Genomic DNA, 72,089 nt, shown 5'->3' on the forward strand with positions numbered 1-72,089 from the left:
CTCTTTTGCCCTGACTGAGAGCCCACTCAGCCTGGGACATCACAGGACAGAACTGCACAGCGAGTTAGTGCCCCAGGAAGCAGCCCCTAATGTGACTAATGGATGGATACCCTGCTTCCTCACCCCTGGTTGAGATAACCCTGAGGTAAATTTTACTGATTTCCTAAGCTCTCCAGCAGCTCACAGGAGTAACCAGCTCCAAAACTCAACCTTACTTGGTTACCGTCCTTTATTGGTGCTCTGACTCCCCTTTTGGCATTTCTTGGGATTGATTTTCAAATAATCTGCTTGCAAATGAGTCCTCGTTTTGGTATCTGCTTTTGAGAGAACTTGTACTGAGACAAAACACTAGAGAATTAACAAAATATACAAATATTTCCAAATAAATAATGCAATTTGTTCAGATCGTGTTTTCTGATATTATACTTGTGTAAGAATGGTCTTTGAAATTGAATAGCACCCTTCTGAAATTCAGAAATAATGTTTTCTTAGAGAAGAATGTTCCCCCTTCTCAATGGGACTTCAAACAATACTAAATATTGTAGTTTGTCTAAAAGGGAATATTGAAATGTTTGAAAGACAACAGGAACACAAGCACATGTGACTTGCTGGATAAGCCAGAATAAGGCTGGAAGCTGAGGGTCTCCATTTAAACACAGAACACCGGTTCACATCTTCAGAGAATGCCCAGAACACTTGGCCCATGTAATTAAATAAAAGCTGTGATCCTTGCCACAATAGATGTTATTGTCTAAGAGATAGAAATGTAATACTCAAATTCTCATACTGCAATTGATTTAAAATAGCTATGTACTCCCCATAGCAATAGCTGAAATAATAGTCAAGATTGTATATTTTAGTCACTTTATTATATTACTTTACAATAAGATATGGAGAGTTTGTAAAACTATGTCCTGATTTGAAATCATTGTATACTTAATTTCAAACTGTATTCAGATGGTGGCAATGATGACAAGAAAAGTCATGTTAGTACTAACATTCATTATAGTATCTCATAATTCAACAAGTACCTTCTCTAACAAGCAACTTCTGTACATAATCAATATGTTACACAAATTTAACATCTGTCCCCTGGAATTTATTCATTGTCACCTGGCAGCCTATGCTCACAACCCAATCAGAATACAATGCCATGGCAATGTCAAAGGTTAGCCTCATGGAATAACTTCTTGCAACTTTAATAGAAATGATTTATCAAGTCTATGAGTGATAAGAAATTGGATGAGACAGCAAATATGTGGAAAGAGGGAAAGAGCTTTCTTGGTTATTACAATTGTCCTATTTTGTTCATTACTAACTGAACAATTGGCATTGATAATGTGTAACAAAGCAAACTTAATTTAAATGTTATTTTCTCACTACTTCCTTCTAAACTTACTCCATTTACCCATTCTTTTTCTCTTTTCTTTTGAGAGACAGAGTTTCACTGTATAACCCAGGCTAGAATGCCATGGCACCATTATAGTTCACTGAACCTTGAATTCCTGGGCTCAAGCAATCCTCCTGCCTCAGCTTTCTGAATAGCTATGAATACAGGCTCATGCCACAATGCCCAGCTTTTTTATATATATTGTAGAGACAAGGTCTCACTATGTTGCCCAGGCTAGTCTTGAACTTCTGGCCTCAAGCAATCCTCCTGCCTTGACTTCTCAAAGTGCTGGAATTATACCCATGAGCCACCATGCCCAGGGTAGCCATTGACCCATTCTTTACTGACACTGGATGACATCTTGGACCTGTCCTATGGCATTTCAGGGGTCACTCTTAGAAAAGAATCAAGTAGTTCCTTCACTATGGCATTAAAATGTCCAAGGCGCTCTGATGATCTCACAGTTCCCAGTCCACTCCACGTTGATCATCAAAACTTTGAACTTATCCAATCAAAGCTTCTGTTTTCCCTGACCCAGCACAGCTATATCCAAATTCAAAGGTCAATAATGAGAACAGTGGAGTAGGTCGGCTTTGTGACCATTTCCTATGTCCACTCCCACTCACTAGCTGTAGTCCCTGGAGTTTCTCTGCTCTCTGGGAATAGAGCAGGTAGAATGCGAAGGGAGATGGGATGTGAAGAGTTCTGTCTGACTGGCACTTGGTCACTTGCCATTGGTACTCTCTGAGGACAACGGATATCCACATTTAATTCTCTTTTGTGGGGTGCCTTTGTCGGTCCCTCAGAGACCCTCTGCTGGGGGATTCCACCTACAGGTCCCTCAAATGAAAAATGCCTTTTCCACAGCTAATCACTTACTACTCCTCCCCTACTGCTGGGGGATTCTGGCATCAGTCCCTCAGCCCACTCTCCAGAATTTTTCTTGCACAAAATACTTTTTAAGACAACCCAGGCCAGTTTCATTTTGCAGGGTCCACACCTAGGCAGTGGAAAACATGGACCTTTGCCCTTGCTCGGTGAAACTGTGACTCTCTCTAGACCTGACTTTGCTACCTCTGATTCATCTGCACACACCCTCCTGCCTTAGACTTTTCCTGACAAAACTCCAACACCAGCCCTTATGTTCCCAAACTCCATGGGACACAAGACAACTCTCTAAATTGTCACCTTAATGCTCTTCTCACATAGTTGGAAATGAGAGAGAGAAATACTCCTCTCTCCTTGGGGGCAGGAGGTAAATACAAGATAACTTCAACACCCTGCCCCTCCTTGGCTCTTCCAGAACCTCATGCTGGGTGAAAGCCTAGTTCTGGCCACACTTTTATAACCTTCTGATGTAGTCAGCAATCTGTATGTGCACTCTAATCCTTCTGTCTAGGATGTTTGGGCCTTTGAGGCCTCCTTTATTATTCACAGCTTTTGTAGACTCGGCCAAAACTGAGGGAGAAAAGGTCTCCGTTTAAATATTATACAATAGGCCAGGCGCAGTGGCTCACGCTTGTAATCCCAGCATTTTGGGAGGCTGAGGCAGGCAGATCACCTGAGGCCAGGAGTTCGAGATCAGCCTGGGCAACATGGTAAAATCCCATCTCTACTAAAAATACAAAAATTAGCCAGCCTTCCCTCCTTTCTTCCTTCTTTCCCTCCTTGCTTCCTCCCCACCACAAGTAAAAAAAGTAGGTAGTTCAATTGAAAATAAATTCAATTAGACTCAATAATATAATATGGCTTCCTAAAACGGTAATGCAAACTTAGATTATCTTTATAGAGGCAGAAAGTCAGGAATAATGGAGATGATGACCCCACTAATACGTTGAACAAAAATGAGCTCTGAGTACAACATTTATAAATGTGTACAAACAATTTCAAGTATATAGAGAAGAGGGTAAATGAGGATGCTTAAGAGCTTTGAAAGCCTTTTATTCGAGGCACTATTTTAAAAACTAGGAATGTTACTCATGAAGAAGAGAAAACTCAGTGGAGATACAAGAGTACTATTTGCTGTCTGAATATGCAAGAAGAATTAGGCTTCTTCGGCAAGGCTAATGTTGTACCTCAAAGAGCACTAAATGTAGGTCAAGAAAATTCCAGCTGGACTCTTCCTTTGGCCAGCTGGGGGATCTTAAGCAAGTCATTTTACTTTTCTAGGTCTAATTTATCTCATCTGCAAAATAAGGAGGTAAACAACATCAGTGTTTTTTAAGTTTCTAAAATTACTCATAGCAAAAATAAAGTTTGCCTTGAAACCCAACACACACACGCACACACACACACACAATTTTGGTATATATATATATAACAACATTTTACAAAACAAAATGCTTCCTTGCTACAAGTTATGTATTCTGATACTCTTTTTTATCTCATTTTGGTAAAATGTTGGTTGTACCCTACTAAATGGATTTTTATATTCCACTAATGGTTCTGCAATTTGAAAAACATCAGATGATGACGTCTAGAAAGTCCTTTTCAGTTCTGACTTTTGACAGTTCTGGGGATAATAACTGATGGTCAACAGTTTCTAGGAAACCTATTTCACCTCAATGTAGAGAAGATTAGGGATGGTCAGAAATGGCCAAAGAAATAATGAGCTTCATATCAGGTGGTGTGCTACCATTTTCACAGGCATGCAAGCTGTGGGATGAGGCTTGGCTTTTGAGATGGCTCAGAGATAGGAAATAGGCTCCATCTAGGTCAGGCTGCAGCCCCATGCTCCTTTCCTCTTTCTGTCCTCACTTACCCTCTGCATTAGTTTCCTGTGTCTGTTGTCACAAATTCCCACAAACTTGGTGGCTTTAAACAACAGAAATTTGTTTTCTTACATTTATAGAGATCAGAACTCTGAAAGCAGTACTATTTGGCTGAAATGTGGTACTGATAGGGCTGCACTCCCTCCAGAGGCTCCAGGGAGGAACCCATCCCTATCTCTTCCCACTTCTGGGAGCTGCCTGCATTCTTTGGCTTGTGGCCCCACCACCAACTCTCTGACTCTATAGACATGTTGCTGCCTTCTCTGCTTTCCTCTGATAAAGATCTAGGTGATTGCATTTAGGGTCCACTTGAATAAATCCAAGATAATCTCCTCATCTCAAAACCCTTAAATTAATTACATCTATAAAGCCCCTCTGTCCCATATACCAGTGGTCCCCAACCCTTTTGGCACCAGGGACTGGTTTCATGGAAGACAATGCAAAAAATTGTCTTTCACTAAAGTCTTCCCAGAGGATGGGGACTGTTCCACCTCAGATCATCAGACGTTAGTTAGATTCTCATAAGGAGCATGCAACCTAGATCCCTGGCATGTGCAGTTCACAACAGGGCTCTGGCTCCTATGAGAATCTAATGCTATCCCTGATGTGAGAGGAGGCGAAGCTCAGGTGGAAATGCATGCTCACTCACCTCATGCAAGCCACTCATCTCATGCTGTGCAGCTCGGTTCCTAACAGATCATGGACTGACACTGGTCTGTGGCCCAGGGGTTGGGAACCCCACCATATAAGGTAACTTCCACAGGTTCTAGGGATTGAAGCATGGATATCTTTTGTGGGACCATTATTCAGCTTACACATTTTCTTTCCCAGCTCACTGCCTGGGAATTCTGATGGGCCACTCTCAGGCCTAAGAGCTCCTGGTTGTCCATTAATCCTTCCTCTTGTGTAAAAGAACAACAGGCAAACGTTAATATAAAGAACCTTCACACTCTTTAGAAAAATAATAGCAACCAAGAACCTTTGGCTCACTTCACAGTCTGGATGTCATGGGATTATTTTCTTTTAGGAGATTAATGTCTTTAGGGAGACTCAGAGCCCTGACTTGGTAGTCACGGAGGCAAGGATTTGACTGGGATTTATTTGCAAGGTGATCCCAGGAAACACCAGCAGGGAAGTGGAGAAATGAGAGAGGGAAAGGAAGGAGACCAAGCAAAGGTGTGTGATCAAACCAGCCACTGTGGTGTGCAGCCCAGCTCAGATCCCCTGGAGAACTCAGGAGGAGAATAAAGAAAATGCCCCAGGGTGAGAAAGCCGGAACAGTCACTCGCCATTCCCACACCTCAGCTGCAGGGCATGAGCTCTTTGACCGTCTAGAGTCCAGTGTTCCTCACTCACCAGCTGAGTCCAGCAGCCAGAATAAAGACTCAGGCAAGGAGGTTTCCTGTTGTAACCAGACTTTGTTGTTTAGAAGTGAATTCCTCAGGGTCTCCTCAGCCTTTGCTGTAGCACCTAACACCCTATCTCCAATTTCCTTCATGATAATTATAATAGTCTGCATTCAAATTCATATTTGAGCTTACAGACTTGTATTTTTATGTTATCTCATTTATTCTTCCCAGGATAGACACAAAGAAGATTTTATGGGAAATGACAACTCCAAAATCAAATTCCTCATCCAGGATGAAACCATATGTAATTAATAGCAGGGATGTACCCCCAATTCCGACTGGGATCCCTTTGTCTGGGACTGGAATGCCTGTTCCTTTTGTGGACTTGACAGACTCCTACCCACCTACTTTGATGTTGCTGAAAAGTCGCAACTTTTAAAAATCAAGCACATAAATACAGGTAATTATGATAAATCTAAACAAGGAAAAAAGACAAGAAAAGGAAAAATGGCCGGTGAGAGATGGGAGACTTCTTCCTGCATATCCAAGAGAGAGGAAGGAACTTCAATTGCGTAACAGATGAGGGAAAATGTCAAAACATGCAGCACATAGGGTAAGGTACCGCAAGATTTTATCTTAGAATCCAGAGACAGAAGCCAAAGTAAAAAGAAGTTTTACCAGATTTTAATAGGGACTCTAAAGAAGACTGCAAAATTGCTGTATCCTATAATATGGGAGTTAACAGCTGGCAGCTGATGACAGCTGCAAGGAACAGGGAGAGCCAAGGGTGAGCCCAAGCCCACAGGGACCTCCAGCACTGGGGGGAGGCGGCAAGAAGGAAGACCCATTCCAGTCAGTACCGTACAGTGAAAACTGCAGTGTTGGTCTCAGCTGCCCTTATGATGCTCTACTGTGGGGAAAATTCGATTTTCCAGTCCTATCAACTCTGCCTGATGTATACATGTCAACCAAAGAGAGAAATCAAAAGAGACAGAGAAAGCTTTAAGGGGTGAGATGATGTTGAAGAGGCAGTGGGGATGGTTTGAACATCAGGAGGAGGAGTGTGGGCTGAGGGCAGGCGGGAAGTTACCTGGAAGATCAGCAGGTGCTCAGGCAGGTGTAGGGCAAAGACTCACAGGTCAGAGACGCAGCCAGGCAGGAAAGGAAGGAAACATGGCTTGGAGCCCTGAAGGTTGAAGGGGGCTTCCTGAGAGCACAACCCTCCCTCCATGTACCCCAGGAAGAAGTAAAGTGATCCACCATACCCAGGCGGATGGTCAGTTCACCAGGATGGAAATTCGGGTGACCTCACTTCCAGCCCTAGGAGAGACACTAAAGGAAGCATTTACAGGGAACAGACTTATGGAGGCGCTGGACCCAGGGCACTGCACAGATTCTCCTTGCAACAATCCTCTGAGGTGGTTGGATTTTCTCCATTTGAAAAGCGGTGCAACTGAGGAATCACAGAGTCGACGTACCTGCCCAAAGTGACAAAGGTAGGAAGCTGAAGATCTGGGACAGGATCCAGACTGACCCCTGCACTCCAAAACCAGCACCATGGACACGCTCACACCACCTCTCCAGGCATGAGGAAGCCATTAGAGTTCTAATGACTAAAGGGATAAAGTTAGGCAGCTAGCCATTCCCTCCCAGGATCTTCCCTCTTCCTCTCACTATATATATGTATATACACATATATATACACACATATATATATATAGTTTTTTATTTGTTTTTGAGACAGAGTTTCACTCTTGTCGCTCAGGCTGGAGTGCAATGGCACGATCTTGACTCACTGCAACCTCCACCTCCGGGGTTCAAGCAATTCTTCTGCCTCAGCCTCCTGAGTAGCTACAAGTACAGGTGCCCGCCACCATGCCCAGTTAATTTTTGTATTTTTAGTAGAAGCAGGGTTTTACCACATTGGCCAGGATGGTCTTAAACTCCTGACCTCAGGTGACCCACCCGCCTCAGCCTCCACCACGCCAGGCCCCAGCACCGTATATTTTTACCAAAAGTGTAAGGATACAAGAAATAAGTAACTTTAGAATTTTAGGCCAGGCCAAGTAAGGTGGCTCACACCTGTGATCCCACCCTGAGACATGGCTTCCTACACAAATTTGGTAGGGTGAGATGGAAGGATGGCTTGAAACTAGGAGTTTAAGACCAGCCTGGGTAACATAGCAAGACCCCCATCTCTGAAAAAAAAATTTAAAATTAGCTGGGCATGGTGGCACGTGCCCTTAGCCCCAGTTACTTGGGAGGCTGAGGTGGGAGATAGCTTTAGCCCAGGAGTTTGAGATTTCAGTGAGCTATGATCTTGCCACTGCACTCCAGCAAGACCCTGTATCAAAATTTTTAAAAAAGGAATTTTAAGCAAGAAAAATTGGAAATACCTAGGAGACAAAAACCTTTATGAAACCTCATAATGTTTCCAAAAACAGATGGAATTACTCCTGAATTCCACTAAATCTTGTTTAGTCAGGGTTTTGACAGAGGAGTAAATGTGATGTATCAATTATTTTGTTAACAAGGAGGAGAGAAAAGAATTAGGAATTGTAAGCCTTCAATCCCATGAAAAGTAAAGTATAAAAAATATTTTTGTGAGCCTAGCGGCAGCTTCCTAAACACAAAAAATGACATATAATCCCTATGGAGTGTAATTTTTAAAAACTCAATGTCCAACTACTTGCTTATTCATCCTGAAAGAAACGTGATGCCCGTTAAAGAGGGAAGATAGACGCCACATCGTCTCACGCAAACAGGTCAGAAGGAGGCCCTGGACAGGATGAAAGCTGGCAATGTTCTTTTTGTTTTGTTTTGTTTTAAGTAAGGCAAGCAAGGGAGACGGCATGGAAGTTTCAGGGAGGTGTGTCCTAACACTGTTCCTAATTGTGACGATTGTGTTGGGTCAGCAATGACTAAATCAGAAACTCAAAGCTGGAACTGGACATCACAGGCTTCTGGAAAGATAAAAAACCACAAGATGTGTAGAAGCCACATTGCTGCCTGTGTCAGCGACAGATTGCCCTCATAAAAGGTCTTGTCTGTTCCAGGGTACAAAATGGCATTTGAATCGTGGAGAACAGAGAGCTGTGTACTGGACCTGATTCTTAAATTTTGTGGTCGTAAAAGGTCTGAGTCATTGACGTAGACGCTTTCAAGAGCATCCGCGGTAAGAATTCCTAATCCCCTGTCCCCCAAATAACCCCATTCTCCCGCATGAAATTCCATTGTTAGAGTTTCATTGTTTCAGCAGGGAGGCAATTCTAGGAGGAGATCCCATCAATTATACCTCAGAAGTTCCAGATCATTTCTCTGAGGACAACAGACTTTGAAAGAAGGAGAGACAGGATCCCTGAGGAGGGAAATTGGCACGAAGAGAAAAACCCTGCACACAGGGAGAAGACGATTCAGGCACCTCCAATTAGTCCCATGGCCAGCATGACCCTATGACACTGCTCTGCTCCCCAAAATTTCTTTTCAATAAAATCATTCATCAGGATGTGAATACGTCGTGTTCCAAGCCTTAAGAAAGAAAAGCCAGACACAAATTCCAGACTCTAGCATGGCTTCTATCGTAGCAAGGATGTGTGGTTCGAATACTGACGATTTACCTGTCCAAGAGCTTGGTTGGAAGCCTTGTATTTTTATGACAAATAATGCCTTTGGTTGGTGCATGAAATGAATAGTGGGTGTGTTTGTTACATCGTTTGTGTGGGAAGCCACATCTCAGTTTAGCACATGCCTATTCATATTCAATCAAATATCCTAGGGGAACCCCATTCTGAAGAAAGATGCACATCCATTCTGTAAGCATCATTTATCTGTGTCTGAAAACTGAGCTCTCTGAGAAGAATTTTTCATATGTTCTTAATAACACCATTTTTTCTTTACAGCATACACTATGTACCAGGACAACGGAAGTGAATGTCATAGAGTGAATTGGCGATGTTTGTATTCAGTCATCACTTGGGGGCTTTTTTTCTCCATTGTCAAACACCAAATACTAAATGCATATGGAAATAATTGGCAAGTTTTATTTCCATGCTTTTCAATGTTCTGCCCCTGAGAGGTACCATGTGTCATCTGGCCGCCAGTCACTCAATGACTGGAGCCTTCCATGTGCTGTGTGAGGCAGGGGGAGGGTCTAATGCTGAATGGTCCTTGGACAAGCTGAGGGGTAAAATGGGGCCTGACATCTGACCACACCTCTACGGGTTTTCTTTCTGCGGACTTTCCCTGCTTTTGTAGCATCCTCATGCTCATTTTCTGTCAGAAATTTTTCTCAAGAAGTGACTTGAACTTTATTATTCACAGGAAGGATTAGATGAAGGGAAGGAGATTAGAGGGCCAGGGAGTCCTGCTGTGCAAGTCTCTGAGGGAGGCTAGGCCTGCCTGTCTCCCAAAACCAGTTCTTGAAAAGGCCTGGGTTGAAATGGTGTGGAGAATGTCTTAGCGTTCTAATTTTGTCCAAGTGTCACAGTGTCGAAAAATAGATCAGACTGTAGAGTCAGGAGCAGTGCCAGACCCAAGTGTAGGGTTTGTTTTTTTTTTTTTTTTTCTGTCTGATTTCTCTCAAGAAGAAAGCAGCGTCATGCTGTTGTCTGGATCCTTCTTGTTGACCTTGGTCACTAGGAGTTAGGAGGGCCAGCATTTTGTTTTTATTTTATCTGTGTTTTTCTTGTTTTAAAAGGCAATTTGTATAAAGTCTTAAATGTAATGAGTTAAAAGCACAGGATAAGCCGGGCACAGCAGGTACTGGGGCCCACCCAAACACAGTAACTGAGAATAGCATAATTATTATACATTTATTATACGAAGGGGTGGGCAGGGTGAAGGGGGCATGAGAGGGGCACTGCAGCCTCCCTGGAGAGGAGCCCTTTCCACTCCTAGACCTGCTGGGGCCCAGTTTCTCAGAGAGTGGTGCTAAACTAGGAGCACCAACGTCCCTGGGAACCTGTCAAAGATTTAGGCACAAATGCAGTCACTGGAGGGTTACACACATTTTAGCATTTGTCATGTTAAACAATTTTTAAGCAACCCTAACTATCAAAAGTGAGCAAATGTTACACTTAATTACATTTAATAGATTATTGGCAGCCCATTTAAAAGGGTAGTGTTTTCAAAGAAAAATTTAAGTAAAATATCTTCTCCGTTTAAAAAAGAATTATTCTCATTCTCTCGCTCTCTCTCCACACACACACACATACACACACACACGCACACACACACACAGATTAGATAGATAGATAGATAGATAGATAGATAGATAGATAGATAGATAGATCTGAGGATGAGAAACATTTAAAAACATCATAAAAAGTCAAATATCCATTCTTTTGAAAGATTCATTTCAAAGCGTCTAGAAAAAGAAAATGCCTTTTTACTTTTTGACTAAAGATTTCTGATGAAGAAAAATGTTCATATTCTTTAAAGTTTAGAAAATCATTCATACTTCAAAGCCCAGGTCCGAGTTTGTGAGCTGCCCCAGGAATACTCTCCCCAGGTGGCAGCACCCGAGGTGACATGGCAAAAGCACGCTGTGGACAAAGAGAAAATTGATGTGGAGCTACAGACTGTTTGCCTGCCAATATCTACAACAGGGAAGAAAGTACGAGAGAAGATGGGTCTGTCTCCCTATTACTGGAAAGGATAAAATCTTGGGTTACAAAAGATCTTATTGATTGCAGATGCCAGATATTTGCATATTTTCTGTTGGTTTGTCAGAGCTTCTAAAAAATTTTTTTCGGGCTGTTTATATAATTTGAGTAAAGATGTTTAGTCTTTTCCCCATCTATATATTGGTTTTGGTGGACAGAAATTCTTCATTTTAATGGAACTTGAATTTTTTTTTTCTGTATGTTCAAAGTCAGGAGAACAGGTAGCCCAAAAAACAAGGGAAAAAGAACAATCACCACATGGTTCGATAGAGAGAACTGACTATGGAGAACTCATCACAAAAGTGTTGGACTTGCTGAGAAGCCACACAGGGGATGCTGAGGCAATCAGAGAGGAGCTACAGCAGAAGTGACTGCCACTCCCAAGGGCTGCAGGGACAAAGGGAAGAAGTTGATTGACCAGAATGGAGGTGATACTACCTGTGGGAGCTGAACCCATGAGGTGGGCTACCTGGTGGGAGCTGGGACCTGGGAAGGACCTGGAGTTGCCTGGGCGGAGATGAAGTCACTGCCAGAGGAGCCACCTCACAAGCTTCTTTCTTCCTCCTACCACCAAGCACCAGCCAATGAATCCTGTTAACCCAACCCAGCCAGATGCCGGCTGCAAGGGAGCATGGACTCCACAGATTCCAGGAGTCAGCCTCTCCTGTACAGAACAGAGCAGAGGACAGGAAATGAACCAGACACCAAACTGCCAGATAGCACATTCTTGATGGTCAGTGCTTGTTGGGTCTTCCTTCTTTAAAATTCCTTTCTATTCTGAGGGCATGAATGTATTCTTCTATGTTATCTCCTACAAGCTGGATATAAGGTTTCACATTTAAGTGAACAATCCATCTGGAATTGGTATTCGTATATAGTGTGAGGTAGGGATGAAATTGCAATTTCCTGTTTATGAAATGTTGATTTACCTCAGCACTGTGTACCAAAAATACCATTGTTTCCCCCTGCTCTGTTATGCTAACTTTGTCACAAGTTAACTGTATATGAATCGTCTGTTTCTGGATTCTCTACTCTGTTCCAATAGTCTATTTTTTATTCCTATGCTAATGTTATAATTTGTTGTATTATTGCTTTATAATAAATTGTGTCCTTTTTTTCTGGTGGAGCAGTTCCTCCCACTTTTTTGCATGAGGATTTTTCAGTTATTGGCTTTTTGTATTTTATATAAATTTTAGAATCAGTTTTTCAAGTTCCATCAAAAATATCCTCAATTGAGATTTTGACTGGGATGACTGTGAACCTATAAATCAAGTTGGAGAAAATTAACATCTTTAAAATGAATTTTCTAATTGATAAATATGATATGCCTTTTAATGTTTCTTAATAAAGTTTTGTAATTTTCCTCATGTCTTTTATGATGTTAGTAGACACTTGTATGGTCCTGACACATAGAAATACAATTTATTTTTATACTTTTTATGCAATGAACTTGCTGAATTTTACTTAACATTCTAATAGTTGATCTGAGCATTCTTTTGGATTTTCCACATACTCAAATATGTCATCTGCACATAATAATGACTTGTTTCTTCCTTTTCAATAATTAAAAATTACAATCCTGTACTGCCTGGGAATTCCACCACAATGTGAAATATAAGAGGTGATCTCAGACATCTTTGTTTTGTTCCCAATTTCAAAGGAAATTTTCAGGATGATTCAATTAAGTAGAATATTTGCTGTATGGTTTTATTGATAATTTTTACCCAGCTTAGGAAGTTTCCTTCCATTTCTCATTTTCTTAGAGTCTATGTATTAATAAAAATATAAATGGATGTGATCATTACAAATAATAAATAAATAAATAACTACAAATCACTGTTGAATTTTGTCAGGTGCTGTTTTGCATCTTCTAAGGACATCACATAATACATTCCCTTAAATCTCTCAATGTGGTGAATTATATTGATTAATTTTCTGGCAACCTCACATTCTTGATAGAAGCACATTTGGTTACAATGTATTTTCCTTTTTATATATTGTTGGATTTAGTTCACTTACATGTTGTATAGGATAACATTTATGTTTATGAATAAACTTGGCCTGATACTTTTCTTTCATTTACTGTCCACACCAGGGTTTGATATGGTTATACCAGCATGCTAGTTTTCTATTGCTGCTGTAACAAATTACCACAAACTCAGTGACTTAAACAACACAAATGTATTTCCTTACAGTTCTAGAGGTCAGAAATCTGGCACGGGTCTCACTGGGCTGAAATCAAATCAAGGTGGCCACAGGGTGGCATTCTGATCTCAAGGCTCTAGGGGAGAGTCTGTTTCCTACTCATTTAGATTGTTGGCAGAATTAAGCTCCTTGAGATTTTAGTACCTTGGTTCCTAATTCCTTGCTGGCTGTAAACTGAGGCTCATCACCAGCTTCGAGAGGCTTTCATACCTTTTGCTTGAAAACCCCATCCTCCATTTTCAAAGCCAGCAACAGCCTATCTGAGTCCCTCTCCTGTCACATCTCTCTCATCCTCCTTCCGCAGTCATACCTTGCTCTGATTGCAGCCAGAAAAGTTCATTTGCTTTTCTGAACTCATGTGATTCGGTTGGGCTTGCTTGGATAATAGGGTAATCTCCCCATATCAAGGACAACTTTAACACTTCTACAAAGCCCCTTTTTCCATGGAAGGTAACGCATTCACAGGTTCCAGGAACTAGGCCGTGGACATCCTTGGGGAGCCATCATCTGCCTACTACGACCAGTAAACCAGGGAGTTTACGAAGGTTTTCTAGACCCTGACATAGTTTGCGTTAAATTGGAATTTTTTTACTTCTATGAATATTTGGTCAAGCTTACCAGTGAAACTACAAGAGCCTGGAAATTTTTTAGAGGATTTTTTTTATTGCTATTTATACTACTAGAGATAAGATAGATTATTCTGTAGTAAATGGCTTATTTCCTGCTCGTGTCACACTTGGCTGGAGGTTGGATGATCTTCTTGTGGCTATCCTTGAAGCTGCCACTCAGTGATGCAGATTTCTTCCAAAAAGGGGATAAAACAAAATATGCATGAATAGTAGAATGGAGTAATAAATTATTCTATATTTACATTTTAGAATGATGGCAAAGAAAATGAGCAAATTAGGACTACACACAACAGCCTAAGTGATTCTTACAATGCCATGCAATAGGCAAAAAATGAAGAAATTATGCAAGATTATTTCATTCAAATGAAGCTAAAAATCAGGCAAAACTCTATTTTTCAGGGATCCATAAACAAGAGGTAAAAGTAACACATGAAAGTAAGTACAAAAATTAAGGACATTGGTTACTCTAGGTATAAAGAATATTTAGATCCCTTGAAGTTCAAAAATCCTGTCTTTAAAGTTATCTTTTACCTAGTCTCTCTTAAATTTTGATTATTACTACCAGAAGTTTCTCCTTGCCTTGAGAATGGAGTGGACCTTACAGGCATATTTCCCAAAAAAAGGGAAAACATCTATTAAATTATCTTAAGCAGCACTACATACAAGAAGACAGTTATTAATATGGAAAATGGCTTTGAAATAGGTGGAGGCAGAAACAAATTGCTTTTTCTAAGCCCTCACCTGTTAGGTTAACATGAAGTTGTCCTTCTATTTCAATGGTCAAAGGTGCTCAGTGAGCCTGACCAACGTGGCAAAATCCCATCTCTACTAAATATACAAAAAAATTAGGCAGGCATAGTGGTGGACACCTGTAACCCCAGCTACTCGGGAGGCTGAAGCAGGAGAATTGCGTGAACCCAGGAGGCAGAGATTGCAGTGAGCCAAGATTGCACCATTGCACTCCAGCCTGGGTGACAGAATGAGACTCAGTTGCAAAAAAAAAAAAAAAAAAAAAAAAAAAATTTAGTGAATTCACTTTGATTTCCTAATTCTGGATGTGTGAACGTGTGTGAATACACTTGTGCAAACCTGCACATGTGGCTTACTCCAGGGAGTGCCTTTCACATACAATATGATGTGAATTGTTCCCTTGAGAAATCACGTGTGTGTGTGTATTTGTGTGTGTGTGCATGTGTAAATTGTCATATGCATCTTAGTCATTTGTAGGTCTTTCATCGATAATTCACATAAGTCTCAATCCACACTCTTTTTTAACTTTTATTTTAGATTCAAGGATACTTGTACAGGTTTGTTATATAGATAAACTCATGTCATGGGGGTTTGGTGTACAGATTATTTCATCACTCGGGTACTAAACTTAGTACCCAATAGTTATTTTTTCTGTTTGTCTCCCTCCTCCAACCCTTCACCCTCAAGTAGGCCCCAGCGTGTGTTGTTTGCCTTTTTGTGTCCATGTGTTCTCATCATTTAGCTCCCACTTAAAAGTGAGAACATGCAGTATTTGGTTTTCTGTTCCTGTGTTAGTTTGCATAGGATAATGGCCTCCAGCTACATCCATGTTCCTGCAAAAGACATGATCTCATTCTTTTTATGGCTACATAGTAATCCATGGTGTATACCACATTTTCTTTTTTTTAAATTATTATTATTTTTATTATTATACTTTAAGTTCTAGGGTACACGTGCACAACATGCAGGTTTATTACTATACATGTGCCATATTGGTTTGCTGCACCCATCAACTCATCATTTACATTAGGTATCTCTCCTAACGCTATCCCTCCTCCAACTCCCATCCCCCAACAGACCCCGGTGTGATGTTCCCCAGCCCCTGTCCAAGTGTTCTCATTGTTCAGTTCCCACCTATGAACCACATTTTCTTTATCCAGTCTACCATTGATGGGCATTTAAGTTGCTCCTGTGTCTTTGCCATAGTCAATAGGGCTGCAACGAACATATGTGTGCATGTGTCTTTTTGGTCTAACAGTTTATATTCCTTTGGGTACATACCCAGCAATGGGACTGCTGGATCAAATGGTAGTTCTCTTTTTAGCTCTTCCAGGAATTGCCACACTGATTTCCACAATGATTAAACTAATTTACATTCCCACCAACAGTGTATAAGCATTCCCTTTTCTCCACAACGTTGCCAGCACCTATTTTTTTTTTTTTTTTGACTTTTTGATAATAGCCATTCTGAGCGGGGTGAAATGGTATCTCATTGTGGTTTTGTCAATCCCCATTCTTTAATTATCACAGTCGAAATAATCATAGCTTAAAATAGCCAAAGAACAAATTGAAAAGGGTGCAGTGACACTTTATAGTTAATGTAGCCAAGTTTGTGGGTCTGTGACTGACTGGCTACAATTATACACAGATTTAAACCGGTGTTTTCTTCATTGCCCCAAAGCTATCAGTTTTCAAAATTTTTTTTGGAATTCTGATAATCTTCAAGTTGTTATTATATATTTCATGAGCAGGAACAAAAGTGGCTTTGATTCAAAGTAATTGGGGGAAAGGGTTAAGCAATGTTGAACACTTACCTCAACCACTTGGAGTCTTCATTATGCTCAAGTGCATTTTGCCTCTCCAAGTAAGGATACAAGAGTCAGCCTTTCTAAACTTATATGTGATCTTGGCTTGGAATTGCTGCCCAGACTAGTGATCCTTAGACAATTTTGATGGTGACACATGTCAATAGAGCCAAAATAGTAAAGAAACTACATAGACTTCATTGGCTTACTTTACCTAACCCTTCCCAATTTTTACTGAAAAGAAGAAATATCAATGGAATTGCATGAGAAACATAATACTTTGATTCATTTTATGGTTCACCAGCAGACTGTCATGGCCTACCATAGACATACCTGAGGAACACTACCCTGCATCATATCATTTTCTTATAAATATTTAAATGGCTACAATTTCATGGAATCCATTGTGAAGATGTAAACTTAGTCCGAATAGTTGATTATGTCATCCTAAGTACAATAAATTATAACCAGCTACACAGAATAAAAATATCTTTTCTCTCTTTAATAACTATAATCTGTTATCTACAGAACTAACTCTTGACTTTAAGAATAATATTTCCTTAATCATCTATAATTAAGTCAAAAACTGTAAGATTATTTTGCAAGTATCCATGCTGTCAAAAAAGCCACACCATTTAAGAATTAGGTATCTCACAAGCTATTTATTGATAAGCGTTTATTTTTACCCCATGGTTGAAGTAATTTGCCTTCAAAATAACTGAACTCAATAACCCCACAGAACGTCAAAGGGGGGAAGTGTTTCCATATGTTAAATAGCGTCCTCTAAGGAATATGGGGGTGGGGGGCTGCTCAAACCACGTTAGTCATCTCCAGCAACAGCCAGGAAACCATGCCTGTGTTGCAAGACGAGTGAGTAGAGCATTGAAATAGAGCACGTGTGGCCTTCAGAACTATTTTCATGTTTGTGTGCCATCCTTGCTCCTAATCTCTTCCTTGGATTCACATGGGCTGTGCTCTCAAGGGAACTAAGGCAGAAGTGTCACTCAAGGCCAAATACAGCCACAGCTTACTTACAAACCATCAAGGACAGATGCGACTTAGCCAGATGAAATTTTTCTCTGCAATTAGCTTTAGCCAGTTCCTTTTGTCCTCCATAACCCCCTCCCTATTCATACTCTGGATATTTATCCTTTGAGAGTCACCTGTTAGCAACCACATGGCCATTTGGTCTCCGGTCAGGAACAAGCTGCTGCTGTTATTGCAGTGTGCTTAAACCAGAAATAAATGTGAGTTACCAAGCAATTCCTTAGCCTAAGAACAAAGGGGTCTATAATAATTAACTGGAAATGGACTTTTTTATTTTTTAAGTTTATTCTTGGAATGGCAGGAACTCTTTCACTATTAACTATTGAAAATAATGCTTAGATCCTGTTGGCATCCTCACATTCTCTATCTCTAGCTTCAGCCACTGATGTGGTGATCACTTCTACACAGGCTCCTATCATCTTCATGCAAACGTAGACTGAAATTGTCTGTCTTACCTGCAAGCTGTCTCTTTCCTTCTCTGCTAGAACATCTCTGGCATTTTTCTTTTCTCTACTTTGAAATCATTTCCAGTTGAACTTTTGTTCTCAGAAATGTCCCTAATGTATGTGTGTATGTGTAGTTGTATATCAAATATCCCTTGGTATATGATTACTTGCAAAAAAATTCAAATCATTCAGAAAAGTTCTAAGAAGTAAATAACTTCTAATCCCATGGCTCTAATCATTTGATCAATTCCTCTTAAAACCACCACTCTCAAAACAATCTAACTATTTTGACTTCCAAACCTATGTTATCAGCCTGAATCTTGCTCCTGCAGTCCATAGAAGTGTATTCTACTGCTAATGAGCATCTCTAGGTGATTAATGCAGGAACACACACTCAACACAGGTACAGTTAAGCTGATTATTTTCCCCACATTTGTGTCCCTGTCACAGTTGACAGTTTAAATACTCTACACCTGTCATTCCTAGGTTACTTCCCCTCCCTCACTTCCCATTGCCATGCACTTAGTAAGTCCTGTGAATTCCTTCTCATCCCATCTCCACCATCCATCTCTTTCTCCCAGCTTTTCTTCTGAAAAGTGTGGCCCTGGCTATCTATTTTGTAAGACCTATGGAACAGTCTCCTCAGTTGTGTCCTTGCATGCAGCCTCAGCGTGTAGTCCATGTGTAGTTCATTGTTCAGAAGGTTGATTTTAAAACAAAAGTCTGTGGGTGGTGGTGTTCTGCTAAAGCCTTCAGTGGTCTTTTATCCCAGCAAGTGAAAGCTCCAGTCCTGTCCACTTTCTGAGATAGGCCCCTTGTTGATTGCACGGTTCCATGCATATCTCATATTGCACTGTGTCCCCTTAGCATATCCTGGGCTTCGGTCATGTCAAAACCTTACAACTTCCCCAAATAAGCAATTCTGCTTTATGCACAATTCAATAGAAATATAATACAGGCCACAAATACTACTAGTCACATATATAATTTTAATTATTTAATAACCACATTAAAAAAGCAAGAAGAAATAGGTAAAATTAATTTTAATAATGTATTTAACTCAATACACCCAAAGTGTTATGATTTTAACATGTAATTTAAGAAGGATTGAGCCTTTGATACTTTGATCAACATATCAAACATGAGGAAAAAAAATGAGAACCAGGAACAGAATCTTGCTAGAGGGAGAGGGAAGTGGAACAGAAAAGGGAAGGAGCATCTATTTTTTAGAGACTTCTGGAGACAGTGGAAAAGAAGACAGTGATGGTGCTGGAGAACAATACTCAGGGGGCATCCAGAGAACTGGAAAGGGTGCTCCTGTGGAATCCAGCAAGTACACTGGTTTGAAAAGAGCAAGTAGTGAGTAGAGTCAAGTGCCTGATAGGTCAGCTTGGGCTCTGAGAAGTGGCCACTGGCAGTGGCCATTGGTGACTTCAGAATGAATGGTTTCGGAGCATGTGGGTCGGAAGTCAAACTGCAATGGGCTGAGAGCAAGTAGGAAGAGGCGGTTAAAAAGGCAAAAAGAAGACACGGCACAGCTGGAGAAGAGAGGATGGAGGAAGGGTGTGTCACTAGTTTTCACACAAGAGACAATATTTCCTGCAGGAAAGGATGCAGTAGATAGGAGGCTTTGAGAGGAAGGGCACTCCCTCTAGATGGGATGAGGGCAACATGAATGCAGATGAAGGCAAGTGTGCACGCAGGGTTCTTACACCTGGCAGCCTCAAACTCTCTCCCAGGCATTGCCTCTGCTGGAGGGAGGGCTGGGGAGTGGGCTGGAGGACTGGAAGCATTAGTCAACAGATTTTTAAATCTTTATCAGGAAATAAGTAAGAAGCCCCTGAGAACTGTTAACATTCTGAAGTCTCAACACATTTATTTTGCTCTCTTCATCGTTAGTCTACAAATATTTCTTTTACTCCAGTTTCTACTTAACATTTTTCTGGAAAACCTCTCATTCTAGCCTCTATTTAGCTAATACTAATAAGCCTTGTGCACCTCAATATCTGAGTTATGCACATGTTGTTCCCAAGACTTCAAAGGGAGCTTGAAACACAGGAGAGATTCATTAAAGTCCAAAAGTAAGATCATCGTCGCAGGAACTTTGTCAAAAACCTCTGATCTTTAAAGAGCCTATGGCCATCTGAGGTTTCTATTAATCTGACTACAACAGGTTTGAGAAGTAAAAGACTAAAAATTCTTGAGACTTAATCAAGCTTATCTTGTCCGAATTGTGTATTTAACAGTTAGGGAGAAATGGTGAGGGAAGTGATTCCACAATACGGGGTCTCAATGAGAGAAGTACAGAAATAGACCCAAGTATACGTACAGAACTTTAGTATATGAGGGGTGTGGGGAAGGAAGGGCAGCAATGGAAAATTGACTCGCCTTTTGAAGAAGAGCTGCCTCCCTACCTTATTCCTCCTGCAACATAGACTCCAGACAAATGTAAAGATTTTCAACATTAAAAAATACACCATAAAATTAGCGGAAGAAAACACTAATAAATATCTTCTGTAGAGCCTTGGGTCTTTCTAACTTCTTATTAAAAATTACATAAATTGGCCGGGCGCGGTGGCTCAAGCCTGTAATCCCAGCACTTTGGGAGGCCAAGGCAGGGCGGATCACGAGGTCAGCAGATCGAGACCATCCTGGCTAACACGGTGAAACCCGGTCTCTACTAAAAATACAAAAAATTAGCCGGGCGTGGTGGCGGGCGCCTGTAGTCCCAGCTACTGGGAGGCTGAGGAGGGAGAATGGCATGAACCCGGGAGGTGGAGCTTGCAGTGAGCCGAGATCGCGCCACTGCACTCCAGCCTGGGCGACACAGCGAGACTCCGTCTCAAAAAAAAAAAAAAAAAAAAAAAAAAAAAAAAAAAAAATTACATAAATTATAAAGTCTGTACAGACTTTAAATTTCTGTATAGTATAAACACAACAAAACAAAAATCAGTAACAACTCAGAAACAAGGATGAAGAAAAAACAGAAAAATTTCAACTCATATGACAAAGGTTTAATATTTCTTTTATTTAAAAAACATAAAATAAAAATATCTAATAACTACATGATATTAACAAGAAATTCACCTCAAAAAATAATAAATGACCAATGGAAATGAAAATCATGTGACTTCAGTGTCACTAGCAATCTGAGAAATGCAAATTAAAAACTAATAAGGAATTTCCCACCAACTAAATTGGCAAAGTTTTAAGAAGAGTTATAAAATCCAGTGCTTATAAAGATATGATACTGAAGGTACATTGACAAGTGGAAAGGGAGAATGCTGCAATTCTTCAGAAGGGTTGGCCAATTATATCAAATAATAAAATTGTTAAGTCTGTACATTCTTTGACCCAGAAAGTTCAAATTCACTGCTAGGAATTTGCTCTGAAGAGAATAATACGCAAGTTTGTTTGTTGAAGCACTGTTTATAATAATTTAACAAATGGAAATAACTTACATAGTCACTGATTGGAAAAAACTGATATAAATTGTTGCATGTACATACAGTGAAATAAGTAATCAATAAAATTACGATGTTGGATATAGACCAAATTATTGACTTGAAAAGGTAGTCATGATTTCATGTTTAAAACAATCAGTTGAGAAAGCAGCATGCAATATGACCTCATTTACATAAAATTTCATACACACACACACACACACACACATCCAGATACAGAAAGAAAGATGATATCTGGAAGAATGTTCAACAAAATGTAAATCATATCTATCTCTGAGCCACCACAGGATTAGAGGTTATTTACTTCTTAGAACTTTTCTGAAAGATTTTAATTTTTTTGCAAATAATAATATACAAAAGAGTATTTGATACACAACTACACATACACACATACATTAGGGACTTTCTGGAATAAAAACTTCAATTGGAAATGATTTCAAAGTAGAGAAAAGAAAAATGTCAGAGAAGTACTAGCAAAGAAGGAAAGAGAGAGCTTGTGGGCAAGGCAGACAACTTCAGGCTACTTTTGCATGTAGATCATAGGAGCCTATGTAGAAGTGATCACCACATCAGTGGCTGAAACTAGAGATAGAGGATACCAAGAGGATCTAAATGGTGCAGACAACCAGCCTGACACATTCTATCCCTTGCACCACAAATCCATGCATATCTTCCAAAATTACAGTACGGTTTTCCATTTTTACGGAACAAGAGGACCTCACTTCTTTTATGAGAGGAAGAAGGAAGCTTAAAACAGTCAGAGTAGCCATCAAGGTACTACTGGCGAATGCAGTATCTGAAAAAACATGATCCAAGAGGCCTCTAAATGTAGTAAGACTAGAACTGTTGATTCCAGTGCTGCAACTTGTCCCAAGGCTAGAGCTGATATTCATTGTCACCTTCCTCCACTATGTATATTAGATTTCCCTCTGCAGCCCTTCACCCGATCTGGATTGCATACCTAATAGATGAGCCAGACCTTCAGGCCTGAAGCATATGAGCCATGAGTTGACTTTCTCTTGTTAGGCTGAGTTTGGTGCAACTGCCCATTCACCATTTTCACTAAGCATGAAAGATTCTGTGACTCCTTTGGGTTCTGGGTATACTCTTTCCTGCCACCCTCGTGTAGCACAAGCCTACCTCTTCACCGAAATCAGGAAATTACCCTGCTATTTACAAATGTGTACACCATTATAATAATACAGTTTGGCTGTGTCCCCACCCAAATCTCATCTTGAATTGTAGTTCCTACAATTCCTATGTGTTGTGGGAGGGACCAGGTGGAAGTAATTTAATTATGGGGGAGGTTACCCCTTTTGCCCTGCACTTCTCCTTGCTGCCACCATGTGAAGAAGGACATGCTTGCTTCCTCTTCTGCCATGATTATAAATTTCCTGAGGCCTCCACAGCCATGCTGAACTGTGAGCCAATTAAACCTCTTTCCTTTATAAATTACCCAGTCTCTGGTATGTCTTTATAAGCAGTGTAAGAATGGACTAGTACAATATAATCTACTGCCTAAGGAGGACATAGAAATTTTTTTACAATTTTCCGTAATCACAGAAAATTATCCTATGCCCTTTTCTATTCAATCCCCGTTTCCAGAAGCAATCACTATTCTGTTGTCTATCAATATAGGTTTGTTTTGGCCATTCATTAACTCGATATAAATGGATTCATAGATAACATAATCTGTGCTTATATCCTTTTGCTAAGCATATCATCTTTGTGATTCATTTATACGGTTGCATGTATTGGTAGTTCCTTTCATTTTAATAACTCTAGTATCTCATTATATAGATACACAAATGGTTTATCTATTCTACTAAAGAAGGATACTTGAGCTGTTCACACTTTCCTAGCAATTACGAATAAAGCTACTATGGACATTTGTGAATCTATATTTTCATGTCTCACACAAAAATCTAGAATTGTTATGTAGTAGGGCAAATGTTTAATTGTCTAAGTAAATGCCAGCTTTCCAACATGAATGTACATTTTAATGCCCTGATCAGCCATGTATGAGAATTCTAATTTCTCTACACGCTCACTGAAAGTTGCTGTTATTAGTTGTTGTTGTTGTTTGTTTGTTTGTTTTCTTTGCTTTGTTTTGTTTTGTTAGCCACTCTAGATGTGAAGTGGTATTTTACAACAGTTTTCCTAGTGACTAAGTATGTTGAGCACATTTTTATTCATTTATTGGTCATTTATATATATTTTTTGTGAAGGATCTGTTCAAGTCTTTTGCCTATTTGTTAAACTTGGAGTATTTAACTTTTTAGTCTTAAGGACAAAAGTTCTGTATGTATTTTATTTTTGTTTGTTTGTTTTTGAGGCAGGATCTGGTTCTGTCACCCAGGCTGTGCAGTGGTGTCATCACAGCTCACTGCAGCCTCGACAGTCCTGGGCTCAAGCTACCCTCCCACCTCAGCCTCCAGAATACCTGAGAAGACGGGAATATGCCATCACATTGGGCTAATATTTTTTATTGTTGGTAGAGATGGGGTCTTTCTGTGTTGCCCAGGCTGGTCTCGAACTCCTGGACTCAAGCAATCCACCTGCCTCTCAAAGTACAGGCCAAAACTCTCAAAAAAATTTCAAAAATAAGATAACAGCCCAAATGGAAGTGGGCAAATGTTTAAACAGACACTTCCCCAGAAAGAACATACTGAAAGGTAAATAATCACCAGGTACATATGCTCAACATCATTAGTCACTAGAAAATTGCAAATTAATACCACAATGGGATACCACTACACACCTATTAGAATGTCTAAGACTGAAAAGACTGGGCATGCCAGTTGTTAGCTAGAAAGTAGAGAAACTGGAAGTCTTAAAACTGTTAGTGAGAATATAAAATGGTACAACCACTTCACATAAAAAGTTTGAGATTACAGCAACTCATAACAGAACAACCCTGTTACAAAGAAGGAGAAAACAACAGCTAATTTCTCTGCCTGCAACACCTTGGCTAACCAGAGGTCCTCAGTCTGTCCATATGACAACTTCACTGCTAGCATAATCAGTATTTGAGAAAACTAGTGCACTAAACAAAACTATAACCAAGGACTCCCACAGAGTCCACTTCACTCCCCTGCCACCTCCACCAGAACAGGTGCTGGTATCCATGACTGAGAGACTTGAAGATGAATCACATCACAGGACTCTGCTGACATTCCCCAGCACCAGCCTGGAGCCCAGTATACCTGCTGGGTGGATAGACCCAGAAGGGCAATAACAATCACTGCAATCTGGCTCTCATGAAGCCCTATCCCTAGAGAAGTGGGGAGAGCATCACATCAAGGGGTCACTCCATGGGACAAAATAATCTGAACAGCAACCCTTGAGTTTCAGATCTTTCCACTGAAACAGTCTACCCAAATGAGAAGGAACTGGAAAAGTAATTCTAGTAATATAACAAAACAAGGTTCTATAGCACCCCCAAAAGACCACACTAGCTCTCCAGCAATGAACCCAAACCAAGAAGAAATCTCCATATTGCCAAATAAACAATTCAGAAGGTTGATTTTTAAGCTATTCAAGGCACCAGAGAAAGGTGAAAATCAACTTAAATAAATTAAAAAAAAAAAAAAAGATATGAAAGAAAAGGTCTCCAGAGAAATACACATTATAAAGAAAAGACAATCACTTCTGAAAATGAAAGACACACTTAGAGAAATGCAAAATACACTGGAAATTTTCAACTATAGAATTGAACAAGTAGAAGAAAGAATTTCAGAGCTTGAAAACAAGGCCTTTGAATTAACCCAATCTGACAAAGACAAGGAAAAAAGAATTTTAAAAAATGAACAAAGCCTCCAAGAAATTTGAGATTATGTTAAACAACCAAACATAAGAATAATTTGTGTTCCTGAGGAAGAAGAGAAATCTAAAAGTTTGGAAAACTTCTTTGAAGGAATAATTGAAGAAAACTTCCCTGGTCTCAGCTAGAGATTTAGACATTCAAATACAAGAAGCTGGAAGAGCACCCAGGAAACTCATCACGAAAAGATCATTACATAGGCACATAGTCATCAGGTTACTTAAAGTCAAGATGAAGGAAAGAATCTTAAGAGCTGTGAGGCAAAAGCATCAGGTAACCTGTAAAGGAAAATATATCAGATTAACAGCAAATGTCTCAGCAGAAACCCTGTAAGCCAGAAGAGATTGGGGTTTTGTCTTTAGCCTCCTTAAGTAAAATAATTATCAGTCAAGAATTTTGTATCCAGCAAAACTAAGCTTCATAAATGAAGGAGAGATAAAGTCTTTTTCAGACAAACAAATGCTGAGAGAATTCGCCACTAACAAGCCAATGCTACAAGAAATGTTAAATCCTAAATATTAAAACAAAACCTCAAAATACACCTAAGTAGAAACCTCTTAAAGCATAAATGTCACAGGACCTACAAAACAATAACACAGTGAAAGGAAAAAAAAAAAAGGTATTCAGGCAACAACTAGCAGGATGAATGTAACCGTACCTTGCATCTCAATACTAATGTTAAATGTAAAATGGCCTAAATATTCCACTTAAAAGATACAGAATGGCAGAATGAATTTAAAAAAAAAAAAAAGAAAAACACTAACCAAATATCTACTGTCTTCAAAAGACTCACCCTAACACATAAGGACTCACATAAACTTAAGGTAAAGCAGTGGAAAAAATATTCCATGCAAATGATAACCAAAAGTGAGCAGGAATAGCTATTCTTATATCAGACAAAACAAACTTTAAAGCAACAATGGTTAAAAAAGACAAAGAAGGACATTATATAATGATAAAAGGATTTGTACAAAAGGAAAATATCACAATCCAAATATATATGCACCCAACACTGGAGCTTCCAAATCCATAAACCAATTACAATTAGAACTAAGAAATGAGATAGATGGCAACATGATAGTAGTGGGGGACTTCAATACTCCACTGACAGCACTACACATGTCAAGACAGAAAGTCAACAAAGAAACAATGACCTTAAACTATACCTTACAATAAATGGACTTAACAGATATTTATACAACATTCTACCTAACAACTGCAGACTATACATTCTTCTCTTCAGTATGTAGAACATTCTACAACATAGACTGTATGATAGGCCACAAAACAAGTATTAATAAATTTAAGAAAATTAAAATTATATCAAGTACTCTCACAGACCACAGTGGATAATATTGAAAATTAACTCCAAAAGGGCCCCTCAAAACCATACAAATACATGGAAATTAAATAATTTTCTCCTGAATGATCCTTAAGTCAACAATAAAATCAAGATGGAAATTTAAAAATTATTTGAAATAAATAATTCTGACAAAACCTTTCAAAACCTCTGGGATACAGCAAAAGTGGTGCTGAGAGGAAAGTTCACAGCATTAAATGCCTACATCAAAAAGTCTGAAAGAACACAAATAAACAAGCTCACACCTCAAGGAACTACAGAAACAAGAACAAACCAAACACAAACCTACCAGAATAAAAGAAATAACAAAGATCAGAGTAAAATTAAATGAAATTGAAACAAACAAAAAAACCACACAAAAGATTAATGAAACAAAAATCTGGCTCTTTGAAATGATAAACGAAATTCATAGACCATTAGGAAGAGTAACCAAGCAAAGAAGAGAGAAGATTCAAATGTGCCCAATTGAAACTGCAGATGTTACAGCCAATACCACAGAAATACAAAGATCATTCAAGGCAGCTATGAACACCTCTATGCACACAAACTAGAAAACCTAGAGTAGAAGGATAAATTCCTGGAAATATACAATGCTCCCAGATTAAATCAGGAAGAAATAGAAACAATAACAAGTAGTGAGATTAAAAGAGTAATTTTAAAATTGCCAACAAAAAAAGTCCTGGACAAGATGGATTCAGAGCTAAATTTTGTCAGATATTCAAAGAAGAATTGGTACCAATCCTGCTGAAACTATTCCAAATGATAAAGGAATCCTCCCTAAATCATTCTGTGAAGCCAATATTACACTAATACAAAACTAGGAAAGGACGTAACAACAACAACAACAAGAAAATACAGACCAATATCCCTGCTGAACGTAGATGCAATGGTCCTCAACAAAATACTAGCTAACCAAATCCAAAAGCATATAGAAAAAAATAATATGCCACAATCAAATGGGTTTTATACCAGGGATGCGGGGTTGGATTAACATAAACAAGTCAATAAATGTGATACACCACAAAAACAGATTTTTTTAAATCAAGTGATCATCTCAATAGATGCAGAAAACTCGTCTGACAAAATCCAGTATCACTTTTTGCTTAAAACCCTCAGCAAAACTGGCATAGAAGGGACATATCTCAATGTAATAAAAACCATCTATGTCAAATCCACAGCCAACATTAATATACTGAACAGGGAATAGTTGAAAGCACTTCCACTGAGAAGTGGAACAAGAGAAGGATATGCACTTTCACCACTTCTATTCAACATAATACTGGAAGTCCTAGCCAGAGCAATGAGACAACCAGAAAGAAATAAAGGGCATACAAAACAGTAAAGAAGAAGTCAAACTGTCGCTGTTTGCTGATGTGATCATATACCTAGACAATCCTAAAAACTCATCCAAAAAGCTCCTAGATCTGAAAAAAGAATTCAGTAAAGTCTCCAGATACAAAATCAATGTACATAAATCAGTAGCAGTGCTATATCCCAACAGCGACCAAACTGAGAATCAAATAAAGAACTGAACCCCCTTTACAATAGCTGCAAAAAATAAAAATAAAATAACTAGGAATATACCTAACCAAAGAGGTGAAAGATCTCTACAAGGAAAACTACAAAAGATTGCTGAAAGAATCATAGATGACATAAGCAAATGGAGACACATGCCACGCTCATGGATGGTTACAATCAATATTGTGAAATTGACCATACTGCCAAAAGCAATCTATAAATTCAGTGCAATTCCCAATGAAAATACCATCATCATTCTTCACAAAACTAGAGAAAACAATCCTAAAGTTCACATAGAACCAGAAAAGAACCCACATAGCCAAAGCAATACAAAGCAAAAAGAACAAATCTGGAGGCATCACATTACCTGACTTCAAATTATACTACAAGGTTATAGTCACCAAAACACCATGGTATTGGTATAAAAATAGGTGCACAGACCAGTGGAATAAAATAGACCGCCCAGAAATAAGGTTATATACTTACAGCCAACTGATCTTTGACAAAACAAACAAAAATATAAAGTAAGGAAAGGACACCCTGTTCAACAAATTGTGCTGGAATAATTGGCAAGCCACATGTAGAAGAATTAAATTGGATCCTCACCTCTCACCTTATACAAAAATGAACTCAAGGTGGATCCAAGACCTAAAACCATAAAAACTTTAGAAGATGACATTGGAAAAACTCTTCTAATTAGCTTCCACTTATAAGTGAGAACATACAGCCTTAGGCAAAGAGTTTAGGACCAAGAACCCAAAAGCAAATGCAAGAAAAAGAAGTATAAATGGGTGGGTCTTAAACGACAAAGCTTCTGAACAGCAAAAGAAATAATCAGCAAACAGACAACACACAGAGTGGGAGAGTATCTTCACAAACTATGCATCTGGCAAGGACTAATATCCAGAATCTATAAGGAACTCAAACAAATCAGCAAGGAAAAAACAAATAATCCCATCAAAAAGCGGGCTAAGGACATGAATAGACAATTCTCAAAAGAAGATACATAACTGGCCAACACACATATGAAAAAAACACTCAACATCACTAATTATCAGGGAAATGCAAATTAAAACAAATATGCCATACCACCTTCCTCCTGCAAGAATGACCATAATCTAAAAGTCAAAAAATAATACACTAGGCATGGATGTGGTGAAAAGGGAACACTTTCACACTGCTGGTGGGAATGTAAACTAGTACAACCACTACGGAATACAGTACGGAGATTCCTTAAAGAACTAAAAGTAGAAATGTCATTTGATCCAGCAACCCAACTACTGGGTATCTGCCCAGAGGAAAAGAAGTCATTATATGAAAAAGACACTTGCACATGCATGTTTATAGCAGCACAATTCACAATTGCAAAAATATGAAACCAGCCTAAACGTCCATCAACCAATGAGTGGATAAAAAAATGCAGGATATATGCACCATGGAATACTACTCAGCCATAAAATGGAATGAAATAATGGCATTCACAGGAACCTGGATGGAGTTGGAGACCATTATTCTAAGTGAAATAACTCGGGAATGCAAAACCAAATATTGTATGTTCTCATTTACAGGTGGAAGTTAAGCTATGAGGACACAAAAGGGTAAGAATGATATAATGGACTCTGGGGATTTGGGGGGAAGAGTGGGAAGGGGGTGAGGGATAAAAGACTACACTTTGGGTACAGTGTATACTGCTTAGGTGATAGGTGCACCAAAGTATTGGATATCACACCTAAAGAACTTATCCATGTAACCAGACATCACCTGTTCCCCAAAAACTATTGAAATAAAAATAAAATAAAATAGTTTAATAGTTTCTTTAAAAAGTTAAACACACACCTATCATGTGATCCAGCTATTCCACTGTAGGTATTTACCCAAGAGATAGGAAAACACATGTTCTTACAAAAACTGGAACAGAAATGACCATAGCACCTTTATTTGTAATAGCCAAAATATGGAAACAACCTAAATGTCCATCAACAGGCGAATGAACAAACTGCGATATACCTGCACAGTAAAAAACAACTCAATAATAAAAAGCACTAATCTACTGACACACCTTAGAACATGAATGAATCTCAAGCAAATATGCTGGGGCAAAACAGCCAGGCATAAAAAGAGTGCATTTGCTCTTTGTGTCCATTTACGTAAAACTTCAGAAAATGCAAACTAATCTCTAGTGACAGAAAGCAGATGATTGATTGCCTTGGTGGGAGAAGAGGAGCAGGAGGTGGAATTTTGAAGATGTGTGAGGAAATTTGGGGCTGATAAATATTCTTGCTTTCTTGATCATAGTGATGGTTTCATAGGTATATATATATGCCAAATCTTGTCAAATCATACACATTAAGTATGTGCAGTTATTATACTAAGCACACCTCAATAAGTCCTTAAAAATACAATGGCTTGAAACAACAGTTATTTTATTACCTCTCATGAGTTTTTGGTTCAGGAATTCAGGCAAAGCTCAGCTGCACTATGTTTCTATTCCAGCAGCATTGACAAAGGACAGGCACCCTATTCATTAGCATCTGGGTTTTCTGGAAGCTCCAAGACAGCTCCGCTCACATGTTTGGTGACTTTTCAGGGCAGCTAGGAAGCTGGAATCAGCTGGGACTGTTGACCAGAATGACCACACGCAGCCTTTCCAACATGGTGGTATCAGGGTTGTCCAGGTTCTTGCATGGTAATTCAGAGCTCTAGAGGCAGTGTTCCAAGGTGCTCATGCAGAAGACACAAGCCTTCTCACGGTTCAGCTTCAGGAATCTCTGGACATCAGCTTCCATCATATACTACTAGTCAAGCAAGTCACTAAAGCAAGGCCAGATTCACAGAGGAGGAGAATTAGACTCCACTTCTCAGGGTCTATTTTTTTTCCACTACAATAGCATGGTAGAGTGGAAAGAACAGGAGTTAGACACAAAGATCAACTAATCCTACATCTGCCACTGCTAGCATTATGGCTTCAGAGATATCATCCAATCTTATTCAGACTCAGTTTCCTGACATATGAAAAGGGAATAACCAAAAATACTCATAGAACGGTTGTGAGCAGTAAACCCTCAGACACAATCCATTCTTTGCCAAAATAAAACAATCAATACACTGAGATTTCATTGACTAGAGTCGAATGAGTAAAATGAGCACTGACTGACAGTGCTGAACTCAAATTCCAGCTCCTATCATTCTTGCTGGATGACCTAGGCAAGTCACTTCACTTCACCGAGCCCTGAATTGCTCACGTGTAAAATGGAGTAGAAAATGTCTATTGTTTAGGGTCCGTGAGAATTAGAGATAATACCACAGTGGAGTGCCATGACGCAAAAAGCAGTTTTTAAAGTCATGTGATCAAAGCACTTACTGAACTCAGGAAAGTTAATTCCCTCTCCCTGTTCCTTCTCTTCATCAGCCTTCCATCTTGGACTCATGGGTGATTCCAGTGCTTTGCAGAGGTAAGCAAGAGTACTGATGAGTTTTGGGGAAGCAAGGGAGGGTTGGACATTGTCAGAGAGAGAAGTTTAGAGGCCCAGGCATGAGAGCAAAGCATCAAGGGTGAATGCTATTGAGCTCATGATTTGGCATTAGGAGTCAAAGTATAAATGCAGATCTTTATCTTTTGCTGTAAGTGATTCTGTCTTGTGTGCACTCAGGGCAATTAAAGTTCAATACCTATGCATCCTTTCTGTCCTTGCTAGTACTTTGTACTTTACCATTGTCAGTGTTTGGTAGTGTTATTTTTTTTTTTTTGTCAAGCATAAAGCTACTAGAACAATGTTGGAACCCATAGTTGCTCAATATTAGGTTCCCCTAGCACTGCCCAAGGAACTAGGTGCACGGTAGGACGTGAGGGTAAGAGATGTAACAGGGAGGAAAATTGATGTTTATTTATTGCCTATGATGTGTCAGACACTGTAGCAAGTATTATCCATTGATTTACTCTTCCAAATCTTCAAAGTAGAGCTGATAAAATTACTAACAGGTAATTTTACTATGTGCCACACACTGCTGTAAGTGCCTTAACTTGTTTAGAGTAAATATCTTAATTTGGGTTCTCCTCAAATCAGCCCCTGAGACAAGGATTTTGCATGCAGGAAGTTGATGTAGGGAAGTGAGTATGGACTAATGAATGAGGGTGCAATGTGAGTGAGATACTAAAGGGAGAAAGCACGATAATGGCAATGTCACTAGTGTGGGCAAATGGGCCCAATCCTACTGGGGACTCTCAGAGGAACCCGGTAGGATGCTTTTCAGAATTGTTCCACTAGAAAGTGGGGAAGCTAGAATATTTACCCAGGACTCCCATCCCCATTGCTTCAGGGTTGCCCCCAGGGACACCAACGCCAGCATTCAGGCTATGCCTGTGCAGTGAAGCCAGCTTCCTGGTGCCAGGAAAAAGCCCTCAGACTTCTAGAGAAGACAATTTAGGTGTGTGGGATGGGAAGCTGTCAACACCCGCAGCTCACCTGCAAGTAAATTCAGGTAGGCCAGACCCATCTAGGTCTAAACATCAATGCTGCTACACATTATCCCCTTCATTTGACCAGAGAACAGAGGCATAGAGAGTAGAAGTAACTTGCTCAAGATCCCACAGCTTAAAAAGGGGCAGAGCTGGGATTTCCACTCAACATCCTTACTCCACATTTTAACTATTTTACCTCTTAGATAAGGATGATCAAACACGTTAAGTAACAGATCCAAGGTCACACAGCTAGTTAATGCAGTTCATACATGACAAACTTGTGTTTGAAACCATGATCAACAGAGCCAAATGCCTGAACTCTGCCAGGTAACCTGCTATCTCCCAAGCACACAGCTCTAAATATTAACTTTATCACATCCAGTAGCTCCCTTTACTCTGAAGCAGCTTTCTCTTAAAGCCCATTGGCTCTAGCAAAATTCCCATTTGCAATGGACAATGCCCCATATTTACTTGTACAGCCTAGGCACTTTCTCTGTGCTTCTTTATGGTCTGAGAGCTCTAATAGCTGAAACACAATACCATCTACTTATGGTAAACACAAAACCCCTCTTTACTATTGACAATCTCTGCTGTTGGCTTTCTCTTTGAGTAGCTACCTTAATAAACAAGCAATTACTGGGAAATGAGAGGATAAACAATGTATTTCTTTGGAAGACTAATAAATCTTTGGCTCCACTTTCTCAACTTTTTATTCTACTTTATTACTCCCATTGGCTAAGTCCATATCTTACCATTTAAGGGAACCAATTGATCAATTAGAGAATCGGTGGCCCTGTTTTGACATTCTGCATTAAACAGAAACTAATTGCCAGATTCCAGATGCTTTTTAAAACACATCTCAGCAATCAATAGGTCTGTGACTATGTCTGGAATAGAAGAGCATCTTCGGGTGGGTCAGATGAAGCCCTCCATGTCCCAGGCATGGTAGCCCAGGTACCTCCTGCCTTGTCCTGGGGAGGTTCTGCTTCTTCATTAGTGCTTTCTTTCCAAGGTTTGCTTGGTGACCATGCACCCAATTAATACGTCTCACCTGACACCCTAATGCCTCATGGATCACAGGAGTCTAAGGAGCCTCCCAGGTTTGTGCAGTCAGTAAGAAGGAGACAGAAGAGCAATGAGACATCTGGGGCACTTTGCACTTGAGCAAAGGCTGAAAACAGAATAATGTAAGCAGAGTCGGGGGGTTTCTCCACCCAAGAGAAAGCAGAAATCAATAACTGATGATGCTTTCACGAAGCATGATGAAGCGTTGTCCAGAAATGCTTTGAGCAGGCCTCCGGAGCACACACAGAAGGCCTATTGCCTTCTGCAGCTCTCACCCTGGAGTCACCCTGCTTTAATGGAATTCTCATTTTCTAAGGATGCTAATGTCTGGAATATCCTAGTGGCTTTTTCCTTTCCTGAAACTCCATAGGGGATATCCACCAGAGACAGGGAGTCTGCATGAATGCAAAGGTTCTGTTTTTCCTCCTTCCCAGTGTCCTGCATAAATCCATGGAAAGTGCCTGGGTCTGCTGGGGTTTATTCTGCCTGCCACCCAGACCAATGCTATCTCCCCAGCAAAGTGTGTCCTGCACCCTGTGTGCCCATGTGCTCAGGAATCAACGTGAAGGGTGAATAAATGAGTTTTTCTTTGAAACTCAAAGCAAAGAATGGGACCATCTTGCCTTGCTTAAACTACCTTAAAAAGAAGAAGAGACAAGATTTCTCTCCAAGGAGTCATAGCTGTGGTTCCACAGAGTCTGAGTGGGACTGGCCAAATGTTTCAATGACTAAACACTCCTATCTTTTAAAACCCAAATGCTTATTTCCATGCACGTGCTCTGAGTAATAAAGTTTAAAAGACAAATTGAAATAAAAACATATCTGAAAACAGTTTATCATGGTAAATTGAAGGCTTTTCAACTCTTTCCATAAAAGAGTCATTCCCTATGGAAAAGCAGGCAGGGCAGTCACTTAATGACATCTTGCAGTCTGACGCCTCTTTGTACCATGGTTAATTTGGGGAGGTCCATAGAAGCCACATTTTATTACAAAGAAGGAAAATCTCTCTGTCCTCCAGAGAAACAACTTGTTTCCTTTGGTCTCAGCAGGTCTTCCTTCCCAGGCTCCTCTAAGCAGACATAAGAATTCCATTAGCTACCATTTATTGTCAAGAAGCACCAGGGAGGTTTTCTAAACATGACTGCATGTAATCATCCCAACAGCTCTCTGAAGCAGCTATTATCAACTGCAATCAAAAGACGAACAGAATTTCTAACCAAGTTGGTATGACTCCAAACGCCATGGTGTGACCATCCTGCTGTATTGCAGCCACCACTAGGATGTCCAAGACAAGAGCCCATGCTAAGATGCAAAAAAAGACACTGCACCATTTGCTACCCTGTGCCCAAAACCATTCCTCCTGAGACAGTGCCTGCCACCAGACAGCAAGCGGGAGTTCCATCTCTTGAAACCAATTATTGGAGGATGTGCTCACATTGACCACAGACGAATTCCTCAGAGGTCTCACCATCTGGAGACCCGTCTGGCTGCGTGGTTCACACGTTTCCTTCCTAACTCCCTTCTCCAGAGCAGATGCTCGGTGCTTCTTGGCAGGCTGGTGACTCTGGGTCCTCCCTTCAGGGATCAGAGGTCCTGTTAATAATGAGAAAAATTAGCTCCCAGTCCTCCCCAGCTTTCTTCAAAACTTGGGGACATGTTTGTTTAATAAACACCCTGTAAAATAAAAATTCTGTTTGTTTCGTGAAGCATAACAACAGTTCCACTGGAAAATGTCCTCTCTTTAATATGTATCGAAGAGACATGAGACAAGGCACACCCCAGCCCAAGCTTATCAAAATGAAGAAGGTCAGAATGAATCATTCTTTTGTTAAGTCAGAAATGGTTTTTGATTTCAAGCCCATAGATTTAAAAATAAAAAAGTGAAACAAAGCAGCAAGTATTTATTGGGGCCTAACATTGAGTCGCCGCAGTTCCAGCCATTCTGAGTTCTAAACAAGGCTAACAAAGTTAAAATGAAAACGAACAGTACAAAATGGTATTTAATTAAGTGTACAAAATTTAGTGTACAAAATAGTATTTAATTGTGCGATGCTGCTATAAATGCATAGAATAAGGCCAATGAGGACAGCAAAGTTCAGGGACCTCCAAAGACAAACATGATTTGTCTGGCACGCTGGCCAGAGAACACCAAGAAATTCTGTCCTCAAATATCAGCACCCTTCACCCTCATTCTTGATACACAGAATATACCCAAAATGTCAATAATGCAAATACTGTCATGTAAATGCTATTAATACAGAGGGCAGTTCCTGTCATGCTTATGTTGAAAACTGTCTTTTACTTTATATACTTTAAAAGGGAGAATAAAGAGTCAGTAATAGGAATTCAAACTGAACTATTCTTGACAATATCAGAAGTGATGAATGTCATGTTGTAAAAAGTTTGTACAGAATTATCTAGAAAGCTCTAGACAACCTGGTTGACAATATGCCATAGTACACGTATTTACTCTTGTTTCCAGAGCTAGAATTAACACTTGGAAGGGACCTGATTTGCATGCAGTGTTATGACTAACACTCACTTATTAGATATGAAGGAATCAAAGAGAGAAAAATCAAATATTTTATTTAAACTCCATACAAGTAGGAACTAGAACACTTCAGGAGCCTGGGGTGTTATTTTTTAATTAAGCTTGATAATAAATATAGAGACCTAGAGTAACGTCTAAAGGGAAATGTGATCTCTCATTTGAAAGGAACTTTGAAAGAAATCAGCTTTACAGAGGGAGGAATAGAAATAGAAAGTTGAGGCGGGGCACGGTTGCTCACGCCTGTAATCCCAGCACTTTGGGAGGCCGAGGCGGGTGGATCACGAGGTCAGGAGATCGAGACCATCCTGGCTAACACAGTGAAACCCTGTCTCTACTAAAAATACAAAAAAATTAGCCGGGTATGGTGGTAGGGCGCCTGTAGTCCCAGCTACTTGGGAGGCTGAGGCAGGAGAATGTCGTGAACCTGGGAGGTGGAGCTTGCAGTGAGCCAAGATTGCGCCACTGCACTCCAGCCTGAGCAACAGAGCAAGACTCTGTCTCAAAAAAAAAAAAAAAGAAAAGAAAAAAAGAAAGAAAAAGAAAAAAGAAAAGAAAAGAAATAGAAACCTGAAGGTTACCTATGCATCACTAAACTGAGGAACTAATCCTAGGGGCTGAATTCATTTTTCCCTTTCAGATAAAGACTGAAGTTCCTCTAGGTTGAAAACACAAAGATAAAAAGGTTTTTCGTGCTAAAGCAATGGCAAGAAAAAATATAGCATTTGTTAACTCTCCTGCCTCACTTGTAAATCCTAAATTTAACCTAAATCCCTTATTCCATTGTTTCAGCCCTCTTTCTCAACCTTAGTTTATGCATGCAACCAATATTTACTGAGTAGCTACTACGTGCTAAGCAACAGACCAGGAGCTAGGGATGCAGCAGTGGACATGGCAATGGTGGCCAGGGCTCATGTTGTGGCCTGGGTCAGTGATCCAAAGGAAACTCAGGTTCTGGTGGCATCACAAGCTGGACTAACAGTGCCTGTTTGCTCATTCACAATCATCTGTGGAAAGAGCAGCCGAGGTTCTAGCTTGAGTCTCAGTGTTGACCGCAAATTTCAGGCGTGTCTGCTATTTCTGATGAGGCTCTGGGTGGGCCTCTCAGGAACCTAGTCACAGAAAGGATTGAAGAGCTGCTAGGAAAGAATTCATTCTAAAGGAAAAGACAGTCAGGTAGATAAGTATGGCAAGAATTAATTCTCCTTCATAAGCTCATGTTTGCAGGAAAAGTCATATTATTAAATCAAAAGTAAAATTTGATCAATCTGACTCAGGACCTCTATCTTGCAGGGCTGGTGAGAAAATCCACTAAATTATAATGTAGCTCTGGCCACCCCAGGGTCATGTGGCAGTCCTAGGGTTTTGGAAGAGAACAGAAAATTCAGAGAGTTTATTCCATCTATTATTGCTTATACCAAAAACATAATGGCTTAAAACAACCCTTTTCTTTTGCTCATGGTTTTGTGATTCAGGAATTTAGGGACTACTGGATTGGATGATTCTTGCTCAGTCTCTCATGTGGCTGCAGTCAGATGTTGACTTCAGCTTCAGGCAGCCAAACACTCCACTGGGCGGGATGCCCAAGATGCATCAGCACATGGCGGGCTGATGAGGCTAGATGCTTGCTGGGAGCTCAGCTGGGGCTCTCGACCCTAAACAACTACATGTGTCTTTTCCAGGACGGCAGTCTCAGGATGATTAGACTTCCTACCTGTGGCTTCCCACTGATTGTGTGTCTCAAGAGAACCAGGCAGAAGCTGCACAGCCCTAACCCTGAATGTCATGCAGCATCTTACCCAGCATTTTGTTGGTTTCAAGAGTTATATAGCCAACCAGGATTCAAGGGCAGGGAAAATAGACCTCATATTTTGATAGAAGAGGCAAGGTTGCATTGCAAAACAGCTTTCAAGATAGGAGATACCATGGCCATCTTTGGAATCTGCCCCTGAGGATCACATGGTCTTGCAACACAGTAGTTATTTTTTAGGGTTCACCCTCAAAGATGAAGAGGCAGGTAACTTTATGCTTCTGAGTTAAGCATAGGCGTGGGAATTGCTGTCCAGGCAGAAGTTCTGGTGGGAAGAACATAAAAACCCTTAGGTAGACCAGGTATATCTCCTTTCTGAGAGTCTCCAACCCCGCCGAGGGCATTGCCAAGGAAAATAATCTCCCTGGGGCCCATAGGTATCTACTGCCCTTCTGACTTAAGAAATACTTCTCCCTTCCCTCACTACACAGCATAGTCTCTTCCATGAGTTGAAATTTTTGCAAATGAAAACCAGGCAGATAATTTTTCTGGGAAAACATATCTTTCTGCTCTGCAACCTCCAAGATCTGGGAATATCAAGGTCTGGCTTCTTGAGATGGAGAAGGGGAGAAATAGCAAAAAGAACATTGTCAGAGGGCATAGGGATGCAAAGAACAAGATGGTGTCTGTCACTGAGTGGTCCTATGGGATGGCCCCCATGGGTTCAAATTTTATCCCAGACCAAAAAGGAAAGATGAAGTTATTTGACTTTGTGTGGTGTTCCTTAAACATGTCAGAAGAATATAGGAGACCAAAACATGTTTTATTCCTCAGATGATAAGGTGTAAAAAAGAAGGAGGAGCCTCTCCACCCTGCCTGAAAAAGTGTGGCTTCCACATGTCATGTCCCAGAGATCTCAAAATCACACAGATATCTCAAGGGCTCCCAGGAGGAGAGAGCAGCTATCGCCCAGCGCAATGAGGAGGTGCTGCTGGCATCTAGTGAGTAGAGGCTAGGGATGCTGCTAAGCATCCTATAGTGCTCAGATCAGCCCCATAACAAGAAAGAAAGTTTTAACTCAAAACGTAAACAGCAACGAGGTGGGGAACTTACCATAAATCAATCCAGAAACATTTTGGGGCCAACTTTCCTAAAGTGCCAGAGGTGAATGTCTATGCTAGGGAAAGCTCTTCATAGTTTCCTAGAACAGACATGGGATACCCTGGGATATGTTTTTAGTTCGATTCTCTGTCGTCTTGGGATTCCACTGTGTGCAATGAGTCTTGAACCTTTGAGAATTCTTTCTTAAGTCAACTCCAGCCAAATCATCCTCTCTCCTCTCTGCCCCTTTCCCTACTCACCAAGGCTGGATTTTCTTCATTGCCCTCCCTCCTGAAATCCCAGTATCAGGTGGCACCTCTTGCTTGTCTAAGTTATTTGCTACCCAGTGTATACATGGTGCAAAACTTTGTCAGATGTTGCTAGAAAAAAAACAGGTGAAATGTTTCAGTCAGCAGTCACTGCCTAATTTGCCTTCTCTCTATTGTTCTTCCTGCCTTGACCAGGGAGTCCCTTATTGGCCCCCTGTGTTCTCTATGGGACTTGGGCCCACCTGTTCCTCCAAGTCAACCTGTCTCCATATGATACTCTTATGACACAGTTTTGTTTTACTTTAGTACCAAACAACTTTAACACAAGGCAGATTGGTCCAAGTGTTATAACGTAATAAGGTAACACTCAAAGGGCAATGTGAGAATTGGTGGGAAGAGATGAATGTCAACTGGGGTGCCTTTAGCCTGCTAGGAAATAAGAAATAAACAACTGACTCAAAGAGTTGCATTGGCTATTTCATATGATAACAATTTGTTTTAGTAAATTATCTTTCTTAGAACACAAAATGGTCCCCTAATGGCTTGAAAGATTTGAAACACTTCCAAAGCATTAACATTTTTCTGTACTCAGTCACTGGGAGGTCTGGACTTCAGACCTTATCTTGGCCAATAGCCAGAGGGTACCAACTTAGAATGACTTAGATTTGCAAACTCTGTAGTTACCCAAACAAGTTAGCCTCAGAGGTCAAGATATGGGTTCTGTCAACATTGTAAATTCAGATCCCTCTTGCGTGTACATATAGCATGTACACATGCTTTCTCGTTATATGTTTTTTGGCTTCTTTTGTGTTTTGTGTGCATTTTCAGTTCTATCATGGTAATGCCATCACCTTCTCTTAGAGATGGCCACTGGGAACTGTATATGGTGCCCATTTAAAAGAAATGATGTAACAAAGAGCCATATCCTTGATGTCTGTATGTCAGGGTAGTGAGGTCATACTTCTAAATGCTAATTTGTTTTTCTACCTCATTTTATACCCCTCAAGTTTTTTTCAATTGTACACTAAGAAATTCACTCATCCCTATAACTAAATAGAGGTGAGTCACCCATTGGGAAGACATAAATAATGGTCAGGGATAATATGAGAGACAGCAAGAGTCCAGTACTGGTGTTTCACTCACAGAGTCTATAAAGACATCAAAAGCTAAAAAAGGAGAGAGAAGAAGTAGGCAGAGCCCCAGTAACAGGGAAAATGGAAATGATGAAACTCAGATTCTTAAGGAAAATGCTTTTCTGGAGCAGAGTAAGGAGACATGTGGAAACATAGTCAGCCCTAGCTGTCCATCCAGGGCCAGCCCCCTATCCCCACTGAGGGTCCAGTGGGCATGAAGCATGTCTGGGCTGTAGGAAACCCTGCCCAGGGTGCTCCCTCCTCCATCTGAGTAGGGCAACTATGGGAATGAAGATCATGGCGGTGATGCTGACATGCAGGGAAGACTAGCTAGTGCACCTAGTCAGCATGATCAGGAAGCAATTTGAAGATCCCCACTGAGCTGAGACCAAGAGAAAACACACTTTCTTTCAACATTAGCAAACCATGAACAAGGAGACTTGCCTAATTCCAGCTCTTTGGGGAAAGCCATTGCTCATTATTACCTTCTCCTCTCTTCTTCCCTCCCTTTTCCCTTCTTCCCTCTCCTTTCCTCTCTCCACCCCATGCTCTGGACACACGTTCGAACTCACACAAATTTCTAAGAGCAAATAACCTTCAATTATTCTTAAGTCAGTTTTCTTCAGTCCCATTTAACATCTCAAATCCACCTATCTTGAAGGGGATCAGGATTAAATATCAGTATGTGTACTTAATACATATTCATTAAATTGTCAATAAAAGATTATGAGTTTCTTTTATAAAAGATTCGTTTCTCTAGCTTGTAATTTTATAAAAATCACCAACAGATAAAGTGAGCATGGAAGACATGGATTGTATTCCGATTTCCTTTGCCAGTTGTTGGTGCCATGTAACACTTCCAAAGGGAATTTATACCCCAGTCACACTTAACATATCACAGAATGATAAGGAATAATTGCTTAAAAGGATTAAAAGCTATCTGTGATACATCAGAGGAGCAGAGGATCAGATTTAAAGCTCACAAGGTTGTCTAACTGTTTATGGCCCAGCAGCCTTAGCTCTGTCTCCATTTGATTTTATGATAGCATAGCCATTTACCAAACTTCTCCAGTTCTCACTGTCCTCACCTTTAAAGTGAAGAGGTTAAACAACACAAGGCAGTACATCTTTCTGTCAGTTTTTCATTATCTGCAAGGATATTATTATATTCTCCATTATCTTTTATTCCTTAGTAATTATGCATGGAATTTTCCCTAATTATTGTTCTACTGCTCATTCTGATGTGAATTTCATTTTCCTAAACCTTGAGAAGAAGTCTGGGTTTTGGCAGCTTGTCTAACTTCACAGAGTTCCCTCTTTGGCTATTCCCATGAGGAGTTAAGACATATGGTGTTTGGTGTCTCACATGCCCTCCCTTTGTTTCCTCCTCACTTGTGTCTGGGCCTTTTCTATTCTTCATCTGTCTTAACCCTGTCTTGCTAACCTCACTCCCATCCAGCAGGCCCTCCCCAGTGTGGGCCCTGGCGTGGAGGGAAGCCATGCTGCTCTGCTTTGAGAGTTCATAGGAGTTGGGCCTTCAGACCTTGCTGCCGTCCCTCTCACATAACTGCAATAGGAGTGGGAAAAGCTCTCTCAGCTTCAGACACTGCTCTCACTTGCTTTGCTCCCCGGTGCATCCCTGTTTGGCCATGTGGGGGTTCTCCTATTCTCACATCTATCACATATGTTAATGTCCCCTCTCACTTCTCCCATGCGGAAGTCAGTAGTTCATAGCTCTTGTGGCTATTGGTGGTTTACTCTCGCCCACTTGTATTTTGAAATTCCTGGGGATATTTTGTTTCCTAATTTTGTTAATGTTCTGCATGGGTTTGAGTTTTGCTGTCTAGTTGCCCTACCTCTTGTTGCAGGCAGTTTGAGAAGTTCCAAAAACTATATTATTACCACCAACAACATTTTTCCAGAGCTGTATGTGTTTTCCTAGAGTATGTATTTTAATTTACAGTTTTCGGTCACAGATGTTTTCACACGTTTGTATGTTCTGATGTTCGCATGTGTTCACATCAGTTGTTCCTTGATACCGTAAAAACACAAACAAGTAAAATGAAAAAGCGAGGCAGCTAGTGACATTTTCAAGACAAATGAGCTCTGATTTTCACAGCCCAGATAGTCTTTGTTGTAGAATTACGCTACTCCTTAAATAAGCTAATGTAACCAAAGTTACATTCGTGTACTACTTTCACCTTTCACCTTCCTTTAACACAGTGTAAGAAAGGAGAGGCAAGAGATTCATGTGACTCTCTCTTGATCTATTCACTTGGCAATTGGTCTTCATTGTCATTCTCTCTCTCTCTCTTTTTTTTTTTTCCAGATGGAGTCTTGCTCTGGAGTGCAGTGGTGCGATCTCAGCTCACTGCAACCTCTGCCTCCCGGGTTCAAGCGATTCTCCTGAGTAGTTGGCATTACAGGAGCATGCCACCACGCCTGGCTAATTTTTATATTTTTAGTAGAAATGAGGTTTCACCATGTTGGCCAGTCTGGTCTCAAACTCCTGACCTCATGATCCACCCACTTTGGCCTCCCAACGGGTTTGACTCGCACCCAGCCAGTCCTCATTGTCTCTTATCATGCTTCCTCCAACTTCATGGCTGATCAGTTCCCAGGACACCTTCCTTTGCACAGATTCCCCCAAAGGGTTTAATGAGGGGTAAGACACACCTACCTTCACTGTCCGGTCCTCTTGTCCTCACCACATCACACACAAAACCTTACTGAAGATTGAAACTAACAAGAACAAAAGGGACAAACATCTATATTTTTCTATATCCTAATTAAGGCTTCTCTATTGATCCAAAAGGAAACAGCAACTAAGAAGTTAAAACTTCACAAAGAGAGATTTCGTGAATGCTCCTAGTTCCTAACTTTGCTGTTATGTACCTTTTTTGCAAAAGCACTTTTATCTAATTCTCATCCCCATGTGAATTTCTGCCACCTTTCTAGAAAATCCCATGCTCTGCTCACAGAGATTAGTCTCTTCAGTGTCTTTATGGTGCTGCATTTCCTCAATGTGCAAACAGTTATGCTAGCATAGCTCTTTGAGTTCCAGCAGAACAGAGATCAAGTCTGCATTTGGTCTTTGGGGGAGGAGAGGTTCCCAAGTCCCATTCTTTTGAGGTCTCTCCACCAGAATAAGCTGTGACTTTGCTGCTTTATTCTTTTCATTGCCCAAGAAGTAACTCTTAAGTCAATCAAACAGACCAAAATACACACACACACACACACACACACAAACACACACATACGCCACTTCCAAGGACAAATAGTAATTCTAAGAGACAGTCGAATTTAAAAACAACAGAAAGAACAGGAGCATTGTCGTCCCACACCGTGATTTGCAAGGCCACCTGTGTCACAGTGGAGTTTCCCCTTTGCTTTGCTACACCGAGGAATTTATCTCAATTCCTTGGCCCTCCACTGTCACCACACCACACACAATTCCAGACCTGCTAGTGCAGGACACAGCCATCACAGAGCGAGATACCTCATGATGGCCATTTCCTTAGCTGATTAAAGATACTGTCAAAATCTGTTAGTAACACCTTTTAAGAATCTAATCATGTTCTTAGGCAAAAACCATCTTCCTCCCCAGTCCGTGAGAGAAGAGTAGAAGTCATTTTCACTCTTCCTGTTACATTCAGCTATACCTTGGCAGATCACACTACATTCTCATGAATGGAGACAACTTGCCTGCCCAAGGTAAATACAACATGAGAAGAATTCTCACTCCTGTGTTGGAGAAACACCTCCATAGCCCAAGCTTCTCTCTGCCATCTGTATGCCTGAATTCAAAGGATCTTTGTGAGGGCATCAACCTCAGGAACAAACGTTTCAGTCCTGCTACCTGCTGGACTCAGCTTTGTCCTCATACTCTCACAAAATGAACTTGGAAGCCTGGCCTTCTTCCTCACACCACCAGATGCCAGGTGTCTCCTTTACTGCACTCACACATCTTCATGCAATAAGTTACAGAGATGACACTATATTTCACCACAAGACCGACAGAACTCTCTTCAACGGTTTTCCTTCATGCAAGAAGAAGGTAGCAGCAGGTGCAACATCTAGTTTTGCCCAAAAAGTATAAAGTTTTCTTTGTATGAAAATTTATTACACAGGTTGTATGAAAAATTGAGGAAAAAAATTGGTCTTTGGTGTCAAAGGATCTGACTTTAAATCCCGGCTATGCCAATTCCACATTCTATAACCTCAGACTTAAGCTCATTGAAGCTCATCATAGAACTTAATCACTACTGTCTCAAATTATTGAGAATTAGCCTATATTACTATTGCTATAAAATAGCATATTATATAGAAATATAGCTGTAAATGCCAGAATAAATAGAAGAAAATTGGCTCCTTTAGGAAGAAAAATAGCATGATGATAATCAAGTAAGACAAAGGACAGGTTTTACTATGTCTTGTAAACTATGTGCATACATCACATTAACTAAATTAACTGTAAGCAAAATATCCATATACTAGTTTCCATTTACATTCAAGTTTCTTTAGTATCTGATGCAGAGTCACAAAAAATCTTAATAGTTCAGGAGTCCCTAAATGTTTCTTTGTACAAAACACTTTGCAGTTAGGCAAACATGCAGAAACATAAGCCATGACATAAAAAGATTGCCTGTGACTTTCCTGCCCTAATATAATTTTCTAAGTGTTAATCAAATATTACTCACACCCTTCTCCAAATTCTACCTTTCATTCTTTCTGGGCCATTAGACAAGTTGCTGGGCTTCTATGAGCCTTAGTTTCTTTATCTATAGAATTAGACCATTTAAAAAGGTTTCTTTTAAAGTCTGACATTATTTCCATCTCAGTAATTGACTGTGAAAATGGTGACTGAACGATTTCTGAAGCCTCTTTCAAGTGAAAAATGCTGGGAGCTGAGTACAAGGCGCAGCTCAGAATCCAATTTTGTGTTTGCATCTCTTTGCAACACCTATTTTGTACACGTTATCACACATGTGTGATTCCTTGACCTTCCCTTCCCATCTCTGATATCCTTGTGACCCAAAAATAGTCTCCATGGCAAGACCTGGTGCAATCCACTCCCAGATCTCAAGAAAAGACTCTAAGGAGAGACACAACACAGCACTGTGGGATCTGCAGGTGACTCGGATAACATAAACTGAGTCACTAACACAGAACAAGCAGTGGACAGAAAGGAGCAGCTTGAGGTTGGATGTTTTAGAATTTTTTAAGAAAAAACCAGAACCACATCTGAGGTTCATTTGATACTGGTGTTTCTTTATTGATATCATATTGGGGAATTTGAAAACCTTCAGTATTTACATCTTCAGAAAATACTGAAATTCACTATTTTAAATAGTTCAAAGGAAAGGGAGCTTAGTTTTATTTTACATCGAATCACGCAATTTCAAATGTTAGTTATTCTGAATTCAAAAATTACTCCCCAGACAAGATTTATGAAGGGTAAGGTTTATTTTAGGGTAGGCTCAAGTAGTTTAAAACAATCATGATGCTATTGTATTTTCTAAATAAAGTATGTTTCTGTTTAAAATCTTGTAAACTGTGTTTTTCAACCAGGTTTCCTTAGGAGACAACTATTTTGTTGCTATAGTAAATCTCATCCTCAAGTAATTCTTCCTTTTTCAGGTTTGCTCAGAGCTCCCAGCTATGCAGCAATAAAACCATCCACATAGAGATAGAATAGACCTATTTGGTCATCCAAGGCTTCTCTTTCTCTCACCCAGGGTTGCTCCAGGATTCTTCTCTAAGGCCTCTTCTCCAGTGATTTGTACAACTTTGCAATAGCAAGAAATGGTGCACCTTGGCTTCTTTCAACAGAAGATGCGGCAACTTTCCATCATTGCAATGAAGCTTAATTTTGCCCCCAAAATTCCGTTTTCTCATCAGGCTCAACTGTGCCCTAGGGAGTCTCTCACACAGTCTGGCTTTGCTTGGCAATGACATCTTTAGTTCTTTTAAATGGCTTTCATTGGTGTGTTTTTAAGGCATTTAGCTTCAGCATTTTCACTATGGTAGAGGTCCATCCCAAATTCCTCTACATTTCCATAGCTTCCTGGCATTTCTTCTTTACTGAACCAAATTAATACAGAAGAAAAAAAGAATGTTTCCCTCCCAATGCCTCAGTCAGTGCTGCCAAATACAGGCACACAGCTCTTTCCTTGGGACATCATCCGATTTTCCTCTTGGGATCCTCAAGTTCTTTAATATTTCTAGTCTTTCTTTCCCAACTTAGGAAACACTAGTCATTCACTCAACAAATATTCCTTGACTGGAAAATATGTTTGGGAGGCTGGAGATAAAAAGACAAAGTACCTGCCTTCAGGAAGCTAGCAGTCTAGGGAGAGACAATGGCACACAAAAAGTTATATGACATCATGGCTGGGTGCGGTGGCTCACGCCTGTAATCCCAGTACTTTGGGAGGCCAAGGCGGGTGGATCACTTGAGGTTAGGAGTTCAAGACCAGTCTGGTCAACATGGCAAAACCCTGTCTCTACTAAAAGTACAAAAAAAAAAAAATTAGCCGGCATGGTGGCACACATCTGTAGTTTCAGCTACTCGGGAGGCTGACGCAGGAGAATCACTTGAACCTGGGAGGTGAAGGTAGAAGTCAGCCAAGATTGCACCATTGTACTCCAGCCTGGTGGCAGAAGGAGACTCCATCTCAAAAAAAAAAAAAAAAAAAAAGAGTTATATGACATCAGGTGGAGAGCAGGATAAAGCACAGGAAGGAACCTGGGGTGTCAGAGGGGCCAATCTAGAGAGGGGCCCAGGGGAGTTCCCTGTGAGGAGGTGAAGTCTGAACAAAGACCTGAGTGGAACAAAAATATCAAGGTGAGAAACGTGAGGAAAATATAATAGGGTACTTAGCAGACATGGGTTCCTTTATAGCTGGGCTGCAATCTTCCTTTTGGGTCAAGAGAAACTTCCTAAAATCCTTCCTTTTGCTGTCCAGGTGCTCGCTTCAGCAGAGTAGCATTTCCACCCCTCTCAAATGCAACAAAGCCTTCCTTTCTCAAATGAGCATTATGTGCCTGTCATTACAGAATAGTGCTGATTTCATAGGTGTGAGGCACACACAACCTTGTCCATCAGACTGAGAATCAAGGCATAGTCATTCTGGAAGGGAATCCTAGAAGTGGTTGCTGGGAGCAGCATCTCAGTTATCCATCATAACCCAAACCTTAGTGGAGTACAACAGTTTAATCGTTCTCACAATTCTGTGGGCTGAAGGGCTTGGCAGGGCAGTCCTGCTGCACTCATCCGGGGGCTCTTGTTGGCTGTTATCACACGATGGATGGGTCTGGTGTCCTTGGAGCCTTGACGGGGCTGGAATGTCCAAGGTGGCACCTTCACTCACATGTCCAGAACCTCCGCACTCCTCTCTGAGGCCTCACTCTCCATGTGGCCCCTCATCTTCCAGGGCCCCTGCTTGTGGCCTCCCTCTCCAGCAGGACAGTCACAGTTATGTGCCTAACTGCTTCCAAAAACAAAACACACGGGCTGTAACCCTTCCTGAGGCACAGATAGCATCAATTCCCAACATTCCACTGGAAAATTTGAGTCACGGGGGCAGCCCGCATCACGATGGGGGATCTGCACGATGGTGTTAAAATTAGAGGCAGATTTCTTTGTTGGAGGCCCTCTTTGAAGACAAGCCACCACCTACAGAGATCTTCTGTGAGCTGCCCAGGTCACCCACTTCAGTCAGTGGCTGAACCAGAAATCAAATGACCTGTTTTCTTTGCTCCATTTTCTTTTTTTACCTAAGCTGAGCCAAAATCCCTATTTGAGTCCAAAGTAATAATCACATGATGCTCAATGACACAAAATGCTGTTAGCTCCCTGCATCTCCCAGCCAGTCCCTTCCTCCAGCCAGAGCTCTTCTGCAATGGGCTGTGTGTTTTCCTCAATTATGGTGCATATATATTCAGGCCCCAAAGCACTGATTTAACAGAGTTTATAGCTCTTTGATAAGCTCTAGACACTGTCAGCAGTTTTTCAAAGAGTTACTATTAAGATATATTTTCCAAGACTTGAAAATAAGGCAAAGGGAAGAATGAGGTTCTTTCAACAGGCATGGCTTAATAGGCCTGCCCAGAGAGTATTAAATCGGGAGAAGATACCTGTGTTTGACTTTGCTGACTAGTAATTAGATTCTGTGATGTTTTATAACATAGACTTCTGTGCAGGAGACACACAAATTATTTCTCTCTAGCACATAAAATAACTCCAAAGTTTTCGGTTTTCCATGTAGGCATTAAGAAGTTTTGCATCTAACTTGGCAAATAATTTCAATATGTATTTTTAAATGCTTATCGATACTCAGTTCCTCGAATCCTCCTTAAACCAGCTTTACCGTCTTACTGACTTCCTCATTAATGAGTTGAATATATCTCCAACACAAGGTCATTCTATATGTCTATGAGAATGAGGGTTTCAACTTTCTCAGAAATATCCTTTACACTACAGGGGTTCCGATGGAGCTTCCTCTGGCCTAGAAGCTGAGCACAGCTGTGGCTAACATAGGCCCTGGGCCATTCTCCTCATTTATGCGGAGTCAGGTTACCTTAGCCCATGGAACTGAATGCTTTATTTGGCAATAAAATCTCATCATAATTATTCATGGGAACTTCACTTCACAGTGCTCAGGGCTCTTTCCTTAGGCTTCAAGCAGCTCAGGAAGAAAAGTGCTCAGCACTTCAATTCAGGCATGATTTTACCACCTACAAAGACGTCATAGCCCAGTGGGCAAAAGGGAAGAGCTGGAAGTCAAATTTTCTGGAGAAAGACTGTCATCTCTTCTAATTAATTCAATCCTGGATGTTTGACCTTTCATTGACAAAGTTAACAATCCCTATGCCCCCATATCCCATCACTTGTAAAGATTCCTGCAGGAAAAGCTCACCGAGACCCAGGGCAGGACCTTCATTGGCTCTGCTCAGTGCCTATTGCAGATTCTCAAGAAGTATTTGGGAATTCGTCATTCTATCCACTGCATTACTGGTTGCTCCTCACCTCCTTTTCCTTCCAAACATGTAAGGAAGCAAAATTCCATGCCACATATGTGGGGGGCGTAAGAAATACGATGTGCTGTATTTTTCTTTGCATAAGCTTAGTTTCCATTTTGAGTCCCCATTGTGATGGCTATTGGAAAGGTAATCTGATTGAATTCAGGGCCAACTTTCTCCCTACCCCGGTGGGAACAGGTACAATCCAGAAGGATGCGAGATTGCCAGGGAACAGTGTGTGGCTGCTGCCTGACGTCATCCAACTGCTGTGGCATCTTCTGAGTCACTCTTCCAGCTCTGGTCCACACCAGGTCTATTCTCAAAGAGCTGAATCTTGAGGACTTTGGATCCCAAGCAGATATTTTTCTGTTCTCATGCCTTTGAGGGGAACTCTCTGAAGCTAGATGTCTTTGGCCCACTTTGCCTAGATGCCCCATACAACCATTTGTACTCTATGTCTCCCTTAGTTTCAAGAGAATTATCCACAATTTAGAAATAAGACAAAACATGTCTGGGTGTTCTTTAAAATTAAGTGTGGAGCATCATGTAACAAGGCCTCTTAGGGGTCACTGGGGCTCTAGAGTAGCAGTCCCCAACTGTCGTTTTCATTATTAACCTGCCCAGGATAAAAATTTAATTGTATTCCAATTTAATGTTAATTGATTTCAGCCACTTCGTGTCATGAACAGTCAATTGGTTGGTTGCACACCCATGTCCATAGTAGTATCATTCACCATAGCCAAACATGGAAGCCACCCAAGTGGCCATCGGTGGATGAATTGATAAGCAACATGTGGTGCATATAGACAATGGAATATCTTGCAGCCTTAGAAAGGAAGGGAATTTTGACACATGCTGCAACATGCATACACCTTGAGAACATTGTGCTAAGTGAAATAAGGCACCAAAATACAGAGACTGTATCATTCCATTTATACGAGATACTTAGAGTATCAAAATCATAGGGACAAAAGATAGGATGGTGGTTGCCAGAGGCTGCAGAAAGGGGGAAATGGGGAGTTATCATTTAATGGGTATGGGGTTTCAGTTTTATGTGATGAAGAGAGTTATGGAGACAGATAATGGTAATGATTGTACAATGTTAGGAATGTATTTAATACCACTGAACTGTACACCTAAAAATGGTTAAGATGGTAATTTTTCTGTTATGTATATTTTACCACAATACAAATTTGGAAGAAAATGCCATTTAAAGTTAAAAAAAAATCAATTGACTGATTAATTGGCTTAATTTACCCATAGTAAGATAAAGTAGATAGTCAGGAATAAGACTTTTCTGGTAGTGTTGCACTGTGGAGGGCCACAACATTGTAATATCTAAGATTTTTTCTTACCCACCAAAAACCAATTTTTTTAATACCAGGGGCAATATCATTCCTTAATTGAGCCATCATAGTCTAAGGGAAACAACTTTGTTCGACTTGTTACTGTTAATTAAGGACCAAACTCTTCCTATAAAAAAACAATAAGTTGCAAATTATTTTGGTCAGTAAACTTGCAATTTATTTATAACCAGTAGGACAGATAATCTTGTAATGTCTGGTTGTATTGCCTATAAGAATACATCCATCTGTTATGCATCACGTTCTTGTATTCCCCTTCATATAGCTCTACAGTTCAGTGGTTCCCTCATTAATGATTTAAATCCACCATTGTTATGTGCTCACTGTCGAGTTCTATGCAAGTCGTGTTTTTTAATTAAGAAAACTTATACTTTGGCATTTGCCATTCTAAGGAACTAGAAACTATTGACAGAGAAGCTAGCATAAGTCCTCTCTGCTCTCAAATCCCCTGCCCCCTCATCAGGGCTCAGCCAGGACGTGGAAGGGCGCATGGCCCCTTCTGGCAGAATCTCATGAGCATCTAGCTCTCATTAGCTTTTCTGACATTCTTCTCCACCACACATCCTTGGGAATCTTTATCTTTTCCTGGGGAGTTGGAGTTCTAAAAAATAATTGACTTTTATTGGAAAAAGAATTCTTCCAAGAGTCCATCTGGGTTCAGACTTTATAGCTCAAAAGTCCATGTTCTTAAAAAATCACAACAAGCTTTTGAACTTGAAAAGCCAAGAAATTGTCTACTTTGTTTCCTCCTTCTGCTTATAATAACCTGTATCCAAGGTAAGATGCCCCCAAGGTCTAGTTTGAAAAGGAAAAGGCCAGAAAGTAAAAAGGAACTGCCAAGGAGAAAACAAAGATAAAATCATGCTGTACATAGTTTAACTCTAAAGGTTATTGCCGCATGACTTGCTGCAGGTCATTCACAAATTTTTAAAGTCCAGGCAGGAGACTTGACAGAGGGGTGGATCTTGGTAGACCCAGAACTGTCACCCTCTGATGCAAGAAATCAGAGCATCAGTTCATGTTAGGCCATTCTTGTTTTGCTATAAAGAAGTGACTGAGACCAGGTAATTATTAAAGAAAAGAGGTCTAGCTGGGTGCGGTGGGCTCAAGCCTGTAATCCCAGCACTTTGGGAGGCCAAGGCAGGCAGAACACGAGGTCAAGAAATCGAGACCACCCTGGCCAATATGGTGAAACCCCATCTCTACTGAAAATGCAAAAATTAGCTGGGCATGGCACCACCCGCCTGTAGTCCCAGCTACTCGGGAGGCTGAGGCAGGAGAATCACTTGAACCCAGGAGGCAGAGGTTGCAGTGAGCCGAGATGGCGCCACTGCGCTCCAGCCTGGCAACAGAGTGACACTCCGTCTCAAAAAAAAAAGGTCTAATTGGCTCACAGTTCTTAAGGCTGTACAAGCATGGCACTAGTATCTGCTCAGCTTCTGGGGAGACCTCAGAGAGCTTTTACTCACGGCAGAAGATGAAGGAGGAGTAGGCACATCACATGGTAAAAGCAGGGAAGCAAGGAGGTGCCACACTTTTAAACAACCACATCTTGTGAGTACCCACTCACCATCGCGAGGACAGCGGCAAGTTGCTAGGGATCTGCTCCTATGACTCAAACACCTCCCCTCAGGCCCCATCTCCAACACTGGGGATTACACTTCAACAGGAGATTTGGTGGTGGCATATATCCAAACTATATCATCCCACCTCTGGCCACCCAAACCTCTTGTCCTTCTCACATTGCAAAATATAATCGTGCCTTCCCAATAGTCCCCCAAAGTCTTAGGTTATTTCAGCTTTACTCAATGTCTGAAGTCCAAGTCCGAGTTCAAAGTTTCATCTGGCAATGAGTTCCTTCCCCCATGAGCCTGTGAGATCCAAACAATGTATATATTTCCAAGACACAATGAGGGTACAGGCATTGGGTAAACATTTCTGTTCTCAAAGAGGAGAAATGGCCAAAAGAAAAGGGTTACAGGCCCCACACAAGTCTGAAACCCAGCAGGACAGACTAAATCTTAAAACTCCAAAATAATTTCCTTTGACTCCATGTCTCACATCAACGGCTCACTGGTGCAAGGGGTGAGCCCTCAAGACCTTGGGCAGCTCCAAGCTGTGGCTTTGCATGGTACAGCCCCAGTGGCTGCTCTCACAGGTTGGAGTTGAGTGTGTGCAGCTTTCCAGGCACAGGATGCAGGCTGCCTATGACTCTACCATTCTAGAGTCTGGGGAACAGCAGCTCTTTCCTGTAGCTCCACTAGGCAGTACCCCAGTGTGCAATCTGTGTGGGGGCTGTAACCCCACGTTCTCCCTCTGCACTGCCCTAGTAGAGGTTCTCTGTGAAAGATCAGGCTTCTGCTGGGTGCTCAGGCTTTCTCACCCATCCTCTGAAATCTAGCCAGAGGCTGCCAAGCCTCCTTCATACCTGCAGTCTGCATACCTACTAGCTTAACACCACATGGAAGTTCCAAGAGTCGAGACCCAAGCAATATCTGGGACCCTCTGAGCTGAGCCCAGAGCTAGAGTGGTTGGAATATAAGGAGCAGCTTCCTGGGGTGGCACAGGACAGCGGCATTCTGGGGTTGGCACCCAAACCATTCAGTCCTTCTGGGCCATTGATAGGAGGGGCTGCCATGCAGGTCTTTGAAATGCCTTCAAGGACTGTTTTATACATTTTTATTTTATTTTATTATTTCAATAGTTTTTGGGGTACAGGTGGTTTTGGTTACATAGATAAGTTCTTTAGTGGTGATTTCTGAGATTTTGGTGCACCCATCACCCAAGTGGTGTACACTGTACCCAATATGGAGTCTTATTCCTCCCCACAACACTCCTCCCCCGAGTTCCCAAAGTCCATTACATCATTCTTATACCTTTGCATCCTCATAGCTTAGCTCTCACTTATAAGTGAGAATGCACGATATTTGGTTTTCTATTCCTGAGTTACTTCACTTAGAATAATGGCCTCCAGCTCCATCCAAGTTGATGTAAAGGCCATTATTTCATTCTGTTTTATGGCTAAGTAGTATTCCATGGTGTATACATGTAAATTTTTTTATCCATTTGTATGTTGATGGGCATTTATATTGGTTCCATGTTTTTGCTCTTGTGAATTGTGCTGCTGTAAACATGCGTGTGCATGTGTCTCTTCCATATAATGTCTTCTTTTGCTTTGGGTAGATATCCAGCAGTGGGGTTGCTGAATCAAATGCCAATTCTGCTTTTAGTTCTTTAAGGAATCTTCATACTGTTTGTCATAGTGATTGTACTAGTTTACATTCCCCCCAGCAGTGTAAAAGTCATCCCTTTCACTATATCCATGCCAAAATCTATTGTATTTATTTATTGATTGATTTTTATTTATTTTTTTTTTTTGAGACGGAGTCTTGCTCTGTCACCCAGGCTGGAGTGCAGTGGCATGACCTAGGCTCACTGCAAGCTCCACCTCCTGGGTTCATGCCATTCTCTCACCTCAGCCTTCTGAGTAGCTGAGACTACAGGCACCCACCTCCACACCCGATTAATTTTGTTCTTTTTTTTTTTTTTTTTTTTTTAAGTAGAGACGGGGTTTCACCATGTTAGCCAGGATGGTCTCAATCTCCTGACCTCATGATCCACCCGCCTCGGCCTCCCAAAGTGCTGAGATTACAGGCGTGAGCCACTGCGCCCGGCTGTTTTTTTTGCTTGTTTGTTTTGTTTTGTTTTTTGATTTTTTATTTATGGTCATTCTTGTAGGAGTAAAGTGGTATTGCATGGTGGTTTTAATTTTCATTTCCCTGATAATTAGTCATGTTGGGCATTTTTTTTCATTTTCTTTCTTTCAAAGAAGGTTTTATAAGAGGTTTTGATAAGTTATGTCATTTGTATATCTTCTTTTGAGGATTGTCAGTTAATGTCCTTAGCCCACTCTTTGATGGGATTGTTTTTTTCTTACTGATTTGAGTTTCTTATAGATTCTGGATATTAGTCCCTTGTTGGATGCATAGTTTGCTAAGATTTTCTCCCACTCTCTGGGTTGTCTGTTTTTTCTACTGATTATTTCTTTTGCTATTCAGAAACTTTTTAGTTTAATTCGGTCCCACTTATTTCTTTTTGTTCTTGTTGCATTTGCTTTTTGGGTTCTTAGTCATGAATTCCTTGCCTAAGCCGATATCTAGAAGAGTTTTACTGATGTTATCTTCTGAAGTTTTTATGGTTATAGGTCTTAGATTTAAGTCTTTGATTCATCTTGAGCTGATTTTTGTATAAGGCGAGAGATGAGGATCCATTTTTATTCTTCTACTTGTAGATAGCCAGTTTTCCCTGCACCATTTATTGAATAGGGCATCTTTTCCCCCACTTTATGTTTTTGTATACTTTCTTGAAGATCAGTTGGATGTATTTGGCTTTATTTCTGGGCCATTTTTTTCCACAGGTCTGTGTACCTATTTTTACACCAGTACCATACTGTTTGGGTGACTATAGCCTTGTGTTCTAATTTGAAGTCGGGTAATGTGATGCCTCCAGATTTGTTCTTTTTGTTTTGTATTGTTTTGGCTATCTGGGCTCCTTTTTGGTTCCATATGAATATTAGAATTGTTTTTCTACTTCTGTGAAGAATGATGATGTTATTTTGATGGGAACTGTATTGAATACATAGATTGTTTTAAGCAGTATGATCATTTTCATAATATTGATTCTACCCAACTATGAGCATGAGATGGGTTTCCATTTGTTTGTGTCATCTGTGATTTGCTTCAGTAGTGTTTTGTAGTTTTCCTTGTAGAGCTCTTTCATCTCCTTGGTTAAGTATATTCCTAAATATTTAAGTTTTTTGCAGCTGTTGTAAGAGATACAGTTCTTGATTTGATTCTCAGCTTGGTGGTTGTTGGTGTATAGCAGTGCTACTGATTTGTGTATGCTGATTTTGTATCCTGAGACTTTATTGAATTCACTTATCAGACCTAGGAGCTTTCTGGATGAGTCCTTAGGGTTTTCTAGGTATAGAATCATAACTTCAGTGAACAGTGACAGTTTGACTTCCTCTTTACTGATTTGGATGTCCTTTATTTCTTTCTGTCGTCTGATTGCTTGCCTAGGACTTCCAGTACTAGGTAGAATAGAAGTGGTGAAAGTGAGCATCTTTGTCTTGTTCCAGTTCGCATGGGGAATGCTTTCGACTTTTCCCCATTGAGTATGGTATTGGCTGTGGGTTTGTCATAAATGGCTTGTATTACTTTGAAGTATGTCTCTTTTATGACAATTTTGTTGAGGGTTTTTATCATAAAGGGATGCTGGATTTTATCAAATGCTTTTTCTGAGTCTATTGAGATGGTCATGTGATATTTGTTTTTAATTTGTTTGTGTGATATGTCATATATATTGATATGCATATGTTAAACCATCCCTGCATCTCTGGTATGAAAACCACTTGATCATGGTGTATTCTCTTTTTGATGTGCTGTTGAATTCAGTTAGCTAGTATTTCATTGAGGGTTTTTGCATCTATGTTCATTAGGGATATTGGTCTGTAGTTTTCTTTCTTTGTTCCCTGGTTTTGGTATTAGGGTCATACTGGCTTCATAGAATGATTTAGGGAGGATTCCCTCTTTCTCTATCTGTTGGAATACTTTCAGTAGGATTGTTACCAATTCTTCTTTGAAAGTCTGATAGATTTCAGCTCTGAGTCCCTTCAGTCCTGGTCTTTTTTGTTCTTGTTGGCAATTTCTTTTTTACTGATTCAATCTTACTGCTTGTTATTAGTCTGTTCAGAGTTTCTATTTCTTCCTGATTTAATCTAGGAGGGTTGTATATTCTGAGGAATTTATCCATCTCCTCTAGATTTTCTAGTCTGTGTGTAAAGGTGTTCATAGTAGCCTTGTATGATCTTCTGTGTTTCCATGGTATTGGTTGTAATATCTCCAGTTTTGTTTCTAATTTAGCTTATTTGGATTTCTCTTCTTTTCTTGGTTAATCTCACTAATGTTCTACCAATTTTGTTTACCTTTTCAAAGAAGCAGATTGTTGTTTATCTTTTGTAAATTTTTGTTTCCATTTCATTTAATTATGTTCTGATCTTTGTTATTTCTTTTCTTCTGCTGGGCTTGGGTTTAGTTTGTTCTTGTTTCTCTAGTTCCTTGAGGTGTGACATTAGACTGTCTCTATTTGTGCTTTTTCAGGTTTTTTGATGTAGGCATTCAGTGCTATGAACTTTCCTCTTAGCACCATTTTTGCTGTATCCCAGAGGTTTCAATAAGTTGTGTCAATATCATTCATTTCAAAGAATTTTTAAATTTCCATCTTGATTTCATTGTTTACTAAAATATTATTCAAGAACAGGCTATTTAATTCCCATATGTTTGTAAAGTTTGAGGGTTCTTTTTGAAGTTGATTTTCAGTTTTATTCTACTGTAGTCTGAAAAGATGCTTGATATGATTTTGATTTTCTTAAATGTATTGAGATTTGCTTTGTGGCCTGTCATATGGTCTATGTTATAGATTGTTCTATGTACTGATGAGAAGAATGTATAGTCTGCGGTTGTTTGGAAGAATGTTCTGTAAATATCTGTTAAGTTCATTAGTTCCAGGGTATAGTTTAAGTCCACTGTTTCTTTGTTTGACTTTCTGTCTTGATGACCTGTCTAGTGCTGTCAGTGGAGTACTTAAGTCTTCAATTGTTGTTGTGTTGCTGCCTATCTCATTTCTTAGATCTATTAGTAATTGTTTTATAAATTTGGAAGCTCCAGTGTTAACTGCATAAATATTTAGGATTGTAATATCTTCCTGTTGGACTAATCCTTTTATCATTATATAATGTCCTTTTTTGTCTATTTTTACTGTTGTTGCTTTAAGATCTGCTTTGTCTGATGTAAGAATAACTATTCCTGCTCACTTTTGGTTTCCATTTGTGTGGAATATCTTTTATCAGTCCTTTATGTTAAGTTTATGTGAGTCCTTGTGTGTTAGGTGAGTCTCTTGAAGATAGCAGATACTTGGTTTGTGGGGTTTTTAAATCCGTTCTGCCATTCTGTGTCTTTTAAGTGGAGCATTTGGGGCATTTATGGTTAATGTTAGTATTGAGATGTAAGGTACCATTCTATTCATCATGTTAGTTGTTGCCTAATGCTTTGTTTTTTTTTTTTTTTTTTTTTAACACAATTAAGGACTTGTGAGATTTATGCTTTAAGGAAGTTCTATTTTGGTGTATATATTGAGGTTTTGTTTCAAAATTTAGAACTCTTTTTAGCATTTCTTGTAGTGCGGGTTCGCTAGTAGCAAATTCTTTCGGCATTTGTTTGCCTGAAAAATATTTTCTCTCTCCTTCATTTATGAAGCTTAGTTTTGCTGGATACAAATTTTTTGGCTGATAATTATTTTGTTTAAGGAGGCTAAAGATAGACCCCAATCCCTTCTGACTTATAAGGTTTCTGCTGATAAATCTGCTGTTAATCTGATAGGTTTTCCTTCATAGGTTATGTGAACCCTGAATATCTGAGACTGTCTGAGTTAATTTAGAAAGACTGAGCACCAGCTGCAGTAGTAGCAGTGGAATTTGAGTTTGCCCTAAGTTGGCCAGGGGAAATATTCTGGTGTTTCTCACGTGATGCGGGGGGGGCATAAAACTCCCAAGAGTTTATGACCTTTGTATTAAGCTGTCATGGTGGGTAGAGAAATACTATCAAGTGGAAGAGAGTTAGGCAGGTCTGAGCTCAGACTTTTCTTGGGTGGGGACAGCCATGGCCACTGTAGGGGTTGGGGGATGGTTCTCAGGCCAGTAGGGCTATGTTTCAGAGGGGAGTATAACTGCCTCTGCTGTGCAGTAGAGTTCACAAGGGGAGTTGGGAATAGCTGGCAGTGGTAGGCCTCGCCCAGCTCCCATGCAGTTGGTGAGGTCAGTCTCACTCCCACAGTGCCCTGCTAACAGCACTCACTGGGTTTAGATCCAGGCAGCCTGTGCACACAGGTCAGTACTGCCCAAGGCCATAAGCTTTGCCACTGAGAAAGCATGTATAGCTTTCAAGCCACACACCTCTCCATCTGCCTGCAAGGCCAGGTGCCCAACTTCTGCACTCATATCTGCAGCACAGTTTCCACTTGCCCCTGAATTCTGTTCAAGGAAGTTCATGCCCACTTGAAATTATATTACAAAACTCAGTTGGGTGCTTCTTTCTCCCTGCAACCCGTCCCTGAGTTCACGGTCTGGCTTCCCCATGGGACCCTGTGAGATATGGTCAGGGATGGCTTCCTGGGCTCGCTCTGGAGACTGGGAATGCCTACAAGGCTCTTCCCACTGTCTCCTCTACTTCTATATTTCACATGACTCCCTAAATCCATTCCAACTTTAAATAGGGTTAAAGCCTTCTCCTGTGATCTGGATTTCAGATTCCCCAGTGGAGATATGTATGTTTGAAGGCAGGCTCTTCCCCTCCTACACTCCAAAACTCACAGCTTTTCACCTGTCTTACAGAGTATGCTGTGGCCTCTTTCAAAGGATCTGTGAACTCTTTCAGTTTTCCTGGTAACTTCCTATGGTGATTCTTTGAAAAAGTTCACAGTGTGAATCTCCCTACACTATTCTGTTCTTCCAAGTGGGAGAGGCATGCTAACCCTGCCCCCACCCTACCACCTTGGGAAAAAAAAAATCCTTCAAGGACTTTTTCCCATTGTCCTGGCTACTACCACTTGACTCCATCAAGTTATGTGAATATCTCCAGCAAGTGGTTGCACCTCAGCCTGCTTGGATTCTTCTTGTGAAAATGGGCATTATTTTCTACCACATAGCTAGGTTTCAAATTTTCCAAACTTTTATGCTTTTCTTTTCTTTTAAATATAATTTCCAATGTTAAGTCATTTCTTTTCTCCAACATCTGACCATAGGCTGTTGGAATCATCCAGGCTACTCTTGAATGCTTTACTGCTTAGAAATTTCTTCTGCCAGATACCCTAAGTCTTCACTGTTAAGTTCAAACTTCCAAAGATCCCTAGGACATGAATAGAGACAATGATATTTCATAATGATGCAGTAAACAATTCCTTAAGTAGACATAACAATCCTAAATGTGTATGTACCTAAGATACAGGTTCAAAATATATGATACGCTTCCAGAGTCCAAGTGATCTCATTGTTCAATTCCCACCTATGAGTGAGAACATGCGGTGTTTGGTTTTCTGTTCTTGTGATAGTTTGCTGAGAATGATGGTTTCCAGCACACACTGGGGCCTATTATGGGGAGGGGGGAGGGGGGAGGGATGGCATTAGGAGTTATACCTGATGTAAATGATGAGTTGATGGGTGCTGACAAGTTGATGGGTGCCGCACACCAACATGGCACAAGTATACATATGTAACAAACGTTGTGCACATATACCCTAAAACTTAAAGTATAATAAAAAATGAAAATAAAAAAATAACAAAAAAGGAAATCAAAGAAGTAATAGTCATAAAGATTAGAAAGGAAAATGTAAAACTGTGTTTATGCAGAGACAACACAATTGTTTACACAGAAAATCCTAAGGAATTGTATTAGCTTTATTTTGCTGCTGTGACAATTATGACCAACTTGGAGGATCAGAACAACACAAATCTATTGCCTTCCAGTTTTGTAGGTTAGAAGTGTGACACGAGTCTCACCGGGCTGAGATCACCTCTACTAAAAATACAAAATTTCTTTGGACATAGTGGCACAAGTCTGGATCCCAGCAATTCCAGAGGCTGAGGCAGGAGAATTGCTTGAATCTGGAAGGCAGAGGTTGCAGTGACCTGAGATTGCACCACTGCACTCCAGCCTGGGCAACACAGTGAGACTCCATCATAAAGAAAAAAAAAAAAAAACAGCAATAGTATCGCAAAGAAAAATAATTAGAAATAAATTTAGCAAAATATGTATAACACTTTTGAGCTGAAAAACACAAAACATTATGGACATAAATTAAAGAAGACCTAAATAAAGTGAGAGATATGCCATGTTCATAGATTAAAAGCTTCAATATTGTTAAGAAATCAGTTCTCTACAAGTTGATTCATAGATTAAACACAATCCCAATCAAATTTCCAGAAGACTGTTTTTATAGAAACTGATAACCTGACTTTAAATTTTATATCAAAAAGAAGCACCTAGAATGGCCAAAACAATTTTAGAAAAGAACAAGTTGGAAGACGTATACTAACTGATTTCAAAACTTACTACGAAACCTACAGTAGTTAAGACATTCTGACACTGAAGTAAGTTTAGATTTATAGAGCAATGGAATAGGATAGAGAATCAAGAAATAAATACATGCTTATATAGCCAATTGGTTTTCCATAAAGGTATCAACACAAGCAATTTAATGGGATAGGAAAAGGAGTGTCTTTTCAACAAACAATACTGAATAACTAAATAACCACATGGGAAAAAAAGACCTTCAACTCCCCTATGTCTTTCTGTGCACAAAAGTTTATTTCAGAGGGATTATTGGCTTAAATGTGAACATTTACACCAAATGATTCTAGAAAGATTCTAGAAAGATGGATACTATTTTCTCAATCTTGGGATAGGCAAAGAATTCTTAGGCAGAACACATGATGTATTAATTATTCAAAAAAAGTATAAATTAAAATTCACCAAAATGAAAATATTTTGCTCTTCAAAACACGCCATCAAGAAAATCATCAGATGTGGCTGGGTGCAATGGCTCGCATCTGTAGTCCCAGAATATTGGGAGGCCGAGGTGGGAAGATCACTTGAGGTCAGGAGTTCAAGACCAGCCTGGCCAACATGGTGAAACCCCATATGTACTAAAAATACAAAAAATTAGCCAGGTGTGGTGGCTGCAACTATAATCCCAGCTATTTGGAAGGCTAAGGCAGGAGAATTGCTTGAACCCAGGAGGCAGAGGTTGCAGTGAGCAAAGATTGCACCACTGCACTCCAGCCTGGGTGACAGAGCGAGACTCTGTCAAAAAAGAAAGGAAGGAAGGAAGGAAGGAAGGAAGGAAGGAAGGAAGGAAGGAAGGAAGAAAGAAAGAAAGAAGAGAGAGAGAGAGAGAGAGAGAGAGAGAGAGAGAGAGAGGGAGGGAGGGAGGGAGGGAGGGAGGGAGGGAGGAAGGATCAGACAAATCCTAGAATGGAAGGAAACAAACTATCTTTATACACACACACACATGAACATGTATCCGTACATGTATACCTACTGTATAAAGAACTACTGTAACTCAAAAACAGAGACAACATAATTTTTTTATGGCAAAAGGCTCAGACATTTCAAAAGGAATATTCACAAATGGTCAATAGACACATGAAAAAATGTTCAACATCATTAGTCGTCAGGTAAATACAAATGAAATCCATAAGATACCTCTACATACTTATTAGACTGATAAAAATAAAAGCATTACTCTGTTAATAAACAGAGCTTTCAGACATTTTTGTTGCGAATTTACATACATTATTGTTGAGAGTCTAAAATTGTACAATCATTTTAAAAATATTTGTGATTTCTAAAAGTTACATATACATCTACTTTATAATTATGCAGTTTCACTGCTAGGTTATTATTGAAGAGGAACATATACATATGTCCACTAAAGATATGCACAAGAATTTTCATGGCAGCTTTGTTAAACTGAAAACAACCCAAGTCTCCAGCAATAGGAGTATAAATAAAGAAATTATAGCCTCTTCTTACAAAGGAATTCTATTCAGCAATAAAGAATGAACTATTTATTTCACATTTCAAAATAGCTAGAAGAATTGTAATGTTTCCAACACAAAGGAAAGATAAATGTTTGAAGTGATGGGTACTCCTATTACCCTGATTTAATCATTACAGCTTTTACACATGTATAAAAATATCACGTGTACCCCAAAAATATGTACAACTATTACATATCAATAAAAAAATTAAAAGTTTTAAAAGAATGAGCTGTTTATACAAGCTAAAACACAGTTGAATTTCAAAAACATTAGGCTAAGCGAGAGATCCAAGACACAAAAGATTATATACTGTATGCTTCCAATTATTATTAGGTTGCTGCAAAAGTAATAGCAAAACCACAATTACTTTTGCATCAACCTAATAGAAGTTCTAAAAGAGGAAAAACTAATATAAGGTTATAAAAATCAGAACAATGGGCCAGGTGCAGTGGCTCACACCTGTAATCTCAGCACTTTGGGAGGCCAAGCTGGGCAGATCACCTGAGGTCAGGAGTTCGAGACCACCCTGGCCAACATGGTGAAAGCCCTGTCTCTACCAAAAATACAAATATTGGCTGGGCATGGTTGTGGGTGCCTGTAATCCCAGCTACTCGGGAGGCTGAGGTACGAGAATCACTTGAACCTGGGAGGCGGAGGTTGCCATGAGTCGAGATTGTGCCACTGCACTCCAGCTTGGGACATAGAGCCAAACTCAGTCTCAAAAAAGAGAAAAGAAAAAAAGAAAGGTTGCCTGATGAAGGATGTGGGGATTGACTGGGAAGAGACAAAAAGAAAGGTCAAGATGATGAAAATATGCTATAACTTGACATAGTGTGGGTTATAAAGGTGTTTACACTTGTCAGAATTCATCAACCAGTGAACTCAAGATCTGCACATTTCACTGTATGTAAATTAAACCTCAATTTTACAAAAATAAAGAAGAAAAACACAGAGACAATAAGCAAAGTGATTCAGGATATTGATGTTGATGTTGAGAAAGTGAATTCACTTCAATAATTGGACCAATATTTCATTTTACAAATCAAAAGTTTTCTCCTTTTTTTTTTCAGCAACACTGATTGAAGATCAATCAGTTGTCAGCTGACCATAACAAATATTTTCGATAATAAATCATGGTGCATTTTTTATCATATAACCCGGAAGGAGTTTAGATTGGAGTGATATAGCAAAACTACTTCCAATCCATATTTACTCACCTATGTTAAATATTTTCTGGCATTTCTATAAAAATTTAAAACTAGAAAGATTTGAAGAGGAAAAGAGTAATCCAGAGTAAATGATTTGATAGTTCCCAGCACCAAGTTAACTTCTCTCTCTGTAAACCAAGAGAGTACAAGTTTTCTTTCTTCTTTTTCCAACTTTTCTTTTTTGGTTGTTTCTACTTTTACTTTCACTCCCAGGATCCATGTGCAGAATGTGCAGGTTTGTTACGTAGGTATACGCGTGCCATGGTGGTTTGCTGCACCTATTGACCCGTCCTCTAAGTTCCCTCCCCTCACCCTCCACCCCCCAACAGGCCCTGGTGTATGTTTTTCCCCTCCCTGTGACCATGTGTTCTCATTGTGCAACTCCCACTTATGAGTGAACCACCACTTATGAGCGGTGCTTGGTTTTCTGTTCCTGTGTTAGTTTGCTGGGGATGAGAGCTTACAGCTTCATCCATGTCCCTGCAAAGGACATGATCTCATTCCTTTTTATGGCTGCACAGTATTCCATAGTGTATATGGAGAGTACAAGTTTTCATCCCAAAAGTGCATCTGCTCTTGAGTTTTTTTGATGCAAGAAGTGTAGAAACAAAGTCCCCAACAATGTGGTTGTCTCCAGCTACCATTTCTTCGGCACAGGCAAAGCAGAATCTCAGAATAGAGTGCTGAGACGAAGACGGGAATTCAGAGACTTGCCCTTGACCTGATAGCTACAAGCATTTCTTTAGAAAGAGCAGTTTTTGTGGTTTCAGATGAGCCAGAAGACTGCCCTTCCAAAGACACCTGGACTTTATACTTATTCATCTGTATGGCCCTGTGATAAATGGTTCCTCCAATTGTTAGCCAGGAGAATAAAAGTTAGAAAGTTAACTTTCATTAACCCAAAGCACAGAAGAGTCCAAAAGAATAATATTTCTCTGCTCTCACTCTTTTGCCAAAACACCTCCTTTACATCTCTGGGATGACAATAACAGCCATTTTCCTGCTTACAGAGGTTGGCAAACTAACATCCCTGGCTACTACAATGACAGGTATGAAATGTGTGTATATGTGTACCAACTATCCGAACCACCCTCAGAGACAAACACAAACATACATGGGACCCAATATAAGTATCTGTTCAATAAACGACCAGATAAATGTATTAATCTTATTGACTAATAGTTCAACAGGGAGGAGGCTGGCCAGACAGGAGGGAAAGATGCATTTTAGGGTAGAATGAGAAAAAACATTGCAAAGAAAACTTATATTGATTGTTTTAGGAGCAGCTTAACATCCATTCAGTAGATGCAGTGAATTTTGACAGGAAAATGATATACAGAGACTGTGAAACGAAACTAACAGAGCATTAGGCTGCAGTATTTCTTTCAAAAGAGTTGTAGGACTTTGGAGTACGAAGATGGACTGGAAATACAAAATGAATTCATGATGAGGGAAAGAATATGAACAAAACAAACTTTGGAACAGTGAAAGGGCATTTTCATAGAATAGGACATATGAAGAAGCAAACAGGTCTGAAAAGAATAAGTCTCTTCCTTTATGCATCTATCCCCTCACTCACCGCTAGGAGTATTTGCCTAGGACTCCAAGTAAGAGAAGAAGTCAAGAACCAGATAGAATAAAATATAATAAATCTATATATATTTCTTCCAAAGAGAGAGAAGAGAAAGATTTTCTTCTTAACTGTAATATACCAAGAAGGGCTTAGAGGTTAGCAAGAAGGGAGAATAATGGGACATGGGAGAATGACAGCCCTTTTATTTCAAACAAAACCCTGTCTTCTAAAAACCAGATTTGTGTTTTATTTATTCTCAATATTAAAGTCATAACTTTACAGCAATGATGAAAAGAAAGCAATGCTCTGAACACTAGAATCTAGAAGTAACTAATAAGCCCTAATGATCCTACTGCCTTTAAAGGCCTTCAGGTCCCACATGTTTGAAGAAGGAAATTCATGTATTAAAATCATTCTAGAGAAGGCAAGGCAAGGCAACTGTGGGAAATCCTATCAACTTACTCTGGAGAAAGACAGCAGCCTCCAAATATTCACATATTTCCCTCTTGATGAAATTGATGGACTGCTTCTTGATACGCTTAGTGAGTCATCCAGTACCTGGTCCATACAGAATGAATTGAGACCTTAATGAGATGCCACTCAGGTGCCAGCCTTCAAGAATATCAAAATTAATCAGAAACATTCAGCTCTCAAGAGCTCAGGATTTTATTTTTCAGGCAAAGGCCATGTAGTCCAATAAAAATAGAATGATTTAGCATTTAGGAAAAGCATATGAAAAAAGAAAGCTTTTGAGCTCCGAAATGAATTTTTATTTTAGAATCAGACATACTAAAAGCCAAAGGGTTCTAAGAGAATAAGTCCAATCTTTTACAGATCAAAAGTTGTCACCTGGACAGGCACAGTGTTTCACACCTGTAATTCCAGCACTTTGGGAGGCTGAGGCAGGCAGATCACTTGAGGTGTGGAGTTCAAGACCAGCCTGGCCAACATAGTGAAGCCCTGCCTCCACAAAAGAATACAAAAAGTAGACAGGCATGGTGGTGCGCACCTGTAATCCCAGCTACTCAGGAGTCTGAGGCAGGAGAATTGCTTGAATCTGGGAGGCAGAAATTGCAGTGAGCAGAGTTCATGCCACTGCATTCCAGCCTGGGCAGCAGAGTAAGTGAGACTCCACCTCAAAAAAAAAAATTTTTTTTTTAAGTTAAAAAAAGTTAAAAGCTAAATATTTTGTTTAAATGCCTTACACCAACCCCAACCACAATATTTATATTTAATTATTCTAGATTGGGGCCCAGGCAACAGTACTTTGCGTAAGTACCGTAAGGTAATTCTTGCTTGCAATCAGGGTGGAGAAGCTCTAATATACGAACTTCAGGAATGACGGGTGATCTGTCTTTCCCAGGAGCACAGCACCAGTGAGCGACAGACCAAGCCAAATCTTCTCCTCATCCTATTTTATTTTAAATTTGAGGATAGAGCATCTTTTCCTTAAAAGTTTGTAGCTTGGTGTTTATATTGTAAGCATTCAGATGTTTGGTTGTTGTGTCACCATACACTTTTGCCTTGAACCTCACAAATATTAGGGTGTGCCCCAAGCCAAAGGCATATTCTATAGGAAACTACACACATCCTTGCACCTCAGAAGATCCATTTGCAGTCAAAGTCACTTCTAGAAGCTTGGAGGGAGAGATCTGGGGTTGGATCTGGAGGTAAAATGCTAGCCAATTTGAACCCTGGTCTGTGCTGACCCGATCCTTACCCAAGGCTTTGTCTAAGATGATTTCCTTTGGGCCTCTTGGAATGACAAGCTCTTGGAAAGCCCCCAGACCCATCAACCAGCAGAGAGGGAAACTGAGGTTCATGGAAGGAAAGGATCTAAACCAATACAGGGGCGACAGACAGCCTGGGCCGCCCCATGTGCCCCTGCACTCTGGCCATCCACCTCTAGTTAGGAACCAGGTTCCCCAAATAGTCTTCTCCATGCCCCTCCACAATCCAAGCCAAGTTGCATGCATTTTGCTGAATCTTAATTTCTATGAATGAGGACAATCCTGCTTCTTTCCAAATGTACTCAAGGACAAAGACATGTTCCTGGGCCCATTTGTGCAGCCCTAACAAAAAACCTGTCCATGAAGAGGCAGGCAGATGGACTCCGGAGCAGTCCTGGCCCTGTATTCAGAGTGAGCACAGATCACATGGCCACAGGTGACTCTCAGCTCTGACATCCATGAAGCCTGAATGTGTGATGTGATCCTCCAGTGCTAACTGGAGCACTAAGGCTATGCTTCTCACGTGTGAGGGCCTTGTCCCTGGAAAGACTGAATTTGGGAGCAGAGACATCCCTTATTTACCTAACTCCAGTACTCGTTCATTTTGCAATTCTCTTCCTCCCACACAACACCCATTTCACCCTCAAGAATCCTAACCACTCTTTCCCACACTTTTAGGGTGGCGTTCAGTGCAGGGGTGCCAACCATATGCTCTTCCTCATCCACTGACGGTTCTACTCCTGAGACAACGGGAAGCATGTGAGGAAAAGATTGGCAAAGTTGGGGAAAGTGAGGTGTATCACTTTCCACCACTCACTGGGACCCCCTCTCACCTCCAGTCTCCCAATGTCCCCACTCAAAAGAGTTTGAATATTTATCTAATTGTATGTTACACTGTCATCTAATGAAATTGTGTTTTCAAACCCTGTATAATTTAAACACACCTATTTCATTTGGAGCTTTTCAAAATATTATTTCCCATTTCTGAAAATATTCATGAATTTAACTTGAAAAAAAAAAATGCAACCTTGGAAAGATTCCTTGAGAAACTTTGATTATTTTAAAGTTCCAGTTTCACAAAGTGAAAAAGCAAACTATCTGACAGCAACTAAATCCACTGGGGCGGGGAGGGAATGAGACAATTATCTCATTCAAGAAGGCAATTTGAAACATTTTTGCAGATAATAGATACCATAAATCTTTGTCTGATCCACTAACAAATATTTTTTCAGATAATGAACAGCTGATTTTTATGCATAAAACCACCAAATTCCTATTTTATTCTTATAGTTCACATAGATTGATCGAAGTTGACTGCCTGATAAAGCCAATGGAATTTCCCATGATTTTTGTGCACTTTAGTTTCCAGTGCTGACATTGAGAGAAACCAGGGAAAGCTCTTTGGTCCTGGAGCAAATTTTCTTCGACTTTTATTTTAGGTTCAGGGGTACATGTGCAAGTTTGCTGTGTTGTTAAACCGTGTGTCATGGAGCTTTGGTATACAGATTATTTCATCACCCAGGTAATAAGCAAAGCGGCTGATAGGTATTCTGTCTGCTCCTCTCTCTCCTCCCACTCTCAACCCTCAAGTAGACCCCAGTGTCCATTGTTACCCTTAGTGTGTCCACGTGTTCTCATTGTTTATCTCTGTGTTAGTCAGGGTTCTCTAGAGGGATAGAACTAATAGGATAGATATATATTTAAAAGGGAGTTTATTAAGTAGTATTAGCTCACACAATCACAAGATCCTACAGGAGGCCATCTGCAAGCTGAGGAGCAGGGAAGCCAGTCCAAGTGCCAAAGATGAAGAACTTGGAGTTTGATGTTTAAGGACAGGAAGAATTCAGCACAGGAGAAAGATGTAGGCTGGGAGGCTAGGCCAGTGTAGCCTTTTCACATTTTCCTGCCTGCAGCTGATTCTCTGGCAGCTGATTAGATGGTGCCCACCCAGATTAAGGGTAGGCCTGCCTTCCCCAGCCCACTGACTCAGATGTTAATCTCCTTTGGCCACACCCTCACAGACACACCCAGGATCAATAGTTTGCATCCTTCAATCCAATCAAGTTGACACTCAGTATTAACCATCCCAAGTCTGCCCCTTGTCTACTTGAACCCATACACATCTCCTGAGATCATACATAATCTTCAAATAAAGACAATAATAAGGTCATAATTACACCTAACATAATACAACTATCCTTTGTACAACTGGAAATGCACCAATCCCCAATCCAAACGCTATTACAGAAAGTTAGCAATACTTAAATGCTGATGTGAAGTCAATAAATTTTATGTCACGTGATAAAGGAAAAAGGAAATAAAATAAAGATGTTTTCTTAGTACAAGTGTATATATGCACAAGCATGTTTTTAAAAAAAGAAGGAAGAAATACTCATGACAATTACAGTCCTCATTTCTGCAACGGGTACCCTGGTTGTAGCTGGTATTAATGACCACCTTCTTCTACTATCCATTCTGTATTCCCTTTGCCTTCAGCAAGCACTTCAGCAGGTCATGATTTTTTTCCTGGTGGAGTGACTCAAACCTTCATCCCTGAAGGGTCTGGGTCATTTGCAGTCCTGACTAGATTGGGCTGTTGTAGTTTCCCATTGACCTTAATCACAGAGCATGGTAACACTAAGAGACACCCTAATGGATCTCCCGTATTCCATGCATAGTCTTCCTTACCTCCGTTGTAAAGCAGTAGACTGATTTCATCTTCATAGTCCGGGTCAATCACCACAGCCAACGCTGTAACTCCCATCTTAGCCTGTTGACTTAAAGGTAGGAGGAGCCCAAAGTGACCAGGCGGCAATCTTAACTTCCAGTTTGACGGAATTGTTGTCATGTCTCCTGGTGGTAGCATTCCCCCCTCTAGAACTAAGACCTCTAGGCCAGCAGAATGTAATATAGAGGGAATGGGAAGCAAAAAGTTTGCTAATGGATCACTAGAGGTGATGGTGAGTGGTGCCACTTCCACCCCTTGATTCCTGGACCTGTGAATTCTGGCTATGGGAGATTCAGTACTATATATTGGACACTGATTCAGAGTATACACAACCTCAGGAGAACTTTGCTCCAGCCCTGCAAAGTATTGTCATCTAGTTAGCATTGTAATTGTGACTTCAAACGGTCATTCAACCGTTCTATCAATCCAGCTGCTTCAGGATGATGGGGAACATGGTAAGATTAGTGACTTCCATGAGCATGAACTCACCGTCACACTTTTTCAGCTGTAAAGTGAGTTTCTTGATCAGAGGCAGTGCTGTGTGGAATACCATGATGGTAGATAAGGCATTCTGTGAGTCCATGGATGGTAGTCTTGGCAAAAGCATTGCATGCAGGATAGGCAAACCCATACCTGGAGTAAGTAACTACTGCAGTGAGTACAAACCTCTGCCCTTTCCATGATGGAAGAGGTCCAATATAATCAACCTGCCACCAGGTAGCTGGCTGATCACCCTGAGGAATGGTGCCACATGGAGGGCTCAGTGTTGGTCTCTGCTGCTGGCAAATTGGGCACTCAGCAGTGACCGCAGCCAGGTCAGCCTTGGTGAGTGGGTGTCCATGTTGCTGAGCCCATGCATAATCTCCATCCCTGCCACCATGGCCACTTTATTCATAGGCCCATTGGGCGATGACAGGAGTAGCTGGGGAAAGAGGCTGAGTGGAATCCACAAAATGGGTCATCCTATCCACTTGATTATTAAAATCCTCCTCTGCTGAGCTCATCTTTTAACAACTCAGAGAGGTCCATCTGTGTACCTCTTCCCCAACATTCTTTGTCACCAATTCTCCAATCATGCTTCTTCCAAGTCCCTGACCATCTAGCCAAACCATTGGCTACAGCCCATGAGTCAGTATATAATCGCACATCTGGCCATTTCTCCTTCCATACAAAGTGCACAACCAGGTGCACTGCTCGAAGTTCTGCCCACTGGGAAGATTTCCTTTTGCTGTCCTTCAGGGATATCCTAGAAAGGGGCTGCAGTGCCACAGCTGTCCACTTTCAGGTGGTGCCTGCATATCGTGCAGAACCATCTGTGAACCAGGCCCTAGTCTTCTCTTCCTCTGTCAAGTGATCATAGGGAACTCCCCATGAGGTCATTGGTGCAGGCTGGGGAAGGGAAGGCAGGTGGCAGGAGTGGAGACCATGGGCATTTGAGCCACTTCCTCATGTAACTTACTTGTGCCTTCAGGACCTGCTTGAGCCTGATCACATATATAGCATTTCCATTTGATGATGAAATGCTGCTGTGCATGACCCACTTTATGGCTAGATGGGTCAGAAAGCACCCCATTCATGATGGGCAGTTCAGGTCACATGGTGACTTGATGACCCATAGTCAAACATTCAGTTTCCACCAAAGCCCAGTAACAGGCCAAGAGCTGTCTCTTAAAAGGAGATTAGTTATCTGCAGAAGATGGCAGGGCCTTGCTCCAAAATCCTAGAAGCCTCTGCTGTGATTCACCTATGGGGACCTGCCAGAGGCTCCAAACAGCATCCCTGTGTGCCACTGACACCCGAAGCACCATTGGATCTGCTGGGTCATATGGCCCAAGTGGCAGGGAGCTTGCACAGCAGCCTGGACCTATTGCAGAGCCTTCTCCTCTTCTGGACACCATTCAAAACTGGCAGTCTTTCAGGTCACTCAATAAATGGGTTGGAGTAACACACCCAAATGAGGAATGTGCTGCCTTCAATATCCAAATAGACTCACTAGGCGTTGTACCTCTTTCTTGGTTTAGGAGGAGTCAAATGCAGAAACTTATCCTTCACCTTAGAAAGAATATCTCGACAGGCCCCACATGCTGGACCCCTAGAAATTTTACTGAGGTAGAATGTCCCTGAATTTTAGTAGGATTTATTTCCCATCCTCTGGCATGCAAATGTCTCACCAGTAAGTCCAGTGTGTTTGCTACTTCTTGCTCACTGGATCTAATCAGCATAATGTCATCCATGTAATGAGCCAGTGTGATATGTTATGG

The sequence above is a fragment of the Rhinopithecus roxellana genome, chromosome 16 (genome assembly GCF_007565055.1).
Source record: "Rhinopithecus roxellana isolate Shanxi Qingling chromosome 16, ASM756505v1, whole genome shotgun sequence".
NCBI classification, from domain to species: domain Eukaryota; kingdom Metazoa; phylum Chordata; class Mammalia; order Primates; family Cercopithecidae; genus Rhinopithecus; species Rhinopithecus roxellana.